At 40.9% G+C, this 72,089-nt stretch overlaps 1 protein-coding gene across 1 annotated transcript; it reads right to left on the bottom strand.

Annotated features, from left to right (window-relative positions):
* Window positions 1-4,835: 4,835 nt before the first annotated feature.
* On the bottom strand, window positions 4,836-36,981 carry Colec12 (collectin subfamily member 12). The gene is made up of 8 exons (XM_032885967.1): window positions 36,865-36,981; window positions 30,484-30,582; window positions 27,356-28,402; window positions 21,571-22,059; window positions 20,652-20,788; window positions 19,454-19,563; window positions 7,465-7,610; window positions 4,836-5,428 (listed from the first exon to the last, which is right to left on the bottom strand). The coding sequence occupies exons 2-8, from the start codon at window positions 30,569-30,571 to the stop codon at window positions 5,409-5,411; spliced, it is 2,037 nt and encodes a 678-aa protein (XP_032741858.1). The 5' UTR covers window positions 30,572-30,582; window positions 36,865-36,981; the 3' UTR covers window positions 4,836-5,408.
* Window positions 36,982-72,089: the final 35,108 nt, after the last annotated feature.

Raw genomic sequence — 72,089 nt, forward strand, 5'->3', positions numbered from 1 at the left:
TAACCTAGGCTGGTCTGTGGCCGAAGATGACCTTGAATTCCCGATCCTCCTGTCTCTCCATCTCAAGAGCTGGGATTATATCCCAGTACCACTGCACCAAGCTTGAGATACTTGCAAATTATTTTGCAGTTTAGCAAAGTAGATATTTCTTTATTAATAATAATTATTAATAATTAGCAGCAGTTAACAAGTAAAACAAGGGGCATGGCTAATATCCATTTTGCTAATACTCCAAAGTCTGTGGCTTTATTGCCATTTAGAATGATTCTATATCTATTTAAGTAGGTTTTTTTCTAGTTAACCTATTTCCTTAAATAAGTATTTAAAAAAACAACTTCAGTTTTTAGATAGTATAGAAAGTTCCCTATATGCTGCATTTGGTCCCCCCCCCCCAATTCCCATCTGTTTTGTTTTGTTTTTGGAGATACAGTCTTTGTAGACCAAGCTGGTATGGAATTCATTATATATCTCAGGCTAACCTCAACCTCATAGTAATCTTGCTGACTGACCCTTCCAAGAGTACATGCTAGATTACACCCAACTAATTCCCCATGTTCTCAACATCTATTTCTTAGTGAAAATAGTATTGTCAAGTCATTATTAACTGAGGTCTCCACTTTATTCAGGTTTCCTTAGCTTTGGCCCAGTGTCCCTTCCTGAGTCTGGATTCCATCCAGGCTACCACATTTACATCCAATTGTTCTATTTATTTTGTTAGGTTTCTCTTTGGCTATCACAGTTTCTCAGGCTTCATTTTTGTTTTTTTGACAATTTGACACTTTTGAAGAGTATTGGTCAGAAATTTGTAGGATATCCCTATACTGGAATTTCCTTACTATCTTGTGATTAGATAGCTAATGGGAAGAAAAAGCCCAGAGGCCAAGTCCATTCTATCAAGGGTGCATATTGTCAATAAGCTTTATATCAGTGCTACCCTTGATCACCTGGCTGAGGTATTTTTCCATGATAAAGTTTCCTTTTCCTCATTTTGTTGTGTTCTTCTTGGAAGAGAATTATTGAGTGGGGAGTCAAGAATAGACTATGAGAAATTATTTTTCTTCCCTTATTTTTCCATTTATATTTGACAACATAGGTTCGTGGTTTCTGGATACTGGATTTACTTGGTCCTGGAGTATTCCTCTTAGGTTCTCAGCTGATGCAATACAGAAAAAAAATCTATCTTAGTGTGTGTGCTTCAATTTTTGGATTGATTTATTTATTTATTTATTTATTTATTTATTTATTTATTTGAGACAGGGTCTCTATGGAGTCCTGGCTGTCCTGGAACTCACTATGTAGACCAACCTTGCCTAAAGCTCAGAGACTGGCCAGAAAAAATTTTTGGTCTGTTTGTCCATCCATCCATCCATCCACCAATCCATCCATCCATATTTATTTGAGACAGGGTCCTTCTATATAGTCTTGTCTGCTGTCTTGGAACTCACTATATAGACCAAGCTGGCCTAGAACTCAGAGATTGGCCTGCCTTTGCCTTCCAAGTTCTGGGATTAAAGGTGTGCATCACTACATTCAGCTATGTGTTGCTTTATTGATATTTCTACATGTAACTATTTGTATATTAAGACAACCATGAGTTCATACTGCTGTTTCTAATGCTAACCAACTATCACATAGATTACTCTGTCTTCCTACCTCCCTTATCTGTAAAATCCCACTGGGGGAAGGATAAGAAACCCAGCTCCAACCATTGCCATATTGTACATAATGATTCAGTCCCATGCACATGTCTAACATTATCAGAACTGGTAACCTATTCCCCATAAGAAACCATTTTCTCAACTAAAGGGCAGTGCTAGACATAGGTCTTATTCTTCTTTAGTATCACACCCCACACATACTTTTGAACAACATTGCTTCATATATTTGTAACACAGATACATCTTTTTAACTTCAAGTGATATGGATGTGAGCAAGACAAAATTCACATCCATAACAGTGATGCTTTTCCTACTTACATGCTTTGAGTATGTAAGGCATAGATATCTATGTCCTGTGCTCCTGGAGATAGTTTTTCCATCCTGTTATTCCCTCATTAACAATACATACCCATTACAGATTTGTATGAGCATTACATTTTTAGTATTTTTTTCCAGTATGGGAGGACTGAATCTAGGGTCTTCTGCATGCTAGGCAAGCCTGGTACTGCTAAGTTATATCATCAGCCCTGTTCTAAAACCACTTGTTATTATTCATTGACACACTATTTTTATGAAATGGCTCTGCGATGATATAAAAACTCCTTTTGTGGTTCAATGTACATGTGTCTTGACCTCAAGATTTTATTACCACCATGTTCCTCTCCAATAGGCATGGACCTTTGTATGGACCTTGGGCTTCTAACAGTGCCAAGGAGATAGTAATGACCAATGTTGTGGCCAGTGATCTCACAAGAGTAGTTGTAGAGAGGACTATTTTGATTTTAAAGTTCCTTTAGATGTTCTGGGTGCTTTGAGGAATTACCTACCAATAATTCTGATAATAAATACTAATATTTTCATCTATATGGAAATGCATAGTATAAAATGAATGAAATTAGGTATATTTTTCTAGGTTATAAGTTGATATTGAAATTTGCAAGCTTTTGTAAAAGGACAAATTATGACTATTTTTAGTTTTGTAGGTCATGGTCATTTGTAACTGCTCAACTCTGCTGTTACAGCTCAAAAGCAGTCATCACAGGCACTGCATTAGTTTTTCATCACTATATACTCAACATAATCAAGGTATAAGAAGAAAAAGATTTTTTTTTCGGTTCATACTTTTAGAGGGTCCAGAGCGGCTCTTGCTCCTATTGCCTTGGACTTATAGAAGCACAGACATCATAGTGGGAACAATGTGATAGCAAAGGCCTATCTATCTTATTGTGACCATGAAGTAAAGAGATAGACATTTTCCCAGTGACGCAATTCCCTCTCACAATGTCTCCCAGTGGTGCCATAGGCTGATGACCAAACATTTTGTGTGTGGTAGAAAGTAAATAAACTCATAAGCCCATGTTTTAATAAGTTTGTTTATAAAAACAGACCATTGGCCACATTTGCTGATTCCTAGTCTAGTGTGAGCATGTACAATATAAAGAACTTACTTCAGTCTTTCTCTTATAACCTCCTATATGCAGAAAGTCCCTAGGTGGGGTTCAAGACATGCTTGTTAGCCTGTCTCTGACAAAGCAAAATGACTTCCTTGCTTTCTACCCAAGGTCCCATCTTTTCTTGGCATGGGACCAAACCTGCTTTAATGGGAGCTAACACTGTATAAAAAACTGCTCCCTTACTTACCTGGGCCATGTCATTAGGTGTCTGGGATGACTTAAAACCTGTTATTTCCTTAGCTGAACCAGGCACTTGAAATATTTCTAAACAAAGAAAGGATCTAAGATTATGACACGTGTCTTTGGAGCCAGACACTGTAATAGGTGATTTCTGGATATTACCTCATTAAAATTTGCAATGACTTTGTGAGACAGGTATAAGTATATTCAATGTACATTTGAAATCAAATATCACAGTTAATATACTTGCTTTTTTCTGTTTTTTTTTTTAAATTTGTTTTTGTTTTTCAATACATCTTGACTGAAATTTCCCTTCCCTCCCCCACTGCCCCAGATCCACTCTTTCTCTGTTTCACTTCAGAAGAGAGCAGGCCTCTCAGGAATATCCACTGAATAGAGCAAACATGTCTAGGAACAAACCCTTTAAAAATTTTTTACTTATGTATACATGTGTATCTGTGTACCCATGGGTATATGACAGGAGTGTCATGGAGGTTTTGAGTCCCCTGGATCTGGAGTTATAGGAGGTTGAAAGTTCTCCAACATAGGTGCTGAGAACTAATCTCAGATCCTCTGTAAGAGCAGTGAACTGTTTGAGGTTTGATTCCAGTTCAGATTAAAGATCAACTAAATGTGAATGAAACAGTTCATTTTCATGTGTAATGTCTAAAGGCTTAAAGTCTCTGTTGAGGTGGCACACATGTTCAATTTATCCATTATGGTTTGCTGTTGTTGTTAAGTATGACTTTGATTTCAGATGACATACGTACCTTGTCTAGCATAGAAATTAATAACTGAAGAGGTTAGGTAGATCTTAAAATTTTAGTTTCCTTTTCTTTTGGCTAAATCCTGGAGTTTCAAGCTCATCTGAAATGTTTAGATATGATCAATTCTCTGGAAGCTTACACTCCATAAGGGAAGAAAGACTATAGGTGGATGGGACAGCTACCTGGACAACCCTCGTCCTCTGCCTCAGCTATGAAACAGATGCAAAGACAGGAGGACATGGACGTTTTGGGTTCACAAGTGAAGATTCTTTGCTGATTCAACAAATAACCTAAAGTTTATTTTTGCATTTCATTTAGCCCAGGTCTTGAGTTATATTTTGGGAACCCTACTTTCCAAATAGCATGTTTCTAACTTGCAAGCATCACTTGGCTGACTTCGACTGATGTGACATTATAATATCTTGTCTGTTCTGGTATGAATATGACACTAAGCCTGTTCATGGATCAGCCTTACACCAGGGCCTTACAGACATTCAGATTCATGTGTTCTATCCTTCCTCACAGATGCTTCTCCATCATTCTCATTTCACAAAGTAGAACAAAAGCACATCCCAAGTCAACACTTCCTCTTATAAAAGTGGTTGGTGCTGGGCTCATGGCACAGCCTTCTTGAATGAACTATCATGAACTCAGGCTAGAGCTCCACCATCACCAAAATGCACAGGGTATTTCCAGATGCTTCATGTGATTCACTGTTCTGAAGACATCACACAAACATAGATACATAAAACAAAAATTCACTTCAGCTGGACAGATTAAATCTGAAGAGAAACTCCATTGAAATTTTATTAGTACAATTATTGTTTTCTTTGGCTTTATGTGTTATATAGGTAAAATTTAAAAAAGGAAAATGATTGTAAAAGGCAAATATTTTGTACAAAAATATGAAGTTTAAAAGCTCTTTAAGTATATTTCATATTATTACTAAAAGATGGCCTATATATGTGTATGTCTGCATATCCTTTCTATATTTGGGATTTTAGAAACACACTGTTTACACAGAGCCTGTAACTCAACAACCAATGATAGTCTTTTTCTGATTGGAGCATTCCATATTTGGAAAGATATAATTTGCATAAATTGTATGGTTAATGGCTGAGAAAAATCTATGTGATTCAGTCCATTTGCACATTGGAAATCAGTATCAACTTGGGGAGCATTTTAGCTCTCTAGTCCTTCGGTTATGGTGCAGTAGGTATCCATTTACTTTGAATAACTACTTTTCAGGTCTTTTTCCATTCAATCTGGTGAGAAGTGATGGCATCAGAAACGAGTATTCTTCACCTTTGAGAGGCATCGGAAAATATGTTCCTGCTATTATATCACAGTTATAATATGGATGATGGTACTGAAAGAGAAAAATAAGGATGGGCATTAGTTTTGCTTGAGGAATAAAATTATTTACAATTTTAAACAGGAGGAATCTTTTGGAAAGATTGAATGAATTCAAATGAAGAATGTTGGGAAGTTTTTCTTCAGATTAAGTAATGTGGGGCAAGCAGACTGTAACACCAGACAGAAAAACTGGTAAGGCTGAAGTAGGTTCAAAACCCGGGGGAATCTCAGAATTGAGAACGGTAGATGTGGAACCAGCTCCCTGCTAAGCTCTACCTGTTCTGGAAGATGCAACCATGGCACTCCACTGAGAGGATGATGACAACTAGTCACATAGCATAAAAAGCTGGAGTTCTCCATGCTAATGAGGTATCTAGAGAGGCCCCAAGGGTTTAGTCAATGAACTTCCCTTCCTGAGCTTTCCTTCCTGCAAAAGGTATTTAATCCTTGGTTCACCCTGAGTAAGACACATGCATTTATATCTACCATAAAATAAGGTAGTTTGGACAAACAAGGACTGTCTCCTTCATCTAGGACCACCTGCTGGTGGTAGGGGCTTCATCCTAAAGAGCCTCACCTAAATCTCCCAGAGAAGGCTTTCTCTTTTTCAACTTCTGTGTACTCTGGGACTCACTTGGAACCAAAATGGATTCTGTCCTGACCTGGGCTCAACCATCACCCTCATGCCTGGTGTGTAGGTGCAGCCTCATGACCCCCCATTCTCAACTCCCTGCATCCCCAGTGGTGTCTGGGTACATAGGAGCTTGAGAACCACAGCATCCATCCCAGATCTCACCAGGAAAAACACAGGCTGGGACCCCTATCACAGGTGTGGCTTGCTGGTGGGGTCAATTCTGGGGAATTCTGTTCCCTACTCAACACTCTTTTGAGCAAATAAGGCAAACACATCATGCCTGATTGTCATCATCAACTGTAACCCCATGTTTAGTGATCCATGCTTCTAGTGATCCATGCTTCTGCCCCTTAGCTGACTACACTGTGTGTTCCTTATTTGTTTTGAGATCTGTAGCATTCACACTATTTGATACATCAAAAGTACTCTGTAAACATCTTGAATGTATATGTAATTTATGCCCCAGTTTCTTCCAAAAATAATATGAGCAGAGTATAGTTAAGTTTTTTAAATGACTAATTAACAAAAATAGATTTACTGAACTCTAATTCACAGGTAATGCATATCATCCATGTAAAGCATTTTTTTTTTTACTTTGGTGAGTCTTAGTATATTTTTTAATTGTAATTTTAGTTATATAATGTGTATGGGTGTTTTGTCTGCACATATGTTTGTGCATCACTGGCCTGATGTCTGTGGAAGCCACTACCATAGAGAGCATCATATTCACTGGAACTGGAGTTACAGATGGTTATGAGCTGCTGTGTGGATGCTGGGATTCAAATCAGGGTCCTGTGTAAGAGGAGCAAGTGCTCTTAACTGCTGAGACATCTCTACAATCCCCGTAGTAGATTTTCAAAGTTGTGCCACGGGTCTAAAGATTGCTTTCATTTCCAAAAGAAAGCCCATACTCTAACATTTCTTCCCTGTGTCTTCCACATGCCACTACAAACCTAATTCTAATGAAAAGGAAGACACCCTGTTCTAAAGAGGGTCATGTAGTAAATGAAGCTTTAGATAAACTTCTTATGAAGTCAAGAAGAATCTCTATAAGATTTTTAATGTAAGCATTTTTAAGTCATGCAGACTATAACTCTCCACTATACTAGCACAAAACCTGGCCTATACTAAATGCTCAGTTAAGTACATGTGGTTTCACTGAATTGGCTGCATGTGAATGTCCACACCACTCCAAAGATATCACAATGGTGCCATATATTAAAGAACAATTAACTGACAATATGATAAATTGACGAGTTACTGCTATTCCCCTGAGGCTGATATCTTACCTTGCTACTAAGAAGTGGGTTGGAAGTGCAGGCTTGAGAGCCTGCATTCAGAGCCCTTCTCAATACCTCTCCTCTTCAATAAGACCCAAGCCCTGCAGCTCTGTAGGAAACTGTGAGGCTGCTTACCTGCCTCCCTTTCTTTCTCGCAAATGAAGTTATTGATTTCATCACACTGGAAATCATTCCACTGCCCGGCATAAATCAATCCAGCACAGTCTTCTCCAGGCCCATGGCCACTGCCCCAGTTGTCGGGTTGTCCAGCTTTCCAGTTTCTTTTAACAAAACAGAAGATGAGTGTTATCTGCACAGTATGCAGAGGTTTTCTTTGCTCAAGAACAGTTGAAGGTGTGAACACAAAGCCAAAGGATGCCATTCACTGTGATATGGAAATGCACCATTTAGAAAACAGTGCTCACTTTCACTTAGCTGTTTATAGAGAGGCTGAAGAGCAGCCTGTTCTTGCAGGCTTGTTATCTCTGCCACCATGAGATCAACCCAATGAGCCTCATTATTACATTGTGGAGGAGACAAATCCTTTGACATAGCTGAGTGAGTGACTTTCATTCGTGTCCTGCAATGTGGACTTCTGAGCATGTGTATATAGTTGTGCATAGGTAGTATGCACTCTTGGGTTATCTTACACAAATATGCATGCATGCATGCTCTTGTGAGAACACACAGGGATCTGTAGACATCGATCTGTCTTGTCTCTAATGTCAGGTCAGGAAGAAAAAGTGAGAGCACCTTGATCTACAGTTACAAAAACCCACAACCACCAACAACTAGTGGTGGTGTTGTGGCTCTGGCCAAGCTGTACATGGCTGATGGCTTCAGAAAATAATAATTTAATCTTACTGAAAACAACTCAAATATTTTACTACCTCTTTTGGAGAGAGCTTTTATTTTCATAAAGAAAATGAGTGGGGGGGGGGGAGGATGAAGGGAGGGAGAGAGGGAGAGAGGGAGAGAGGGAGAGAGGGAGAGAGGACTACAGTGTGTGTTAGAGGACAACTTGAGGGAATCAACTCTTTCCTTCTACCATATGGGTCCTAGGCCATCAGCCTTGGTGGCTGATGCCTCTACCCACTGAGCAGTTTCTCTAGCCCAGGAGAGAAGATTCTCATTTTTATTGATTTATTGAATGACTGATTGACAGTGAATATTCCTAGCTGGCTTTGAACTCAGAGATCTACCTGCAAGTCCTCTGAAATGTTGGGATTAAAGGTGTGTACCACTATGCCTGCCTAGAAGAGGACTCCTCCCCTTCTCCTCCTCCTCTTCTTCCTCTTCTCCCTTCCCCTCCTCCTTCTTCTTTTTTAAGACAGGCTCTCTCTATATAGTCCTGGCTGTCTAGGAGTTCACTATGTAGATTGAGCTGGTCTCAAACACACAGAGATCTTCCTGCTTTTACAAGTGTCACTGTAAGAAAGAGGGTTCTTAAAAACAAGTTTTATGAGTTTTTTTCAGGGGGTTGGAGGGGAGGGTTAGGCATCCCCGAGAAAGAATTAAGACATTTTGTGCATGCTAGGTTGAGTCTTCCACCACTGCCTACACCCATGCTAAACTCTCTTTTTACTTTTTATTTTGAGATAAGGTCTCACTAGCTTGCCTAGGCTGGCCTTGGGTTCATTCTGTACTCTATGCTGTACTTTTCAAAACTTGTGATCATGCTGCCTCAGCCTCCTGAGTAGCTTGAGTTCCAAGCCTGATCAAGTTCTTTTTAAAAACATGTTATTAAATTTTATTAGTATTTTTACTTTCAGTCACATCATAATTTTATAATATTTTAACAATGGTTACAAATCTCATCATTTGTAATTTTACCTATGTTAAAGCATAGTGAGAGAGCTTCAGGCAATGCAATATTATGCATTCCAAGAACTACATGGAAAAGTTTTAAAAGACTTCAACAACAAAAAAAAATTGATATATATTTGAGGGGGTAGATATATCTAGCCTCACTTAAACACTACTCAGTCAACAGTGTACTGAAATATGATATAATATCCTATTACTATGTATAAGTCTACATTTTTATATATCAGTTAAAATAAGTTTAAAACAAGGAAGTGGGACCTGAAGGTTCGGTTCAGTGGTAGACTTTTTACATAGCATTTATAAGGCTCTGCATTTGATGTACACTAACACCACAAATAATAGCAATAATAAAATTAAGAAACAAAAATGACTGGCTATAATAATCTCTCCTTATAAAACTTGATTCATTAAGACATTCTGTATGAGGATAATGTTAATGGGATTATGTAATTGTTATAGTTGAGGGTCAAGTTCATAATATTACATTGTCAATGAAGGCTACATCCTTCACATCCTTCCTTTTGCAGGTTATAAAAAGATAACTATAAAGACAGCATCTGGAGCAGGCAAACTTTTATTTATATATAAATTAGTAGCATTTATCTAAGATAGTTCTTATGTACCTCTGTTGGGTTGACTTTAAATCTATATGACATCAGAGGTAATGTTTTCTTTTCTTTTCTTTTTTATTGGATATTTCTTTATCCACATTTCAAATGTTATTCCCTTTCCCCGTTTCCTGTCCATAAGCCCCCATACTCTCTCCCTTCCCCTTTTCTATAAGGGTGTTCCCCTCCCCATCCCCCTCCCCCATTCCCTTACACTGGGGCTCCAACCTTGGCAGGACTCTTTTCTTTGGTGCCCAACAAGGCCATCCTCTGCTACATATGCAGCTGGAGCCATGGGTCAGTCCATGTATAGTCTTTGGTTTAGGCCCTGGGAGCTCTGGTTGGTTGCATTATTGTTCCTATGGGGTTGCAAGCCCCTTCAGCTCTTTGAATCCTTTCTCTAATTCCTCCAACAGGGTCCCGTTCTCAGTTCAATGGTTTGCTGCTAGCATTCGACTCTGTATTTGACATGCTTTGGCTGTGTCTCTCAGGAGACCTCTATATCTGGTTCCTGTCAGCATGCACTTTTTAGCTTCATTAATCTTACCTAGATTTGGTGACTGTGTGTGTGTGTGTGTGTGTGTGTGTGTGTGTGTGTGTGTGTGTGTGTGTGTGTGTATGCCACATGTGGGGCCGTTCCTTCAGTCTCTGCTCTAAACTTTGCCTCTATATCCCCTCCTATGGATATTTTTGTTTCCCCTTTTAAGAAAGAGTAGAAGCATCTGCACTTTGGTCATCCTTCTTCTTGAGCTTCCTGTGGTCTGTGGATTGCATCTTGGGTAATTTGAGCTTTTGGGCTAATATCCACTTATCAGTGAGTGCATACCATGTGTGTTTTTCTGTGATTGAATTACCTCACTCAGAATGATATTTTCTAGTTCAATCCATTTGCCTATGAATTTCATGAAGTCATTGGGTTTTTTTTCTTAATTAAATTGGGTATTTCTTATTTACATTTTAATTGTTATTACCTTTTCTGGTTTCCAGGCTAACATCCCCCTAACCCCTCCCCTTCTTCTTCCTCTTCTTTTTTTGTTTAAAGATTTATTTATTTTATGTACAGCATTCTGCCTGCATATGTGACTGCAGGCCAGAAGAGGACACCAGATCTCATTACAGATGGTTGTGAGCCACCATGTGGTTGCTGGGAATTGAACTCATGACCTCTGGAAGAGCAGCCAGTGCTCTTAATTGCTGAGCCATCTCTCCAGCCCCCTCCCCCTTCTTCTATATGGGTGTTCCCCTCCCCATCTTCCCCCCATTACTGCCCTCCCCCCAACAATCACGTTCACTGGGGGTTCAGTCTTGGCAGGACCAAGGGCTTCCCCTTCCACTGATGTCCTTACTAGGCTATTCATTGCTACCTATGCAGTTGGAGCCCAGTGTCAGTCCATGTATAGTCTTTGGGTAGTGGCTTAGTCCCTGGAAGCTCTGGTTGGTTGGCATTGTTGTTCATATGGGGTCTCAAGCCCCTTCAAGCTCTTTCAGTCCTTTCTAAGATTCCTTCAATGGGGATCCCGTTCTCAGTTCAGTGGTTTGCTGCTGGCATTCGCTTATGTATTTGCCATATTCTGGCTGTGTCTCTCAGGAGAGATCTACATCCAGTTCCTGTCAGCCTGCACTTCTTTGCTTCATCCATTTTATCTAGTTTGGTGGCTGTATATGTATGGGCCACATGTGGGGCAGGCTCTGAATGGGCATTCCTTCAGCCTCTGTTCTAAACTTTGCCTCCCTATTCCCTTCCAAGGGTATTCTTGTTCCCCTTTTAAAGAAGGAGTGAAGCATTCACATTTTGGTTATCCTTCTTGAGTTTCATGTGTTCTGTGCATCTAGGGTAATTCGAGCATTTGGGCTAATAGCCACTTATCAATGAGTACGTACCATGTATGTCTTTCTGTGATTGGGTTAGCTCACTCAGGATGATATTTTCCAGTTCCAACCATTTGCCTACGAATTTCATAAAGTCATTGTTTTTGATAGCTGAGTAATATTCCATTGTGTAGATGTACCATATTTTCTGTATCCATTCCCCTGTTGAAGGGCATCTGGGTTCTTTCCAGCTTCTGGCTATTATAAATAAGGCTGCTATGAACATAATGGAGCATGTGTCTTTGTTGTATGTTGGAGCATCTTTTGGGTATATGCCCAAGAGAGGTATAGCTGGGTCCTCAGGTAGTACAATGTTCAATTTTCTGAGGAACCTCCAGACTGGTTTCCAGAGTGGTTGTGCCAGTTTGCAATCCCACCAATAATGGAGAAGTGTTTCTCTTTTTCTACATCCTTGCCAGCATCTGTTAGTCACCTGAGTTTCTGATCTTAGCCATTCTGACAGGTGTAATGTGGAATCTTAGGGTTGTTTTGATTTGCATTTCCCGGATCACTAAGGATGTTGAACATTTCTCTAGGTACTTCTCAGACATTCAATATTCCTCAGCTGAGAGGTCTTTGTTTAGCTTTGTATCCCATTTTTTTAGTAGGGCTGAGCAAGTTTTCTTTAGGATGAGTTTACTTGAGTCTCATTTACTTGGATGCTGCTACTCAAATCAGGACTTCTTGTGATTTTATAGTTCTGGATTCTGGTTTCATGCAGTAAATTAAGTGTGACTCCGGATTCTTTTCTGGAACGTCCTTTTATAGAGGCAAGTTCATGGTTGTGGTTTCTGACTTCTTAAAGGGTACCCTAAAACATCTGTAATAAAGGTATTTCCAGCAATGACTCATTCCCCCACTAGCCACAGGGTACCTGAGGGCCACCAGAAGTGAGAACTCATATTTCCCTCCATCTTTTGACAATGATATCATCAGAGTCAGAAGGCAGTGAGAAAGAAGAGATGATTATAGTTAAATAGTGGGGTAGCATAATAGAAGTCATGCTCACCTAATTCTAAACCTATCCAGGGATTTGATAAGAACAGTGACCCCAGGTAAACCTAATGACACAGAGGTGTTTCAGAAGGAGCCATTTACCAATGAAAGGAAACTTTAAGGAAGAATTAGAAAATATTTACTCACTGCACTGATCCTCAGAGAGAATGCACTATGAGCTGAGTTTAATTAAGTCACTGGTAATACAGGAGCACAGAACAAAGTTCCATTTCACAGGGAACTAACATAACAGACTTGAGTATGAAGTTAAGACTCACACTGTCAGTGGTGCCAAGACAGATGGATTGGGAAGAAAAGGAGCTTCCTTGTAGACTGCCTCTGCAGAAGTTAATAGTGCCCAAGTAGTTTGTTTTCAGTAACATACATTTTGTTCATGTTTAATAGTAATAGTAATTATTTCTATAATTTTATATTATTAATTGTAATATATTAACTTTACATCTCTTCATATCGTTGGTCCCCAGATACACAATGATGTATTTGATATTCCCGATTTCTCAGTTAATTATAAAAAATGGATGTATGTATACACACACACACACACAAACACGGTTTATTCAGAGGATCTGCTTAGTATGATTCTCTTGCATTTTACTTTATGTCATTTAAGATCATATAGGTAAGAAGGACTTACTGATTAAACAGAAAGGGAACCTTTCCCAATTGGGTTCCCCAAATCATTAGAATTCTTTATGTAGAGTGCTCAGAGATTTCCTTATGACTAAAGGCAGCATAAATTCTGTGAAACAGAGGCAACTTAGATAATGCATGGGGTAGCACCTGGAGAGTGAGAAGCTGGGGTCTCAGAGCATCTCTAGAAAAGCTAAAATTCCATGGAGCAACTTCTGGCAAAACTCTTAGTTTGTATGCACACAAAAGGAGGAACCAGTGAAAATGACCAAAAAGTTCAACTGCAGCGAATTCTTAATTCTTTAAAGAGTTCATTGTAACCCAACTACTTAGGAAAGGGTAACATTTTTATAAATGATTGTCCTCAAGCAAAGAAACCTAAACCTCTCCTACCAGTATGCTAACAAGTTAAGGGGTGGGGGAGCTAGGATTCACTTTATGTGTGTGAATGTTTTGCCTGTTTGTTATGTCTGTGTACTGTGGATAAGCAGAATGTGTATGTAATATTTTGGAATGCTAGCCTAAACAGTGCCTTGACTGCATTTACAGGTAGGCTCTGCAAAGGATAGCATGGGCTTTGGCCATATTACAACATATATGTCACAGCAACATGAACGCTTCTGAGCACCCCAGGAACCTTGGGAACTCTTGAACAGACAGCTGTAGTGATTTGCAAACACACAAACATGAGCTATGGGGAGTGCAGCACCCCAGGATTTGCATTTTAATATTAGCAGAGCATATACTTTCTATCTTGGAATAGATCCCTCCAACTTCACAACTTAATATTTTTTTCCATCAACCACAAGAGTAACCAAGACTACAGCCAAGAAGCTTCTGCTGCTAACGGTCTGGCTTCCAAACAGGAAAATGTTACTGGCGAGAAATGTCTCTTGAAGCAAGATGTTCTCACACTACAAGGGCCCCTGTTGTGGAAGATTCCTCTCTTGTGGCCTGGGCCAGTACCACCCCAGCAGGAACACAAAGTGTTGACTAGCATGGGCTGTTGTCGAAGTAGAAGAAACTGAAGAGTCTCTTCTGGCCCCCACCGCTCTATAGCTCAGTACTATAAAACTACAACATGAGTTACCTAACTGGGTAGGAAGTAGCCCATTTTATCTTTTAAACAAAAATAAAAGCAATCATGTGAATTATGTTATCGCATTTCTACCAAATGGTATCTAATAGAGAGGAGAGAGGGGAAAAGAAAATGTATAGGGGTTTTTAGTAGAGTAGGTGGGGGTCTTAACTGTTTTAAGGTGGACAGAGTCTTGGTCTTTTCCATATGAATCTGATTTATCCTGGGGAAGGCAGTCTTGGCTTGGTAACAGTAACAACTAGCTACCTGCAGTTATTCCATTAAGAATTATTATGCCTCTTTCTCCACATCCTCGCCAGCATTTGCTGTCACCTGATTTTTTGATCCTAGTCATTCTCACTGGTGTGAGGTGAAATCTCAGGGTTGTTTTGATTTGCATTTCCCTTATGACTAAAGATGTTGAACATTTCTTTAGGTGTTTCCCAGCCATTCGTCATTCCTCAGCTGTGAATTCTTTGTTTAGCTCTGAACCCCATTTTTAATAGGGTTATTTCATTCCCTGCGGTCTAACTTCTTGAGTTCTTTGTATATTTTGGATATAAGTCCTCTATCTGTTGTAGGATTGGTAAAGATCTTTTCCCAATCTGTTGGTTGCCGTTTTGTCCTAACAACAGTGTCCTTTGCCTTACAGAAGCTTTGCAGGACTAAGCCACTACCCAAAGACTATACATGGACTGACCCTGGGCTCCAACCTCATAGGTAGCAATGAATGGCCTAGTAAGAGCACCAGTGGAAGGGGAAGCCCTTGGTCCTGCCAAGCCTGAACCCCCAGTGAATGTGATTATTGGGGGGAGGGCAGTAATGAGGGGAGGATGGGGAGGGGAACACCCATACAGAAGGGAAGGAAAGGGGTTAGGGGGATGTTGGCCTGGAAACCGGGAAGGGGAATAACAATCGAAATGTAAATAAGAAATACCCAAGTTAATAAAGATGGAAAAAATAGCATTAATGAAAAAAAAAAAGAATTATTATGCCTCAGTGGGAGAGGACATGCATAGTCCTGCTGGGACTAGATGTCCCAGAGAGAGGAGAAACCCAACGGGGCTCCCCTTCTCCTTAGAGAAGGGTAATGGAGGATTTGCAAGAGTAGGACTGGGAGCAGAGGAGGAGCTGCAATCTGAATGTAAAGTCAATAAAAAAAACAATAGTGAAAAGAACCACCGTGCCCCTGGTTTTACCAACACTTCTGCAATCCCCTGCTGCTTTCCTGATTTTTTTTATTCCTTTCCCTCTACTTAGTCTTTCATGGAGCTGGAGATCCCACCCAGGGCTTTGTACATGCCCCTCTGCTTATTTTGAGATTAATTCCTTTTTTTTTTCTTCTACCCTCATAAAGTGGAAGCTTAGGCCATTCCTTTCTAACCTTTAAGAAAATGTAGGACCAAGCATGGTGACATGTAGTTTTAATCCCAGCACTTGGGAGGCAGAGGCAGATAGACCTCTGTGAATTTGGGGCCAGCTTGGTCTGCATATCAAGTTTTGAGACAGCCAGAGCTAAATAGAGGGACACTATCTCAAAACAAAACAACAACAAAAAGCCCAAACAATGTTTCAGAGCTGTAAATGTCTCCCTAAGCACTATTTTTAACTGCAGCTCATAAATTTTGACTTGTTCTCATCGTTTAAAGACATTCTTAGACTTTCACTGTAATTTCCTCTTTGATCTATGGACAAGATCAAGCCTCACTAGGGTGGTATGGCGATAGCCTCTTCTTTGGCCTATGTCATTTATCTTCCAAATATTTTATAGGTCTTTAGTTATCTACTTGTTTGGGGCTACAGAACATAGTCTCAGTTCTCTTGAATTTACTGAGGTATGCTTTGTGGCCCACTGGTCGTTTATCTTTCACACAAGGATAACATCTCTCATTTATACTCCTCTCCTCCTGCCTCAGCTGCCACTTCCCTGTGGACATCTTAGGACAATGTAGTGACTGTGGATGGATCCTAATCTCTAGTCACGGTGTCGATACTGGATATAAAGTCACAGGGCTGTGGTGACATGAGAGAAACGATGGAGTGTGTAAAGTAGGAAGCTGTCTTTTCTCTGACAGGATTATGTTATTGTTATTTAAAAAAACATATGTACATTTGGTATGTCCAACAATCTACATTGTCTTCCAGCATTTGTGCTGAAATCACATTGGTATGTAGGCTTATGGTCCCATTCCAGGGCATCTGATATACTCTCTTTCTCTAGAGGGTCCTTACCTCCTTTAGGACGGGGAAGCGAGAGGCTCTGCAAGTCTGTGTCTGAGGATAATAGACCCAAGTCAGGTCTGAATGTGCCTGAAGCAGCTGGAATCTCTTCTCTGTCACCATGGCTCTTTGTGTGTTTCAGTCCTGCCTTTCTGAACCACGTAAACCACGTATCATTGTAAATAACAGAAGAGCAGAGGCAATGAAGGAGAGGTATGTCCCTGAAAACTGGCTCCTCTTTTACAGTAACCACAAAATCCTTAAATAATTTCAAAGGGGCGGATGCATGTGTTTTGGAGGAAAAGGGTAAAAGGAAAGCTGTGTACTTAATTCCTCTGTGGCTGGGCTAGGCCTGGGATGGTTCCAGAGCCATTGGCTTCTGGTTTTGGAAACATTTAAGACGCCTGGCTGGAGTCCTTTCTTGAATGTTTGGTAGAACTCAGCCATGAAGCCTCTGGTCCTGGCCTATTATTTTCTGCTGTGCGAATCTGATTTGTTAAAGTTGGCTCTGCTTTCCCATTTCTTTTTGACATGACTTTACTAAGTCATTTTGTTTCTTGAAATGTGTGTGTTCATCTAGGCTGTTTGATTGTTAGTGTATAGTAGTTCATATAGTAACGGTTTATAATGATCTCTGATGATTATAGAAATCACTGCTGCTGGGAGAAGGAAGGGAAGGCAGGTAGATGGAGGCTTGGAGGCTCAGAATCACAAGAGGAGGGCAAAGGAGAGTCTGGGAAAGTGTTTCAGGAGATTTATTTGGGAGGCCTGGGAGGCTGAAGCCTTTTCCTTTCCTAAGCCATGACGGGGATTATTTTTGGATTCTTTGTAAACCTACTGTAAGATGCTGTGTGTGGTGTCTCTCATTAAGGTCATGCACACTACAAATTCTGGGGAAGCAGTGACACCCACAGGCTTTCTCTAGCGCTTCCCAGGAGACATACATACATACATACATACATACATACATACATACATACATACATACATATTCTCTCTCTCTCTCTCTCTCTCTCTCTCTCTCTCTCTCTCTCTCTCTCTCTCTCTCTCTCTGTAGAAGTATTAACATAGTCCTTCTGTCAAGTTCATTTTACCACATGGGGACATGGTGATTTCATGTGACTGAGGTGTCATGGGTGTCAGGTTTAGTGTAAGCCCAGTTCTCATTCAAGTTTGTATTCCATTCTCTAGATGGGCTTGGATCTTTCTCTAGGTTGTGCAGTGTTTATTATTATATGTCAAACTAAGTCTTTGAGACCTCATACAACATCTGTCTGATTTATTCTTGCTTTATTTTAGCCCGGGGAATTTCCCATACACACACACACACACACACGCACACACACACACCTTTGGGTAGAAAATGAGATACACAGTGTATGTGGTGGCTGGGGTGCAGGGGTCTAAGCTTCTGGGGTAGGGATGGTGGGCTCCAGGGTGCCTGTAGCTGGTGGCAAAACTCCCAGTAAGGTGTGCGATGTCATCCTTCTTGGGGTCCAGGGACCAATTCTAGTGCTCTCTTCCCAGCTACAGAATCCTTTCTGTATATCAGGGATCTACCTTTAAAAGCTGTAGCATTTAGTAATATTCCAGCTCCATCAAACCCACCCAAGCCAATAAAATTTAAGATTGAATTTTGCATCAAACCCTTATCTTTCCACTTACAGCAGTGAGAAAAATTGGGAGATGAATTTTTCTTCTTAGCTTTTCTCCACTCCCTTAAAAAAGATATCCTGGCTCTCTTGACTATCAGAGAAAGAGGACTAACCTCTGCTTCCCATTCCTGCCAGAAGCCACCTTCTGCTTTGCATACCAATGCCCACAGCTGTGTGGGATCTTGCAAAGCACATCCTGCCATTTATCCTAGGTGCTGGCCTGAGCCCCAGTGCCTCCCAGAGGTAGGCACAAAAGAGCACATGGAGTGACCGACAGGCTGGTGGGTAAGCTCAGGTGTACCTACTCAGCTTTGGGGCAGACCTAAGATCCACTTCTATGTTTGTCCACATTTGTTTATTCCCTTCAGAGATGGCCTTCCGATTCTATCTACTGTCTCCCTCACAGTCTTCACGGGGAGGGTTTAAAAGTATAGAAGGGCAAGGTGCAGCTATGCAGGCCTGATGCAGCACTTGGGTGTTGAGGGCAGGAGACTGCATTCCAGGCCAGTGTAGGTCACATGCGTAGTGAGATTCCACTCAGATCTGGCTGTTCCTATGCCTAGTTGAGACTATCTGGCCTCTGTCCATCACCTCAGCCTCTGGGCAACTCTTCATCTACCAGAGTCTTACTTCAGTGCCTGGAGACTACCTCAGACCAGAACTTCCCCCATGATATAGCAGCTCTCTGTGATGTGCTGCTGATGTGTCTGGCTTCTTTGTCCCTAGCAAACTGAAGGTCCCTCACAGGTGGATATTTACTTTTTCTCCAGAAGAAGTAAGGCAAGATTTGTGAAAAGGGTTGGTAGAATTTAATCCTCTTTTACCCTGTAGAAGATAGACATTCTGGGATCCTCTGTGCAGCACACTTGGACTTCCTGTGAATGAGAGATCTATAACCTTGGACCCAAATCATATTCGGGTCAGAAGCCTGATCAAGGCTAGGACTGCCCTAGTCCTCAGAAATATGTCCGATTGAACACTGACCATTTGAAGAGGCTCTGGGCGATGTTATCCTTCCTCTTAGTATCTGAAATTAGTACCTTGGTCCGAAGTGCTCTACTTGACAGCACAGTGACTGTCTACCACTGCTTCTCTATTGGCAATAGGCACCTGGTATGAGGAACCTGGGCTCTCAAGAGGATGGTGTGGGATAGACGTAAGGTCATTAAGAGAAAGTCGTAGGAAGTCAGGCCAGCGTGAAAACAAAGTCCCACACTCACTTGTAATCAACAGGTGTCCCATCTAGCCACTTCCACTCGCTTTCTTGCTCTGAGTCTGTGAGGCCGATCCAGTGGCTCTCTCTCCCCATGGTCTGCTTTTTTATCCATTGCTGCAAAGGAAGCAGGAGGTATTCTTAGCCCACACAAAAGAGCTACTGTTTAATAAAACTGACAAAAGACATTTCTTACTGTTTTTAAGGGTCCTAGCTGTCCACTTTGTACTGCATTTGTGTTGTGGGCACTGCTTCACTATGACTATGTTGAATAGTAAGGTTCTTCTTCAGGACTAGTGTGGGCCCTGTTTCCCAGCAGCCACCCATCTGTGAGCCTCACTGATGTATTTGTTGATGCCCCTAACTACTGTTTTTCCTATGTTTCCTGCATGTTATTATAAACCAGATTTCAGGGTTGTGTCTGGTAGAGACGGTTAGTGAGTGGAAGGAAATGAACATTGTTGTCATCAGGTTTCAGATTTGCTTTTACCCTTTGTCTTGTGAGAAGAAGTAATTTAGATCTTGTGTGGCCTCAGAGTAACTTATCTGTGAAATGGGGGGAACTGAAAGCAGTGGGACATGGCTGTTCTCCCAGTCCCTGAGGAGTGGGTGTAGGGAAATCACCAAAGGCTCTAGGAAAGCCTGGTTTACACAGCAAATTCCAGACCGGGTAGGATTACACAGCTAGGATTTGTTAAAAACAAAACAAAACAAAGCAAACAAACAAACAAGGGGAAGGATGGCAATTATAAGGTTTATATTGCAGGATTGCTGTGAGGTTTTAAAAAGGGGCCTTGCACACGACAGGGGCTTAATAAAGGGCCTCTATCATTCTTATACATGGGTCGTTACCAACCCCTAACAACCCTTTTTGAACCAAGTCTGGTTTGCGGTGCTCCATCCCAAACCTATTCATGCTTCTCTGTCTCTACAAGTGTCTGGTGGCACCTCTCTTACCCACAACGTCTGCTGTGCTGCAATTCTCCAGAAAGACACCAGGTGGAGCTATATATCTGTGGGTCTAAGAAGCATGACAATTCACATACTCGCATGCCTGGATAAAGCCCATGCAAACTGCAGCTTTCCTTGTTTATGAGATCATGAATTTTTTTTTATCTCTTTGACTCCCTCAAAGGCATGCAATTTTCAAGTATAACTTATCTCTAAATTATAGTTTTCTCCAACCAAGTGTGCAGCTGACATACCTGTTCCTCTCTTGAGTTTATGAAAACGAGATGGGAAGATTTGTCTTCACAGAAAAGCTTAGCATCTTCAAAAATTTCTTTCTCCACCGAAAAATAGTAACATTTATCTGTGAAGTTCTTCCAGCGAGGCGGACATCCTAGGAATGTAACGTTTTTAAATGTTGATCTAAAAAAAAAGGCACTCTGCATTTCCTCAGCTATGTTTAAGATACCAAAGTGACAGCCTTGCACCGCTTGCATGCCAATGGAGTGTCCCTGTGCAAACATGGACAGATGTTCACAGTTGTGGATTTTACAGTACACAATAGTGAACACCACACAGTGTGGAAAGGCCGTGACTGGGTTGGGTTAGGCTTTATAATGACAGAAAGAAGAAAGTGGGGTGGGCCCTGATACTCATTGTCAGTCTTGGATCAGCTGGAGCTTGTAAACAAGTGTACTTCAGAACCAAAGTTCATGGACCAGCATGAGTGACCCACATGGCTTGGTTCCTAACTAGAACAGAGTTTTGTGAAGACTTAATGGTCAAAAAGACAGACACCACAGCAGCTTCTTAAGCAAAACCAGAGTGTGGTCTATCACAGAAACCCCATCTGCATACTGATGGAGTTAACTGATGGAATGGTCTGTTTCTAGGAGAAAGAAGAAAGACAAGGAAGGATGGTCAGGGAGCAGCCGGTGCAGGATAGCTTGAAATAAGTACTTGGGGTATAGGTGTCTTCTGAGGGCCTGGCTCATCTAAATGAGTAGAGTCCTGATAATGTTTAAGCAGGAACACAGGGTCCTGAGTGACAGCACGGCATCCAGAGGAACACATAGGGTCCCTGCTATTAAGTGTAATTAGGGGACTCCTGAGGTCTGGTTTAGCCAAGCCTACACACTGCCTTATTTCTGGCTGAAAAGGATGATTTGGACTTACCGTTGACCTCTGATGCTGGGGTTGGTTCATTCTGCAGAGCCAACGGCTCCATTGCTCCTGAGGGGCCTGGGGGGCCAGGTGGTCCCTTGGGCCCAGGCATGCCTGGCACCCCTGGTAAGCCTGGTAGCCCCCGAGGTCCAGGTACTCCAGGCTCACCCACAGTGCCCTGTAGTCCCTGGAAGCCAGGAGGGCCCTGAGGGCCAGGGAGTCCATCCTTGCCTGGTGGACCTGGTGGTCCAGGGTCTCCACTAGGCCCTTGAGGGCCAGGCTTTCCTGGGGACCCACGTGATCCTTTGGGACCCTGTGAGCCTTTGGATCCTTTGCTGCCACGCTCTCCAGGAGGGCCTACTGGTCCAATTGTGCCTCGCTCACCCGCAGGGCCAGGTGGACCAGGCTCTCCCTTCTCTCCTTTCTGTCCCTTGTTGCCAGTTGGACCAGGTGGTCCCTGAGATCCTCTGTCACCTTTTGGACCTCTGGGGCCAGGAGGACCTAAAACATAAAAACACACACACACACATACACACATATATATTTGAGTAAACATATATATACATATGAAGTCAGTTGTGAGTGTGTATCTGCTTATATAGCCTACAATAAAAACAAACAAACGAACAAACCCAGCACACAAGCATAGGCATTAAAGAGTATTTAATATCTTTGATGCATTGTTGGCTTCAAGGATTAAGACAGATTGAAATGCAGCTTACCCAATCCATATCTTCCTCTGGCCTCCATGTGTGTGCATGGCTATGCATATTACTCTCTACACGTGAATACACCATACACATGTACCACCCACATGCCCATAAAAACAAAAAGATCTAGACACAGAGGGAGACCCAGATGGAGGTATGAGAAGGAGATGACCATCTGCAATCAAAGGAGAGAGATCTTGGAAGAAACCAACCTTGTCAAGACCTGGGCTTCTAGACTCGAGAACTATAAGGAAAGAAATCCTGTTGTTTCAGCCAGTTTAAATCTATGCAAAACAATACAATGATGTGCAGGTTTATTTTTCTTTTTAATAATCCTACCCTTCCTGTGCACAGTGTTTAGGATGAAACTCAACAGTGTTCACAGATGGAATCCGTGCTGAAACAGATACCAGTGTTTGTCGCCAACAGAAAAGCTGTGCAGTTTCCCTTCTGTTTCTATGTATTTAGTCTTTGTCTGGCTTGCTGAGATCAGGTAAACATCACAGTATGGCAGCTTTATTTAGGATCATTTATCAAATGCATAAGCCTCATTGTCGAAAGCCCAGCACCTTAATATGTCAACAGTCTGCACCAGGAAACATCAGAAGGAAGAGGTTTCCAGGTAATGGTGACCTACCTTGTATTTGTTACCTTATTCCAAGAGGTAACTCTTCTCAACCTACGTGTTAGGTGGATCCTGGATCCAGCTACGGCATGGCTGTGGAGAGACCTGTCTTTCCTGACTCTTAAATGGCATTTAAGAACCAGTCCATTGGTCTTATCTGCAATTGAGTTTTCTCTTTAATCCGAGTGAGCGCATTAGCCAATCCATGTCATTGAGAGACACATGGGAAGAACCTCCTCCTCCTATATGTAATCTCTTTAAAGTAAATTGGTGCCTGTGTCACTGCAAAATGGTGCCCTAGAGGCTTAGAGTGGGGAAGGTAGCTTTGATGGGTGTGTCTCTGAAACAGGCACATAAAAATCATAACTTCTTAATTGTGTGTTTCACTCAGAGTATATATTAGACCTCGGAAAATCCACCGAGTGAAGATCTGTTAGGAAATCCGATCACTTTAGTCATTCTTGATCCTTACTTTCTAAACTTTCAGCCAATAATTAGTTTCTCCGCTCCTCACACTAGGGGTTGATGTTTCCCTGAAAGCTTCTGGGACAGTGCTTTTCAGGGATTGCTTCTCAGCTCAGTTAGACTTCTTTCTGCAACCCTCCCCAGGCTCCAAATGCACACAGCTTCCCATCTCAGACCTAATCCATCTCTGTCATTTGGGGTGCAGCTTTTTTACTGTTTATTATTTCTGACTGGGTCTAGATGATCCCTACCCCCAACTGGAAATAGCTGAATATCTTCAGCAAGTGTACATATAGACACTGTTTGAAGGAGGGCATTAAACATGGGTTCCAGAGTCAGCACAAAACACCAGCAGATGCTACTTTCTAAATCACACAATGGAAAGGAATAGGCATAGAAGTGTGGTTCAAGTTTATGTCTTTAATAAAAATCTAACTTTCAATGGATTCCCAGCTAGGTTAGTATAAAACCAAGTCTTTTCAGGTAGAGTATTGCACTTATCCACTGTACCCAGTTTCACAGTAAGATCAGGTTTAACATCTGTAACTATGCATAAACCGGCAGGTCCATCATATTGCTGGTCACTTACAGCTGCTTTCACCTTGCAAAAACCACCTAAAAGCAGGGACTCCAGTAAGATGCTGTGCTCCATGGATAATAATAGGATTCACATGATATACTTTGCTCACTGAATTTTAGATGTTTACTTTTCTTATTAGAGAAATTGATGAAAAGAGCCAAAGCTACTTTAAAAACCAGCATTGAACACAGAATGTTTTCCTATAGGACCCAAGATGCTAGTGTTATTGGTTAGCCTCTGAATTATCTCAGGGCTTCTGGTCTTACTTGAGTAGTCTTTTATTGGATGGCTGTTGAGGTAAAATTAAAAAAGCACACACACACACACACACACACACACGGAGGCACAGATGAATGAACAAATAAATAAGTTAAAATTCCTACCCCCTACACATAAAATGGGAAAGTATTATGTGTATGTGTTCAACAACTTGAATTTAGAATCAAGCGTGTATTATTGTGGGGGCACATGGATGTTCATTGCAGAAGTGCAACTAAGATTTGCTTGTAGACTGACTGAAATGTCATTAAATGTCAAGGCTGGGTGGGTACTTCTCTAACTTGAGATTCTGAATTCCCAGGGTTTCCATGTGGCTCAAAAAGCTGTTACAGGCTCCCAAAATGTACCCAGAGAGAACCAAAGTAGGATGCTGGGTAGCCCCACATTTGCACTGTCATGGTGTGGCTCCCAGATGTCAGAAATGTAGGGAAGCTTAAGATGCTGAATTTTCAGATGTTAGACTTTTCGTCACTGTCCCTTTTTGGTTTTGTCATATGAACCATAGACTTTGAGAAATGCTTTCCATCCTACTTGAGACAGTTTTAAACAAGTTTAACAATAAAACTTTTGTGTGACATAAGGTAGAGAAATGGCCTAAATTTTGTCTGACTTTTTCAAGGTTTTAGAGAACTTTGAAGAGAGGCTGAAGCAGAGATCTGTTCTATTGGGTTAACATCTTGCTATGATTCCTGGCTCTCAGGTTTTGGGTGATTTTATCATCTTTACTTACTATATGTTTTGTGCTACTGACAAAACTGTTAAAAATGATTTTGCCAACTGCTACCTGAATTTGTCCTTCATGTCCACAGTTGCTTTTTATAGTTGAACATTCAGCTAATGTGGCAAACACTTCTTAAAGTGACCTCCAGTGATGCATGCGTGACTTTCTTTTTTTGTTTTTTGTTGTTGTTTTTTTTTTGTTTTCGGAGCTGAGGACCGAACCCAGGGCCTTGCGCTTGCTAGGCGAGCGCTCTACCACTGAGCTAAATCCCCAACCCCACGTGACTTTCTTTTAAGTCTGAAACCTGGGACTTACTTCTAACCAACAGTATATGGTAAAGGTGTTAAAAGTAATTTTCTTTTTTTTTTTTTTTAAGATTTTTATTTATTATATATAAGTATACTATAGCTGTCTTCAGGCACACCAGAAGGCATCAGATCTTATTACAGATGGTTGTGAGCCACCATGTGGTTGCTGGGATTTGAACTCAAGATCTTTGGAAGAGCAGTCAGTGCTCTTAACCACTGAGCCATCTCTCCAGCCCAAAAAGTAATTTTCTTACTAGGTCATGCCATTCAGGCGCCACCTTAGCAAACTAGACAGACAGGCTTCTTGCTGGCTTTGCAGAAACTGAGATTCTGTGATATGGTTGCCTGACCAAGAATTGGATGGCTTCCAAGAATTGAGGGTATTCCTCAGATGATGACCCTTAGGTTCAAGACAATGAGTTGTGTCAAGAGTCTGAAGCAACATAGAAACATGGAAATACACATTTTCCCAGAACAGTTTCTGATGAACCCAAAACTCCTTGGGGAACCGGCAGCATGGGAAGTTCTTAAACAGATGACCCAACTGCATTGCATCAAGACTGTGACTGGCAGAAACTGTGTTTGATTTGACCTTATATAGGTATGTCTTCAAAACCAACCAACCAACCAACCAACCAACCAACCAACCAACCAACCAACCAACCAACCCACTACCATCAATGTATTTGCCCAACTGTGTTACAATTCACCTATTTTCTACATTGTTCCTAACAGGCTCAACAATGCTCAATGTCTTGGTGAAATGCAGACATGTTTTGATTTTCCAAGTTTGACTACTTTAAGAACTTGGTCAGTGTAAGGAAATAAGATGAGTCATATGCCTAGTGAACTTTTTGTGACAGTAACTTCCTTAAAAGCTCACAAATTATCTTTCTCTAATTCCTTCTTAAACTTTTTCAGGTTTGAAATCAAATCCTCCACTAAATACAGTGTGTAAAGTCCACCTTTTATTCCCCTTTTGAAAGTTAAGAATGATTTCTTGTCCCCCAACTTCAGAGGCTTTAAAATTCTTTTAGGTTGAGCTACCAAAAGTTGAACATCTACCTCACCATCTTTGTATGCCTTGGATAGAGGGGCAGAGCATCCAGTTGTTCTTATACCTTCAAACCTACGATGGCAGTTTATTGTTGGGATTAAATTTAAATCCAAGCCTCAGATACCCTGGATGACAGCCAAACTCAATTTCTATGCCAGTTACTCTGTTTCCATCTTCTGTGAACTCACATTGAATTCCTGATCTTCCTGTCTTTGCTTTTTACTGCTGGGATTACAAGCATCTGAGTACTTATTTTTTCCTTGAGAAGGGTCTTGTTTTGTAGCACAGACTGACTTTGAATTTAAGAATCCTCCTTCCTGAGTCTCCCAAATATTGAGATTATGGGTGATCAGTAGTACTAAGAGTGTGCTTACTGAGGTGAAATTACAAAGAGGTTTTCATTTTTCTTTCCTTTTGGATCAATTACTTTGAGGTAGCTAGCTTTCCTCAAAGATAGTAGTGACAGTAGCTTAGTGACAGCACTAAGAAAACTCACTTGGTGGTGAACTGAAGTTTCTGCTGAGGGCCATGTAAATAAGTCATGTTAGATCCATGTTCCACACCTATCAAGATGATGTAGCCCCAGCTAACATCTTCACTGCAACCACACAAACATAAACACACATGCACATATGGATACACACAAACACCCTCACAGACACACACATAGACACACACACAGATGTACACAGACAGACACACAGACTCACACAGACATACACGGATGTACCCAGACATAGACACAGACAGACACACCGACTCACACAGACAGTCACAGATGTACACAGTCATAGACACACACAGACACAGACACAGACACAGACACACACATGTGGACATATGCAACACAGACAAACACCCACCTAGACACACATGGACATACACAGACATAGGCACACACATACATAGACACATGCACACATGCACATGGGTTTTAAAATCCCAATCCGTAAACCTATTATATAATTCATATTTGTTTTAAATTGTCATATTTTAGAACGATTTGTTATACAAGCAATAGATAAAAATCCAAATACAGATTTTACACTTACCCTGTAGAATGGTAAAGTTCTTGATGAGCTGACCATGCTTGGAGTCAACCAGCTTCATCTCTTCCATAACCACTGATAAGTTGGCTACTTCAGTGTCTAACCTTGACCTCATCATGTCTTGCTGCATCCTGAGAGAAACAGAATCCAAGCGGATGTTGACTAGTGTGTTATTCAAGGAGGTCAGGTCATCCGTGTGTCTGGTCAAGGTGTCTGTGCAAGTGGTCCTAACATCATTCAGATTGCTGGTCAGCGTCCTCAGGTGATGGGCTGTGTAGCTGATGTTGTTAATGATGTTCACAATATCTGTCTCGAAGACCTGGAAGCGTTCCTCAAGTTGGCTGAACTTGACAGCTGTCCTATTTTCTGTATCCTTGTGTAAGTCCTGAAGGTCTTTCAGGCTCTGCTCGTTAGCCTGTGAGATAGTGGTTATGTTGTCCATCTGACCTGTGAAAGAGCTGAGCTGGTTATTCATATCCTCCAGGGTGTCATTATTGGCTTTGGCCAGGGCAGAGTTGTTGGCAGCCAATGTCTGCAAACTCTGTACTTTCTCCTTTAGCCAATCGGTGTCCTTCTTGGCTTGAAGGAAAACCTGTTGCAGATTTTGGAAGTCATTCTTAATTTGCTGGATAGCCAGGCTCGTGTCATCCACAGATCGCTGCAGATTCGTGATAAGGTTCCTCTGCTGAACCTGGGTCAGGTTCAGGTTGTTGAGGTTCATGATAACCACATTCTGAGAATACATCTGGCTCTGCAGATTGCCCTGGAGCACACTAGTATCTTGTTGCAGATTCGTGACATAGCCACTATATGCCTGGAGAGTTTTGTTGACTGTGGTGATGAGGAAAGAATTATTCTGCAGAGTTTCCTTCAGTTGACTTTGTCTATCAACCAATGAGTCCCCATTTGCTTGCAACTTCTCTAGCATATCTTTGTTCTTACTGGTTTTTTCTGTGATCTCCTGAAGTTGCTGACGGAGATCCAGAATATCTGATCTGAAGGTAGAAAGCTCAGAGTTGGTGCTTAGAGCTTTCTTCCCAGTTTGGTCCCCTGGAAGAAGAGATGCTTGTTACTTAGACTGGTGGTACAGAGATGCTCAGGTAAGGCCAGATACCAAGATATGGGCCAGAGAGATGGCTGAGTGGGTAGAGACATTTCCTGTCAGATCTAACAACATGAGTTCAATTCCTGAACCTACATAGTGGATGAAGAAAACAGACTCTTATAACTCATTTGCTCTCTGACCTCTATATGCATGCAGTGGCATGTGTATACCTCCTTAACCAGCTAAACAAATAAATGTAATTTTAAGTAAATATCCCATATACTTTGCTAGGAGTGCTGTATTTTAGATGTAAAGTTTGTGGTACATGCAGGCTAGGCTTTATTACTAAGAATCTGTATCTATTTAAAATTGTGTCTGTAGTGTCCAGCATAGGACTTACAAACTTGGGTGGACACTTTTTTCAAAGACAGAAGGGGGATTTTCCAGATGCTAGGATACCAGGCAGGGTGTACTTCCAAGAAACCAACCTTCCAAATTTACCGAAATTCAATTTTTTTTTTTTTACTGTCAATAAAAATGATGAACTATCCTGGGATTAAAATGAATCACGCTTATCCTAAAAGATTTTGCAATACAAAATTCTTTGACTCAGTGGATATTTAATAATTTGAATGCTACTGTTAAAATCTCATAGTTGAGAGCAGGCCACAGCCTGCCTTGAACTGGTACTCCAAGACATCTGTGTTTTCACTCCGGTGTTTGAGGAAACATCCTTGTGGAGACTGAGGACTTCATTTGTTCAATATGCTTGTGTGTGTGTGTGTGTGTGTGTGTGTGTGTGTGTGTGTGTGTGTGTGTGTGTGTGTACATCATATTTACTCCTGGAAGAAACACTTCTTAGTGCCCCTGAGTCTTTGTACACTAAAACGACAATAACAAAAAGTTTTCTGGTGACTTTTACTATAAGCAAACTATATAAAATGATCCGTTGTTTTGTAATTTTAAGTCATTTGGTTCAGGAATGTGAGGATTACACAAGGAATAAACAATGGAGTGAAGAATAATTTTTATAAGAGAGGATTTCTCTGTGTAGCCCTGATTGTCCTGAAACTTGCTCTGTAGACCAGGCTGGTCTCAAACTTAACAGAGATTCACCTGCCTCTGCCTCTCCAGTGCTAAGATTAAAGACCTGCACTACCGCTACCTGGCTAAATTAATGTATTTTTAACAATAAAGTGGTTCTTAACTGACTTGATTTTTTAAAATGGAGATGGAAAATAGTCTGCAGCTATAAGATCTGACTTAGCACTGTCCCGGAACTCACTCTGTAGACCACGCTGGCCTTGAACTCAGAGATCCGCCTTCCTCTGCCTCTGAGTGCTGGGACTAAAGGCATGCGCCACCAAATGAACTCTTATTTGTCACATACAGACTTACTGTAATAAAAAATTTACGTGTTTCTAAATTGGAAATAAAGATTGAGAAAAGAAAAAATAATTTGAATGCTAGAAATTTCTAGCAATTTTCAAGAGCAGAATCATACTCATAAAGCTTTATACATCATTTGAACCAAAGTTTATTCTTTAAATAATTGAAAACAAACATCAAGAAACCAAACAGACAGGGGCTGAAGACATAGCTCAGTGGATAAGAGTACTAGCTGTTCTTCCAGAAGATTCGGGTTCAATTCCCAGCACCCACATGGCAGCTCACAACTATCTGCAACTCCAATTCCAGAGGATCCAAACACTTTCATAGACATACATGCGAAAACACCAATGCACATATAATAAGATAAACGAATCATTAAAAAGAAAAGAAAGAAACCACACAGGCCACAATCTTTTATATTAAAAGTCAACTCTGCTGGGTATAGGTTAATCCCAGCTTTCTAGAGGCAAGACTTAATGGTCCTGTTCAGTCAAGGGTAGGGAGCAGATATTATATGGTACGTAAAATTTTAAGGTGGAAATTCTTATTCTTTAAAATGGAAGTATTTCAATGAAAAGGCAAGGAAAGCTGAAAAACACAACAGAAGCCCTGATTGCATCACCATTCTGAAAAGGTGTCAGCACTCATACAGGGGACTCCCGCCAGTCAATGGTTCACTCTTGCTTTAGTTTACCTAATTTCTTCAGGTCACTTTCCACAGCAATGAGCTTGTTGTCGTAAGTCTGGCGAGATGTCTCCATGCCATCTGTGACAGTGTCCATTTTCTCTACAACTAAGATTTGGGAAAAGGAAACATTAGTTGACTTCTCTGCACACATTGGTTTCTCAGTTCCAAGACGAGATAATTTCATTATAGAAGAAAGAAGATTTGAAATACAAAGCTGAGATCAAGTATGGAGGAAGCTTTTCTTTAGAAAAACAACTGGTGAAAAGCCCAGTGATACAACTCACTTATCAGAAAATCACATATCTGTAACTGTTCTTTTGACTTTATAGTATGATGGAGTTTTAGAAAGTGTTTGGATTAACTTTTGATGTGCTGGAGTCCTGACATGTGTCAACTCCTCTGTTAATTCCTCCATGTGGAGACATACAACTGTGTCACACTCACAAAGTTCTAGACTTTTCAGCTCCTCACCACTCCTTGCAGGCGGGGAACTCTACTGGTAATGAACTGGCTTAGCTGGTTATGGTGGCACATTCTTCTAACCCAGCACTTAGAAGTCAGAGATGGGTGGGTATCTGCGAGTTGAAGGCCAGTCGAATAATTTGGCTCAAATGTATACACAAAGATGTCTGAGAAGGGACTGAAAGTTTAGACTATCAATCACTCTTTGCTACTATGAATTGTACCCCTAGCCCTAAAATCTATTTTCAATAACCAATAACAATTAAATTTATAACTTGTTAATTCCCATGTCTAAACGATGATTCAATGATTTAAAACATTTTTTTAAAAATTCTTTTTCTTGATTCTATAGCAGGATAGTGATGAAGCAAAACAAGGCGTCACCTCTGAATTGTTCAATAAATGATTAATTCATGTTTGTTTCTAAACGATTAATAGGCTCTTTCTCTAGGAGTGACTTCCATGACACCTATCTTCCAGCAGCTTGGCATCCAACAGCGGCCTGCCTGTTATGCATCCGTGTGTGTGTGTGTGTGTGTGTGTGTGTGTGTGTGTGTGTGTGTGTGTGATGTAAGTTTATTTGTTTTAGAGATGACATCTTAATATGTTGCCCAGATGGATCACCAACTAAGTTGCACCTTGCAGAATTCCCTATAATAGGACCCTGTTCCTTATTCCAGAACCTACTGTCATGGCTTGTTTACTAAGATTGTTTAGAGATCCTTAACTTATGATGGAATTATGTCTGATAAGCCAACTTTCAATCAAAAGTGACCCGAGTAAGCAATGCAATTACTTCCTGCCTCAGCTGTAGCAGCAGAGCCATGTGCAGACTCTCAGGTGAGTAGAGTCTTTGTTATCAACAAGGTTCTTTTGAATAATGATTTTATAAAAAGAATTTTTAGAATCATGGATGCTTTGTATAGTACTTGTAAGCTCAATGGCCCAGGATTTACTATCTACTGTGTGTTTTATCCATCCATATGGGGAGATTCTCCTGGCTTCTCTCGTGAAGCAGACCCTGTATAAGCTCATTTTGTCTTCCATCAAGTGTTTAGTCTGGCTGCAGTGAAACCCATGAAGTGCTCTAAAGGCTCTTCCACATCTGAGCTTTTCCATGTGGTCTTTGCAGTTACAGTCCTCATTCCTGTTTTTGTTTTTGTTTTTGTTTTTAATTTATTTAAGTCATGGAGGAACGTAATACACATCACTAACAGGGGAAAACAAAAACAAAATTCAAACCACGGTTTTTATTGAGTATGTCCTGCCTCACACTATTATGAGTTGAAAACGTAGGGAAAGATGAGAAATCTCTAGCTCTTAGCTCATTGTGTGGTACTTAATATACAGTTATTATGCCACTTACTTTAAAAAGTGAGAGATGTTGAGGTATAGGAAACCTAGCTGAGCTATAGGTTATAGAGGTCAACATATAAATCAACTAACCAGGGAGGCTTCAGCATTGACTTGGTATGACACTTTGTTGAATTATTATTATTGTTTCTAAAATTGCCACACAGGAGGTCAGCTGGAGGTCAGTGGTGAGGACTGAATACTGCTCCTGCAGAGGACCAGAATTCAGATCTCAGCACCCATATTAAGTGGCTCACAACTGCTTCTAACTCCACATCCAGGGCATCTGACGCCCTCTTCTGGTCTCCATTGGCATCACACACACATGTACATATCCTCCCATCCCCATCTATATACTCATATTTTAAGACAAAAAATTACTACATGAACACAGAGGTCCAGTTTCAACTTGGATCTTGGGGTTGTGTGATAGGCACACAGGCTCCTGAATCCTTGGAAATTTTGTAGAACAAAATAATTTTATGCATTTATCAAAGCTAAATAAAATAAAATGTTTACAAGCTTGAACTCAGTTTTGACCCTCAGATAAAAACATATGCCTCATTCTGTCCTCAAACCACACACAGAATTTCAAGTCCCGCCTCTTTCCTGGAAGCCAAAGAAATCTAAAATATGCTGACAGTAAGTCACTTTCCACCCTCTCTAATTTTTCTTCCATTTTAGTTTATAAAAGCACATAACTGTTGTGGACAGATAATTCAAGGGAATAATACTCACTTACAAAAATGAAGAACAAAGAAACTGTTAATTTTACTTTCCGTAAGGAAAGGAAATGATGTGTCCTGCTCACAAGTGTTAATAAAGCAGCCGTGTGTGTGTGTGTGTGTGTGTGTGTGTGTGTGTGTGTGTGTGTGTGTTTAAAAATAGCCCCCCCCCTGATATAAAGCTGTAACTGTAGGGCTGTGATGCTGGCAGGGTGCAAGTGCATAATGTGGTTCCTGTCTCATTCTAGAAATTCTAATTCTATAAGGACATGTTTCTAGATCATATTCTGATAACAAAAACAAAGAGGCAGCACAGAAGAGGTACCAGCATTCTGGCTGTTCATGGGGCCCCTCAATTGAAAACTGTTTTCTGGTGTGGAAACATCAGTGGCATTTCAGTTAGTATTCCTGAAGCCCAGGAATGTCCTCTTTACATTCTAACTGCATATTCCCCTAACAGCTGCATGGGAATTCCTTTACACTTGCTACTGCCCCTTGGCCTGGACACTAACCTCCTCCTTACCTGTTTTCTTTACACTCCTTTCTTAAGGTCTATCCCATGGCATTAAGTTTTGTCTCTTTCGAGTCTGGAACACACCAACTGAATCTTGGAATGATGGTAACAGTAGCCTCTTTGCTTTTATGATATGAGATAGCAAGTGGCATCCCTAGTTTACACTATGTGTGCTGTACCATGCCTGCAGTTAGCTCCTACTACTCCTGTTTTACAGAGGAAAACTGAGCTTCAGAGAGTCAAGAACACCCCAGAATCACACACTCATAAGAGTCGAAAATAGACATCAGGCTAGGAGATGAACCTCTAAAATCCACATCTTCTTTGACTCTACACAGATTTTTCTTTAATATTTCTTTCCTAAATCTGATTTAATATAGGAGAATCCTTAGAGGGGGAAGCAATCATGGTTTCATTCTGTTTTCTTTAAAGTTATCAAGAGATGTTTACAACGCATCTGGCATGGTGCTAAGTATTAAAGATACAGAGATAAGCCATGGCTCCTCCTTGAGTCTGGGAACAAGATCAGAGCAGAACTTCCATACTCCTTCAAAATGCTTATGCCATACTACAAATCAAGGTGCAGGGAGAGAAAGGCTCTCTTTCAACAGTTCCTAGGAATTCTAGTATCGGGAGTTACATAACCTTGGAATTCATCAAGGCATTTCTACCATTAACATTATCTCAGGATTCGTTACTGAGAAACAGAGTGTGGAGGGCATCATCCCAAGTTCTCAAGGGCCCTCTGGCATCTTTGATGTGTCTGTGCCTCCCTCTTGCCCTCACTATGCCAGTAAAGTTTAGCAGTGAGGTGTCAGACAGACGATGGTCAGGAACTCTGAGGCAATGGAAACATGCTGATTGAGGTTTGTGCCTTTCTTCGTTCTAAGAATCTTAAGAAGGGCCTACTGGGCAGGGTAATGAAACAGAAAAATTCTATTATGTTAGGAACTACATGTTCTATATGTTGGGAACTGTTCTGGAGGAGTGTGACGACATGATGCCCTTCATGTAGGCTCACTGACTAATGAGTCTAGGGTGGAGGATGGATCAAATTGCAACTGTCTAAAACCATGTTTCCAAAACTTCCGAGGCTCATGGTCACACCCGATGTACAGACCACATCTGAGTGACTAAGAGACCCTCTAGCTTGCTTGACAAATTCTCTAGATGAAACTTCATTAGACCCTGACATATAGCTATGAAAGTCACATGAAAGGAGAAGCAAAGAATGGTTTTGAGGGAAACTGCAGAAACAGCCTTTGCCAAGCTTGATTAAGGGAGTTTTGTTTCCTTTCATCCTCTTCAGAGAGACACCTTCTTGGATGACTTTTACTGCATATCTTTCTTCTTTCATTTAATGGAGAAGGCCTTTCCAGCCATCAAAGTGGGGGTTTGTGAAGGGAGGATTGGGGCTTATCTTTCTGCCTCCTACAACACTGGGGTCACCAGAGTCTTATCAGCAAGAAAAGGCATCACAGTACATAAAGGGAAAGTGCATCTGGAGAATGTCAACTTTGAGTTAACTAAGGCTAGTGTTGGTGACTACAAGCACATTATCTTCTCTTTTTTTGTCAGCAGAAGCCAGAGGAATAGAGGGAAAGGGTGTCAAGGTGTCATCTGCTCCCTACATTTCTTCTCCCTTCACCCTGGTAAGATTACACCTATATAACAGGCCAAGCTGATCTCCAGAATGTTTGGTGTCTGGGTAGTGCTTTGAAGAACAGCTATCCCCTATACAGACTATCTCAGAGATGCCTAGGTATCTGTTCTTTATCTCCATAGAAACTAGCTCCAATCTTCTGTCTGTTCATCCATTCATCTATCGACCCACTCATGTGGCTAACTTTCTTGGGTACCTAATAAATAAACCCTGAGTTGTACATACTATATGGAAATTTCATAAATAAAAGACAGTGCTTGTAAAATCCTGTAGTTTTGGTGTTAAACCAAACAAGTCAGACATACTAGCCATGATGATATGCTTTAACAGGGCCTAAAGAAGCTCACCAGGGAAACAAATAGGAGGCTCCACTCAGGGCCTTCTAGTGAGACATGTATCAGAGACATGAGAGGTAAGGAGAAGCCATTTAGGTGCAATATAGAACAGAGTCCACAGGTCAGTGATCCAGCACATGAATATGGTACAGCTATTCCAATATGGTGGGGAGGTAGGGTGAGAAGGCAGCAAGTCTGGAAGCTTTGGAAGAAAATCACCTCCACCTTCCTCAGACATGGTAGGCCTGCCATTTTATTAAGCAAATGGAAGAGATGCTGCTGCCTGTTAAGTTTAATCTCTATAGGGCAGTGTTTTTATGGATGTTCATAAACAATAGTGATAGAACATGCTGTAGAAAAAAGCATAAGGGTCAATCCCTGGGTGGGTGGAGAGCCTGAGTACTTTCTTCTGTCAGGAGTGTATCTCTCAGTGATGACTGTAGGTTTCCTCAGAACCTTTTAGAGACAGATCAAGACAAAAAACAAATAGAGGATGAGGGAATGGCTGGGAAAAAGTGGGAGAAAGCAACAAAGAGGGAAAATCTTTTGACTACATAAAGGGCTGTCATGATTATGAAGTGAATCAAAACTGTCCCATCCACAGCTAAGATCTCAGGACACAAAGATGGAGTTTGTGAGGTTCATGAATTTTATATTATATAATAGAAGAAATACCCAGCCCTGCAGAAACTTGATGTGCCAGGCTCAGGGGATACCCAAAGGGGCCTCCACTTTCTCAGAGGAGGAGAGAGGGGATGGTAGAGTGGTTATGGGAGGGGACCAGGAAGGAGGACAGCAATTGGGATGTAAAGTGAGTAATAATAATAAAAGAAAGAAACAAACAGACAAACAAACAGAAAAGAGTCACAAAAGTATAATAGTACAATAAGAAACAAAAACAAAATAAAAAGAATATCACAAATAAATGTATTTGCATTGAATGGGTGTCAAACACACATTATTTTTGGCATTATTTTCTAAATAATGTAGTATAGCAACTGTTTACATAGCATTTTCTTATATTATATTATATTATAATTATTATTATGGCATTTAAATCCAATCAAATATAATTCTTATATTATAATTACATTATATTGCAAGTCATCTAGAAGTGACATATAATATGTGGGAGGATGTATATAGGTTACATGTACAAGACCTGCACTAAGGAATGACAGCATCCAAACATTCTGAGGTCCTTGGAGGGGCCAAGAGACTTAAAACTAATTCTCTATAGATATCAGGGTCAACTGTACAGCATACTTCCAAAGATGACTTTTCTGTGTTTAAATTTCACATCCCCTTGCTATTTGGAGTCAAAAAAGTGCTTACCTTTATATCCCAAAATGGCTACTGTGATGGTCAGTAAGGCACACAAAACGTATAATAATATAATCGAAAACTTCAGTGCCCAGTTATTTTTACATTTGGTACATTGTGTCCCCTCCTGAATACCTGTAAGAAAAGTCAGAATTTAATACTATTAAATAAAAAACATCATTTCAAACAGTATCTTTGCTAAAGCATTATCTTAACTGTTCTTCTTGATACATCCTGACAAAAAAAGAGAGGTAAGTAAGGAAAGGTTTAGTGTGGCTTGCAGCTCAGGACGCCTCCATCATGGTACCAAGTTACAGAAGCAGTTGGTTCCAGTCAGACACAGATGCTCACACTCAGCTCATTCTTTTCTGTTTACACTCCAGGATCCCTACCTAGGCAACCATCATCTGCTTTGGGGATGGGTCTTCCCATTTCAGTGAACTTAATCAGTAGAGACTCTCACAGGCATGCCTGGAGGTTAAGTGATCATAAGATGTTCCTGGAAGCTTGTCTCCTGGATGATTCCAGGTTGAAAATTAACACTAACAATGACAATAATTTGGATTTAAGTGCTGTAAGTAACAAGAGTTTTACCATATGCCTTCCTATACCATGAAAATATTTTGAAATTAAAAGCACCACTGTAGCACCTCAGCTCATCAATATTACATCATGTTATCATACTTACAACTTCGACACAGTCCACTGTGATAATCAAGCATTTTTTTCTTTTTTCCTTACTCTTCTTTCCTACCGTACATCCCAAACACAGGCTCTCCTCTCTCTACTCCTCCCAATTCACTCCTCCCATCTCCCCTCTTCCTGCCTTCCTTCATTTCCCTTCAGAAAAGAGCAGGCTTCCTAGGGATAGCAACCAAACATGGTAAAACAAGATGCAGTAAAACTAGGCACAGATCCTCATATTAAAGCTGGACGAAGCAATCTAGTAGGAGAAAAAGGGTCCCAAGAGCTAGCAAGAGTCAGAGATAGTCCCACTCTTACTGTTAGGAGTCCCATAAACACCCTCACTAATCAACCACAACATGTGTGCAGAGGACCTAACGTAGACCCACACAGCTCCATGATGTCCCTTCAGTTTTTTTGAGCCCCTACGAGCTATGCTAAGTTGATTCTGTGGGCTGTGGGCTGTGTTCTCTTGCTGTTGGTGTTCTTGACTCCTCTGGCTCCTACAATCCTTCCTCCCCGACTTCTGCAGGATTCCTGACGCTCCCCTAATGTTTGGGTATGGGTCTCTGCATCTTATCCCACCAGCTGTAGGAGGAAGCCTCTCTGATGACAGATAATCAACCATTTTTACAATTACATATTATTTATTTATTTGTCTGTGCATGGTCATGCATATGGTACTTTGTGTGTATGGAGGTCTGTAGGAGACGGTTTTGTCTGTGTGCCATGTGGGTCCTGGGAACCACACTTAGGTAACCAGGCTAGGCACTGAGTGCCTTTACTTGCTGAGCCACTTAGCTGGTCTTATAGCAATAATTTGTTAATAAACATTTCTGTTGTACAAAAATACTTAAAACAACCATGTCTTCTTGTTTCTACATTATTTCAAACAACAGATTCAGGCCTTAATGCTTATTGTGGAAGTGTGTTAAATTATTCTTTTTATTTTGCAGAAGTTAAATCTTGGCTGTTAAAAACTGACAGTGACATAATATAATATTAGAATGAAAGGGAATATTTATACCCTAGAAACGAGCAAGCATTCTACAAAGTTGTCCTTTTTACCATGCCCTACAAAAACTTCTGTTTTTTGCCATTAATTGTAATATACTAGAATCTATAGGGAAAAACATGGTTTTATCATTAAATGTTCAATATAAAAATATTTTCTGCATCACAGGTATACAAAACAGGCAGAAAGTCTCAGTTGAGTTACCACAGTATTCTGAATAGCCACTATAGGAAAAATGGAAAAAATTTTTTGAAAATGAAATTTCAGAAAACATTGACACAACTGTCAAAGATAATGCAAAATGCAAAAAACTCCTAACCCGAAACATCCAGGAAATCCAGGACACAATGAGATGATCAAACCTAAAGATAATAGGTATAGAAGAAAGCGACTTAAAGGGCCAGTAAATATCCTCAAAAAATTAAAGAAGAAAACTTCCCTAACCTAAAGAAAGAGATGCCCATAAATATACAAGAAGCCTACAGAACTCCAAATAGATTGGACCAGAAAAGAAATTCCTCTCGTCACATAATAGTTAATACCAAATGCAAAAAACAAAGAAAGAAAAGCAGTAAGGGAAAAAGGTCAAGTGACTATATATAAAGACCTATCAGAATTACATCACACTTCTCAACAGAGACTGTGAAAGTCAGAAGATCCTAGGCAGATGTCATACAGACCCTAAGAGAACACAAATACCAGCCTAGGCTATTATATCCAGCAAAACTCTCAATTAACATAGATGGAGAAACCGAGATATTCATGACAAGACCAAATTTACACAATGTCTTTCTACAAATTCAGCCCTACAAAGAATAATAGATGGAAACTCCAACACAAGGAGGGAAACCACACCTTAGAAAAGGGAAGAAAGTAATCTCCTGCAACAAAACCAAAAGATGAGAGACACAAAAACATAATTCCACCTCTAACAACAAAAATAACAGGAAGCAACAATCACTATTCCTTAATATCTCTTAACATAGATGGACTTATTCCAATAAAAAAGGCATAGACTAACAGACTAGATAAAGAGGACCCAGCATTTGCTGCATACAGGACACACACTTCAGTGACAAAGACACTACCTCAGAGGAAAACAATTTTCCAAGCAAATGATCCCAAGAAACAAACTGGAGTAGCTATACCAATGTCAAATAAAAATCGGCTTTAAATAAAAAGTTATCAAAAAGATAAGGAAGGACACTTCATATTCATCAAAGGAAAAATCCACCAAGATGAACTCTCAATCCTAAAGATCTGTGCTCCAAATACAAGGGCACCTACAATCGTAAAAGTAACCTTTCTAAAGTGCAAAGCACACATTGCACCTCATACAATAATAGTGGGAGATTTGAACACCCTACTCTTATCTATGGACAGATCATGGAAATAGAAACTAAACAGAGACATAGAGAAACTAACAGAAGTTATGAACCAAATGGACTTAACAGATATTTATAGAGCATTTCATCCTAAAACAAAAGAATATACCTTCTTCTCAGTACCTCATGGTACCTTCTCCAAAACTGACCATATAATTGGTCACAAAACAGGCCTCAACAGATACAAGAAGGTTGAAATAATCCTATGCACCCTATCAGATCACCATGGACTAAGGCTGGTCTTCAATAACAACAAAAATGACAGAAAGCAATGATAACTTGGTCAAGGAGGAAATAAAGAAAGAAATTAAAGACTTTTTTAGAATTTAATGACAATAAGGCACAACATACCCAAACTTGTGGGACACAATGAAAGCAAAGAGTGCTAAGAGGAAAACTTATAGCTCTGAGTGCCTCCGAAAAGAAATTGGAGAGAGCATACACTAAAAGCTTAACAGCATGCCTGAAAGCTCTAGAACAAAAAGAAGCAAATACACAAAAGAGGAGTAAAGGGCAGGAAATAATCAAACTCAGAGCTGAAATCAACCAAGTAGAAACAAAAAGAACTATACAAAGAATCAATAAAACCAGGAGCTGGTTCTTTGAGAAAATCAACAAGATAGATAAACCCTTAGCCAGACTAACCAGAGAACACAGAGAGTGTATTCAAATTAACAAAATCAGAAATGAAAAGGGAGACATAACAAAATCTGAGGAAATTAAAAAAATCACCAGATCCTACTGCAAAACCCTATATTCAACAAAACTGGAAAATCTGGATGAAATGGACAATTTTCTAGACAGACACCAGGTTCCGAAGTTAAATCAGGATCAGTTAAACCATCTAAACAACCCCATAACTCCTAAAGAAATAGAAGCAGTTATTAAAAGTCTCCCAACCAAAAAGAGCCCAGGACTAGATGGGTTCAGTGCAGAATTCTATCAGACCTTCATAGAAGACCTCATACCAATACTGTCCCAACTATTCCACAAAATAGAAACAGAAGGAGCACTACCAATTCCTTCTATGAATCCACAATTATGCTTATACCTAAACCACACAAAGACCCAACAAAGAAAGAGAACTTCAGACCAATTTCCCTTATTGATGAAAATATACTCAATAAAACTTTCACAAAGCAAATCCAAGAATACATCATAACGATCATCCATCATGATCAAGTAGGCTTCATCCCAGACATGCTGGGATGGTTCAGCATATGGAAATCCATCAATGTAATCCACTATATAAACAAACTCAAAGAAAGAAACCCACATGATTATCTCATTAGATGCTGAGAAATCATTTAACAAAATCCAACACCCCTTCATGATCAATGTCATGGACAGGTTAGGAATCCCAAGCCCATACCTAAACATAGTAAAAGCCATTTACAGCAAACCAGTAGCCAACATCAAACTAAATGGAGAGAAACTTGTAACAATCCCACTAAAATCAGGGTCTAGACAAGGTTGCCCACTCTATTTATTCAATATAGTACTCAAAGTTCTAGTCAGAGCAATCAGACAACAAAAGGAGGTCAAAGGGATACAAATTGGAAAGGAAAAATCAAAATATCACTATTTGCAGAGGATATGATAATAAACTTAAGTGACCCCAAAAATCACACCAGAGAACTACTTAGCCTGATAAACAACTTCAGCAAAGTAACTGGATATAAAATTAACTCAAACAAATCAGTAGTCTTCCTCTATTCAAAGGATAAATAGGGCAGAGAGAAATCAGGGAAATGACACCCTTCACAATAGTGCCAAATAATATAAAATACCTCAGTGTGACTTTAACTAAGGAAGTGAAAGATCTGTATGACAAGAACTTCAAGTCTCTGAAGAAAGAAATTGAAGATCTCAGAAGATGGAAAGACCTTTCATGCTCATGGATTGGCAGGATTAATATAGTAAAAATGGCCATTTTGCCAAAAGCAATCTATAGATTCAATGCAATCCCTATCAAAATTCCTACTAAATTCTTTATAGAGATAGAAAGAGCAATTTGCAAACTCATTTGGAATAACAAAAAAACTCAGGATAGTGAAAACTATACTCAACAATAAAAGAACTTCTGGGGGAATCACCATCCCTGACCCTAAGCAGTATTATGGAGCCATTGTGATAAAAACTATATGGTATTGTTACAGAGACAGGCAGGTAGATCAATGGAATAGAATTGAAGACCCAGAAAGGAACCCACACACCTGTGGTCACTTGATCTTTGACAAAGGAGCTAAAACCATCCCAATGGAAAAAGGATAGCATTTTCAACAAGTGGTGCTGGTTCAACTGGAGGCCAGCATGTAGAAGAATGCAAATCGATCCATTCTTATCACCCTGTACAAAGCTTAAGTCCAAGTGGATCTAGGACCTCCAAATAAAACCAGATACACTCAAACTAATAGAAGAAAGAGTGGGGAAGAGTCTTGAACACATGGGCACTGGGGAAAATTTCCTGAACAAAACACCAATGGCTTATGCTCTAAGATCAAGAATCGACAAATGAGCTTTCAGAAAATTGCAAAGCTTCTGTAAGGCAAAAGACACCGTCATTAGGACAAAACAGCAACCAACAGATCAGGAAAAGATCTTTCCAATCCTCTATCTGATAGAGGGCCAGTATCCAATATATACATAGAACTCAAGAAGTTCAACTCCAAAGAGTCAAATAACCATATTTAAAAATGGGGTACAGAGCTAAAGAAAGAATTCTCAGCTGAGGAATATTGAATGGCTGCGAAGTACCTAAAGAAATGTTCAACATCCTTAGTCATTAGAGAAATGCATATTAAAACAACCCTGAGATTCCCCCTCAGACCCATCAGAATGGTTAAGATCAAAAACTCAGGTGACAACAAATGCTGGTGAGGATGTGGAGAAAGAGGAACACTCCTCCATTGTTGGTGGGATTGCAAACTGGTACAACCACTCTGGAAATCAAGTCTGGATGTTCCTCAGAAAGTTGGACATTGTACTACCTAAGGATATACCACTCCTAGGGATATACATAAATGATACTCCAAAGACACATGTCCCACTATGTTTATAGCAGCCTTATTTATAATAGCCAGAGGCTGGAAAGAACCCAGATGCCCTTCAACAGAGGAATGGATACAGAAAATATGGTACATCTACACAATGGAGTACTACTCAGCTATCAAAAACAACGACTTCATGAAATTCATAGGCAAATGGAATGAACTAGAAAATATCATCTTGAGTGAGGTAACCCAATCACAGAAAAACTCATTGAAAAGTGGATATTAGCCCCAAATCTCTGATTACCCAAGATACAATCCACAGACCATATGAGGCTCAAGAAGAAGGACGACCAAAGTACGACCATTGTGTAGATATACACATTTTCTGTGTCCATTCCTCTGTTGAGGGACATCTGGGTTCTTTCCAGCTTCTTGCTATTATAAACAAGGCTGCTATGAACTTAGTGGAGCATGTATCCTTGTTACATGTTGGAGTACCTATGAGATACATTTTAATTGATTATAGTTCAACTCTGGGGGAAAAACATTTTACATGGACAAATCAGCACTCATGATGTAAGAGAATCTAGAATCTAACCCAGGAAGAGCTATATTTCCACATTTCTGATTAGAAATGCAGAAGACGGGCTGGAGAGATGGCTTAGTGGTTAAGAGCACTGACTGCTCTTCCAGAGGTTCTGAGTTCAAATCCTAGCAACCACATGGTGGCTCACAACCATCTGTAATGAGATCTGATGCCCTCTTCTGGTGTGTCTGAAGACAGCTACAGTGTACTTATATATAATGAATAAATCTTTAAAAAAAAAAAAGAAATGCAGAAGACAAAGGCTGTGGGTATTTTAATGTGAAGCTCACATTGCACCAAGGGTCGTGGCATAGGGACAGTCCTCAACTGTCTAAGCTGTTTCCCTGCCTGTTGCACTCACAGCATTTCACAGGAGGGACAGAACATGTAGTACTGATCTAGAACTATGTTCATAACTTCTGATGGCTGTCACAAAGCTGTCATCAAAGCCTCTCTTTAGGTTTGTCCATTTATATCTCTCCAGTGACGAGCTCTTCAGCTGTGTTTACTGCAATATGAGGATAAGCACAATGTGTAACAATGGCTGAACAATGGCTCTCAGGTTTCAGCCACCCCTTCAGTGTTCTGTGCCACAGGCAAGAGGGAGCCCTATCCATCGTTTTCCTGTCTTATGCAGGGTTCTCAAGCTTTGGCAGGCACCAGAATTATTTGAAGGTTTCATTACCACAGACTTTCTAACTAAGAGGGTCTGAGAAAGGCATCTGAGAATGTGAATGTCTGACATCCCAGGAGATAAATTTCTCAAAATTAAAAGGGCTTCACATATCATATTTTTAAAGTGCAGAACCCAATCCAGTAAAGCTGGGAGAGGAACCACATTTAGCAAGGTGTAGGTGATGTCACCCGAGAACCACAATCTAAGAGATGAGGACTTTGATTCAGAAGCTGATCATGAGCTATTGATTTGTTGATGACTTTTAGGATAAAGCTGTAAAATCAATTCCTTCATCAAACACATGTACAATAAATCAGTTTTTTCTCATTAATTTACCATTGGATGGGAAATGGTATTGCCTAGAGACACAGTCTTTCACTAAACCAAAACTCACCATTCAGTCAGGCTGGCTGGCTAGTAAGCATTAAGGATTACTGGGTTTTCATGGCATACAACCATGTCCAGCTTACATGGGTGCTAGGGCTTTAAACTTGAGTCCTCATTCCTGCAGAACAACCACTCTTATTCACAGAGTCATGTTCCCAGTTTCTAGCTTACTTATTTAATACCCACTTCTGTGTCTCAGTACCGTCTCTTGTCCTTTGCTGCCCTGGTGACTACATCTGCAAAACACACCTCCAACTTACAGCCAACCTATGCATTATTATCCAAATTGTACATACAGGTTGCTAAACTAAAAAATATCATGTATGTGTTTCTTCAACGTATTTTTCAATTGACAAGACCCCACTGTATTCCTATAGGGCATTTTCATCACCATCATTATCACCTACTTTCCTGGTGTTTGATGGATTCCAACACAATACCAAGTTCTGGGCTGAGTTTTTATGGGGAGCATCTGGAATCCATAGAACAAGGTGCAGGGAAGTGTAGTGGAGAGAGCTTAGGTGCCACCTTACACACACCACAGCCAGGGTTCCGACATGAGTCAGTCTCTATCTCTGCACTACACCATGATCTCTGCTCGGTTCATCCTCTCCATTAGCACTGCCACTGTCCTAGTGTGAGATCTTTACCCGCAATGGAAACTCTCTTTTCCATTCCCACTGGAACCCAGCCTCACACTCTGTTAAAAATATTGCTGTCCTCGTGAACTTTGTCAAGAAGGAAAAGACAAAAACAACTTTAAATGCCTCACCCTTAATTAAAAGATGAACAAGGAAATGAACCCAAACACACATAAACTCCCAGCTAAAAGTGTCTGTAATCTAGTGGCTTAAGATAAAACTGGGATATCAAGATGGCTCAGCAGTTAAATCCAACTGCAGATGGGCCTGCCTTTGATCCCCATGGGCCACATGGTAGGAGAGAGCCAATTGTGACTCCCACAAGTTGTCCTCTAACCTCCACTTGTACACAAGCACGAGCATACACATGCGCATAAATATAGACATAAAAATTAATTAAAAACTAAGCCTCTTATATTCAGAGGACGTGAAAGCACTATTAAAACTTGGAGAGAAAGAATTTTAAGTAGACCTGCAAACATGACACATTCCATGTTGAGAGAGAACACATTGGTTTTGGTGGCAAATGCAAGATAGGAGAATAGACAAGCAGATGTTGGGCCAGTCTCCTGTGGAAAGATTAGATGCTGCTGAGGCTTTGGAGGGTGTGATTCTCTTGGGTTTTGAGGCTTCAGGGTGACTTCTTATTCTCTAAAGAAGGCTCTTGGAAGATTTGGTAGGAGAGGCTATGATAAACAACAGAGTCTGGGAGCTTCAGGGTAGTACAGAGGTCACCTAGTCAAGTGTCACCATGTTACTGATGGAAAAACGAGGCCCAGGGAGGGAACTGAGACTAGAGGACAAGTATCCTGACTATATCACATATATCTGTCCTTCTTGTCCTCTGTGTTAACCAGACGCACTGGGTTAACAGGGCGTCTTTACATGTGGGATGCATGAAGGTCTGCTCCCAGACAGCATGCCACAGGCCTACATTCCAAAGAACAGGGGCATTTCCTGGCACTGTGCATTTCTCTCTGCTGACCATCAGCACTGATCAGTATCAGATGGCACTGCCTGGCCTCCCTTTCTACTTGACACACTTTCTCTGGCTTGTTTTCTTCTCCCTCAGGAGACTTATTTTTAATAAGAACTTTGTTTTATCTTTCCTTCTCTGCCCTCCCCTGGGCTGACATCTGGCTAAACATATGGATACCTACTATGAAGGTCCTGGAGCTGGGGCCTCTTCTTCCTTGAACTGAGATAGTCACAAAAACCCAAGCATTTGAGAGAGATGTCCCCGTTACCAGCCTTTGTAGTGTTTGTTTACTTAGCATTACTTTCCAGAGACTAGGGACTTTGTTCCCATGGGGGCTGGGGGAAGTGGAGAAAGAGCAGCGGGACCAATCTGCAGAATGCTGTGCTTCAGAGGTTTCAGTTCAAAGTGAAGCAACATTGTCCCTTACCACCAAGAGATCTAGCCTGCCTCAAACAGCACATTTGTAATGCAGCTGGCTACAGGCAGAAAGGGCCTTTTAGGGTCTATGCTTTCCCACTGGCTAGAAATACCCTCCACTCCAGTACTTTTTTGACTCATGGTTCCAATGCATTTTGCAGTGTTCAAGTCTTTATTATTCAGAAACTTTTGGGGGCCCCATGAAGCCACAATCAGTCTGTCAGCCTAGTGAAGTTGAATAGCCTACTGAAGTTAAGAAAAAAAAAAAAACCTGTCAATTTGGTCTCCAGTGTCTATACTCAAAAGTTCTCTCTGTTGTCCTTGTTTCCAATAACACATTTCAAGTAAGAATGGGATGGGATGGGGCAACCAACCAGGGGGTGGTTAGCTGGTTGTGGGAATAACTGACATGCCTCAAGAATGCCAGTACGGAGGGCCAGAGGAATTTATCAGTAAGAGAATTCCTTTTGGCTGTGGTTCTCCATAAAGAGAACCCAAGTGTTATGGTCCACGCTCCAATTCAGTGTGTTTTTCCAATCTTTTTGAGAAGTCCAAACAAAACAAAACAAAACAACCAAAACCAAAACTAAAAAACCCAAAACCAATCCAATAACATGCTCTTCCCTACTGTGTTTACCTGACATGTGTATTACCAAAGATGAGCTTGTTCATTAAGAGGGATGCACACTGATTGGGCATCTTCCTCAGTAGGTAGAGGTTGTACTGTGGGCTCAGTGGAACAATCTAGGTCATTTTAGCTACCTCAAGTGTTTTTTGTTGGGTGTTATCAAGACCATGTGGCCAAAAAGAAGCATCACAAAGTTGGTAGATTGCAAAATCCCAAAGACCACAGTTTTGATCTGAGATTTGAAGTGAACTTTTCATGTGGCTTTTCCATAGTTACTAATCTATTGCCTGGTGGCATATATTCCCATAAGCCTAGGAGAATGACTTGGTTCTAACAGTAAAAACTGATGAGTCAAATAAATACCTACACATAATTATAATTGTCCTCCACACAACAAAGTAAGAGTTAACATCCCGGTTAGCTGCTCAAGTGTTATGAAATCACAAAAGGTTACATGCTCAAACCTTCCATCCCACAATTGGCCTGTCCTCATTACACAGGCTATTTATTATGTGACACAATATAGACTTCGTTAGTATAATTCTTTTTATTATTAAGTGATTTTGTTTCCTAATTACAAATTCCAGTGCTGGACATTTTAACATGCCAAGTTTCCCTGTGACATGAGGAATCACAAAAATGGACGCAGGACAAGAAGTGACGATAAAGTCACTTTCTATACAAACAAGCAGCGCTTCTCTCAGCAATTCTATTCATGAATGTGTATCCAAGCCGGAAAAAAATGATTAGCTAGAAGATAGCTTTATGAGTAAATTCTTCCACATTTATTTTGAATTTTCTGTAATAGTCTATGTATTTACCAATAGAATAGTTTATTTTTATTTATTTCTTCATATACATAAAAAAGAAGAGCATGACTCTGGTTTGGCTTTAATATTTTTAAGAGTAAGTATTATTTGTTTAAGATTTATAATTTATACCCTGCCTTTATTTATTTTCATAAAGAATTACCATAGGCAAAACCAGATGTAATGGTCCCACTCAGAATATAGAGTGTCTGCCAGAATGTACAGTGTCTCAAAACAACACCATTATTTTCCTCTTTGTGGTTTTTATATAATAAGAATTCTTTATCAGATGAGCTGTCCACAAATGCTTTCAATTCTGAGCAGAAGATTCTGTTGGCTGCAGAGATCATTTCCTCCATACGCTGTCCTAGTTGGTCCCCTCCCTCCTGGCTACATTCCTGACTGTTTTACTCTTCAGCACAGAGTGAATGGACGATGGGTTCCAGCAGCCCTGACAGCTTCATTATTTGGCACTGCTATGCAGTGTCCTTCTGTGATTAAGCTCTGAATCTTTGCAAGGAAAGAATTCTGGTGATCACGCTCCAGCTTGGGCCATGAGAGCCTGCCACACATTTAAGACAGATACACACCATGCACATACTTGGAGAGAGGCTGACAGACATTTTCTTGTAAACACAAACAGGAATTGCTAAGAATGTTTGCTATTTCTGGGGACCCAATGTGGGTCAAACTCTTCCTCCTTGCTGCTTACAATTCCTCTAATAACCCCAGAGAACAGGAGTCCCACCCTCACTTTTCAGACTTCAGAAAATTGGACAGTCAAACAAGTTGAGTTTTCCAAATCATGTCACAGAACTGGGACTTGGGCACAGCTCTGTCACACATTCTTCAAGCTTATTTACTTCTAGAAAAAAAATGCCTAACTATCTAAATTACAAAGATCTGGTGGGTTAAACATGCATGATAAGCATCCTGTTAGAATAAAGCAGCGCAGAACATTTTATGTGTCGAGAGAGAAGCTTTCTCAGATATGAACAATGCAACCTAGTCCCCATTAACTATGACAGATCCCAGGGGCTTTTGCTGGCTGTAATTCTTTCTTGCTGTGTTGACATACTTGAGCAGCAAGCAAGATGATTCCATCCTAAATGTATGTCCATTGTTCCATGAAAGATCAAGATCAGCTATGAAGGTCTATGGTCAAGAAGGCTTGTTGACCCTTCATGTAGGATGACCATGTCCCCTCCCCAAAGAAGGGGAGAAAAGGATGGAATGGGATGAGAAGGTAACTGTGATTTCAAGGCAAACTATGAGGCCTCCAGAAAGTTAGCCTGGAAAATTGATCAAGTCAGTTGCTTCTAGAAGGTTTTCTTTCTAAAATCGAGTATGCTGAGACAAGACTCTGAAAGACCAGCCTCCAAAGTCCTGAACAAATGCTGGTGGTTCAAGCTTGCAGGAACCAAGCACACATAGCTGAAAGGTAAAGGGGTGGGGGAGTTACTAATGGTGATAAAAAGACAAATTGTGTCTAACCTTTTAATGTTCTGAAAAACCTAGTTGGAGTACATTATAAAACAATTTTTTCCCCTACAAGAGTCAGGGTACTAGGGAAAGAAAAATGGTTTCCTGTCAATCTCCTTCACATTGACTGGAAACAGCTTTCAGGTCAGAGATTTCAAAGTCTCCTATCCTACCTTTCTGCCTGTCCTTGCAGGTGAGGAGTGACAGAATGACACCCTCCCCTTGGCCTGGAGGCCTGGGTGTAGGCATCCTGGGACAGGCACATGAATGTCAACAATCAGATCCTCAGTGTGCATCAGCCTCCAGCTCAGCTGGGATGCTCCACCAGAAGCTGGCTCTCTGGTAGTGGTAGGACTGGTGATAGGGCTGGGGAAGGAATGTGCAACACACCTCTTGAGACCTTTCAGACACTGTCAAAGTCAACTTTCCACCACCAATTTGTTCTCCACATTTAGCACTCGCAGGCTCAACTGGACAAGTCAGAGGGCAACATGAAAGCCCATGGCTCCCCACTTGCCTCTAGTGTTGCTGCTTTAGACAGTGTCACTTTGAGGCAGCTTAAGGACTAACAAAATGATGATAGGGCACACAACTGAGCAGGATTAACCTTAGTTAATGACAGGTTCTCTGCCATTGATACTAGAAACAGTGTTGTGTAGGAAGTATATGGGTAACACAGGTAACGGGTAACATCAAAGCTGGAATCTGTTCTTCCTCCATATGCACTCTTGCTCTCTTCTCTTCTCTTCTCTTCTCTTCTCTTCTCTTCTCTTCTCTTCTCTTCTCTTCTCTTCTCTTCTCTTCTCTTCTCTTCCTCTTCCTCTTTCTCCTCTCCTCTCTCTCCTCTCCTCCTCTCCTCTCCCCTCCTCTCCTCTTCTCTCTCTCTCTCTCTCTCTCTCTCTCTCTCTCTCTCTCTCCCCTCCCTCTCCTCTCCTCTCCCTCCCTCCCTCTCCCTCTCTCTGTGTGTGTTTGAAGTATGTTGTGTGCACTTGGAAGCTAGGGAAGACAGTCAATATCTTCCTTAATTTACCTTCCCCTGCAAGGTCTACAGTGTAAGACAGGGTCTCACACTGACCCCTGAGGTCACAGTTTCAGCTGGCCAGTGAGCTGCTGTAATCCATCTGTCTTCACCCCATAGTGCTGGTGTTATGAATATAGTCAGACATGCCTGTCTCCTTGCACAACAAGTGCTCTTACCCACTAAGCCATTTCTCCGGTCCCATATTTGCTTTCTTCACAGATCAGGAAAACTAGTATTTTGATGAAAGGAGAAGAGGTTTCAATATGAATGAAAGTAACAAGCCTGATAGACATTTTTCATTCCTCTATAAATATTCATTCCTTTCTTCAAGAGAAGGGACACTTAGAATTGGGAAGAAAGAAGCCTAGACAGTGACAGGCTCTACAGCTGGTGTCCATTCTATCTTGCACTGGATATATCTTGGTCTAGAACTTTAATGGGAAACAAGTCGGCCAACTCACAGTGACCCAAGTGAGGGAAGGTTGGCTAATTAACAACGGGGAATGTATAGCTTTGCTTCCCAGAGTATGGGGCCATCTAGCTCTTCAGCCACATACTTGTTATTAAAGCTGAACAAAGGGCAGAGGGGGAAAGAAGCTTTTTGGGATAGAGAGCTATGATTTTCAAGACAAAAGAATGAAACTGGAAATTAAACAAAAAGCCACCCAACAGAAACATTAGAAGGCACACAGCCAATTATAACTGAAGACAAGTAAAGTAGAACATCTTGACTTACTAAATTTTCTATACCAAAGAGTTCCTACCTAGCACAGTTAACATTTAGAATGTGTTGAAAAATGAAATAACTAAAAAACACACTTTTGTATACAGACACGTGACTCCTTTCAGATAGATGCACAATTCAAATGTACAGTTTCCCATAGATTTCTCAGGAGTGTGGCTGGAGGTACATGCTACTGACTGGTAAAAACCTACTGTTTGTCTATCTGTACAGATCTACTGGTCCAGAACTTTACATATATACCTTGACATTGGCCACACTGAACCCGTTTCCACCTTGTAAATGAACATACAAGTCACAGAGGGAGTTTACTTTCTGAAGAGCTGGCTAACCATTTGCCAGCATACTACTCAGACTAGTGCAAGCTAAGCTGGGGTGGAGAATCCCTGCAATGGGGCTGGGGAGGCAACTCAAGTGGTAAAGTGCTTGTCACATGAGGTCCTGGGCTCAACCCAGAACCAACATACAGAACCACATGGGAGAGCTGACCACCCAGGAGTGCAGACATCCTGAGACCACAGAACAGACTGCCACCTCTGCACAACTCTGCCCACATCCCCAGTCCAAGGGGAAACTTCAAAGTGCCTCTGGACACAGGGATATAGGAACAGACAGCCGCTGGTACCCATGGTTCTGGTCTGCGCCCAGGACCAAACTGAACTGACCAAACAGCTCCCTGCACCAAAATCCTGTAGGGGAGAGAGCTGGACCCTCAGAAGTGTGGACACTCCTATGACTACCCTTTGCTCACAGTCCAGACCCAAGAGGGAATTGCATAGTGCCAACTGTGCCTGCTGGGTGCAAGGACCTACTAGCAACCAGGGGCAGGACCCTTTGATTCCTGCCCATGCCTAGAGCCGGAAGACAGTCTCCAGGAGCACCAACACATCTGAAATCAGAGCACCTGTTCTCAGGAAAGGCTGAAAGAAAACAGGAAAACAGTTTTACAGGAGTGCTGACACAGATGCCTACAGCGGGATCAAGTCACTCTCAAAAACAGCAAGACAAGCAAACACCAGAGACAACCCAATGGCTAGAGGCAAGTGCAGGAACCTAAGCAACAGAAACCAAGACAATTTGGCATCATCAGAGCCCAGTTCTCCCACCAAAGAAAATACTGGATATCCAAATGCACCAGAAAAGCAAGATTTAGATTTAAAATCACATTTGATCATGATGATGGAGGACTTCAAGAAAGACACAAAGAACCTTAAAGAAATGCAGGAAAACACAAATAAACAAGTAGAAGCCCTTAGAGAAAAAAAAAATCCCTGAAAGAATTACAGGAAAACACAACCAAACTGGTGAACGAATTGAAAATGGAAATAGAAACAATAAAGAAAGCATAAAGTGAGACAACCCTGGCTATAGAAAACCTAAGGAAAAGACAAGGAGCCGTAGATACAAGCATCACCAACAGAATACAAGAGATAGAAGAGAGAATCTCAGGGGCAGAAGATACCATAGAAATCATCGACACAATTGTCATAGATAATGTAAAACGCAAAAAGCTCCTAGCCCAAAACATACAGGAAGTCCAGGACACAATGAGAAGATCAAACCTAAGGATAATAGGTATAGAAGAAAGTGAAGACTCCCAACTTAAAGAAAGGGCCAGTAAATATATTCAACAATATTATAGAAGAAAACTTCCCTATCCTAAAGAAAGAGACGCCCATAAACATACAAGAAGCCTACAGAGCTCCAAATAGATTGGACCAGAAGAGAAATTCCTCCTGTCACATAATAGTTAAAACACCAAATGCACAGAACAAAGAAAGAATATTAAAAGCAGTAAGGGGAAAAGGTCAAGTGACATATAAAGGCAGACCTATAACAATTACATCAGACTTCTCACCAGAGATTATGAAAGCCAGAAGATCCTGGACAGATGTCATACAGACCCTAAGAGAACACAAATGCTAGCCCAAGTTACTGTATCCAGCAAAACTCTCAATTAACTATAATCTATATGGAGAAACCAAGATATTCCATGACAAAACCAAATTTACACAATATTTTTCTACAAATCCAGCCCTACAAAGGATAATAGATGGAAAACTCCAACACAAGGAGAGAAACTACACCAGACAGGAAGCAAGAATATAATTTTCTTGCAATGAAACCAATAGAGAGACAAACATAATTCCATCTCTAACAACAAAAATAACAGGAAGCGACAATCACTATTCCTTAATATCTCTCAACATCAATGGACTCAATTTCCCAATAAAAAGACATAGACTAACAGACTGGATATGTAAAGAGGACCCACCATTTTGATGGATGCAAGAAACACACCTCAAAGACAAAGACAAACACTACTTCAGACTAAATGACTGGAAAACAACTTTCCAAGCAAATGGCCCAAATAAACAAGCTGGAGTTGCCATTCTAATATGAAATAAAACTGACTTTCAACCAAAAGTCAACAAAATGGTAAGGAAGGACATTTCATATTCATCAAAAGAAAAATCCACCAAAATGAACTCTCAATCCTAAATATCTATGCTCTAAATGCAAGGGCACCTACATTCATAAAAGATACACTATTAAAGCTCAAAGCACACATTGCACTGCACATGATAATAGTAGGAGATTTCAACACCCCACTTTCATCAATGGACAGATCATGGAAACAGAAATTAAACAGAGACATAGAGAAACTAACAGAAGTTATGAACCAAATGGATTTAACAGATATTTATAGAACATTCCATCCTAAATCAAAAGGATATACCTTATTCTCAGCACCTCATGGAACCTTCTCCAAAACTGAGCATATAATCAGTCACAAAACAGGCCTCAACAGATACAGGAAGATTGAAAGAATCCCATGCACCCTATCAGATCACCACGCACACTAAGACTGGTCTTTATTAACAACAATAATGACAGAAAGCCCATGTACACATGGAAGTCGAACAATGCTCTACTCAATGATACCTTGGTCAAGGAAGAAATAAAGAAAGAAATTAAAGACACCATAGAGTTTAATGAAAATGAAGATACAACATTCCCAAAATTATGGGACAAGATGAAAGCTGTGCTAAGAGGAAAACTCATAGTTCTGAGTGCCTGCAAAATGAAACAGGAAAGAGCATATGTCAGTAGCTTGACAGCACACCTAAAAGCTCTAGAACAAAAAGAAATAAATAAGCCTAAGAGTAGTAGAAGGTAGCAAATAATCAAATTCATTGCTGATATCAACCAAGTAGAAAAGAAAAGGACTATACAAAGAATCAACAAAACCAGGAGCTGTTTTTTTGAGAAAATTAACAAGATAGATAAACCCTTAGCCAGACTAACCAGAGGTCACAGAGAGTGTATCCTAACTAAGAAAATCAGAAATGAAAAGGGAGACATAACAACAGAATCTGAAGAAATTAAAAAAAATCATCAGATCCTACTACAAAAGCCTATATTCAACAAAACTGCAAAATCTGGAGGAAATGGACATTTTTCTAGACAGATACCAGGCACCAAAGTTAAATCAGGAACAAATAAACCATTTTAAGAACCCCATAACTCCTAAAGAAATAGAAGCAGTTATTAAGTCTCCCAACCAAAAAGAGCCCAGGTCCAGATGGGTTCAGTGCAGAATTCTATCAGAGCTTCATAGAAGACCTCATACCAATACTGTCCAAGCTATTCCACAAAATAGAAACAGACGGAACACTACCAAATTCCTTCTATGAAGCCACAATTACTCTTATACTGAAACCACACAAAGACCCAACAAAGAGAGAGAACTTCAGACCAATTTCCCTTATGAATATCGACGCAAAAATACTCAATAAAATTCTTGCAAACCAAATTCAAGAACACATCAAAACATGATCAAGTAGGCTTCATCCCAGGGATGCAGGGATGGTTTAAGATACTCCACTATATAAACAAACTCAAAGATAAGAACCACATGATCATTTCATTAGAAGCTGAGAAAGCATTTGACAAAATTCAACACCCCTTCATGATAAAAGTCCTGGAAAGATCAGGAATTCAAGGCCCATATCTAAACATAGTAAAATCCATATACAGCAAACCAGTAGCTAAATGGAGAGAAACTTGAAGCAATCCCTCTAAAATTAGGATCTAGACAAGGCTGCCCACTCTCTCCCTACTTATTCAATATAGTACTCGAAGTCCTAGCCAGAGCAATCAGACAATGAAAGCAGGTCAAAGGGATACAAATTGGAAGGGAAGCAATCAAAATATCACTATTTGCAGATGATATGATAGGATACTTAAGTGACCCCAAAAGTTCCACCAGAGAACTACTTAACCTGATAAACAACTTTGGCAAAGTGTTGGGGTATAAAATTAACTTAAACCAATCAGTAGTCTTCCTCTACTCAGAGGATAAACAGGCTGAGAAAGAAATTAAGGAAATGACACCCTTCACAATAGTCCCAAATAATATAAAATATCTTGGTGTGACTTCAACCGAGCAAGTGAAAGACCTATATGACAAGAATTTAAGTCTCTGAAGAAAGAAATTGAGGAAGATCTTAGAAGATTGAAAGATCTTCCATGCTCATGGATTGGCAGGATTAATATAGTAAAGATGGCCATTTTGCCAAAAGCAATCTATAGATTCAATGCAATCCCCATCAAAATTCCTACTCTATTCTTTTTTAAAAAAATTATTTATTTTATTTATGTGTGTACACTGTGTGTGTCTTCCAACATTCAGACACACCAGAAGAGGGCATCAGATCCCATTACAGATGGTTGTGAGCCACTATATCATTGCTGGGAATTGAACTCAGGACCTCTGGAAGAGCAGTCAGTGCTTTAAACCATTGAGCCATCTCTCGCCCTACCCAATTCTTTATAGAGATAGAGGAATTTGCAAATTCATTTGGAATAACAGAAAACCCAGGATAGCGAAAACTATACTCAACAATAAACGAACTTCTGGGGGAATCACCATCCCTGACTTCAAACAGTATTACAGAGCAATAGTCATAAAAACTTTATGGTATTGGTACAGAGACAGGCAGATAGATCAGTGGAACAGAATTGAAGACCCAGAAATGAACCCACATACCTATGGTCACTTGATCTTTGACAAAGCAGCTAAAACCATCCAATGGAAGAAAGATAGCATTTTCAACAAATGGTGCTGGTTCAACTGGGGGTCAGCATGTAGAAGAATGCAAATCGATCCATTCTTATCACCATGTACAAAGCTTAAGTCCAAGTGGATCAAGGACCTCCACATCAAACCAGATACATTCAAACTAATAGAAGAAAAAGTGGGGAAGAGTCTCTAACACTTGGGCCCTGGGGAAAATTTCCTGAACAAAACACCAATGGCTTATGCTCTAAGATCAAGAATCGACAAACGGGACCTCATAAAACTGCAAAGCTTCTGTAAGGCAAAAGACACTGACATTAGGACAAAAGGGCAACCAATAGATTGGGGAAAGATCTTTACCAACCCTACATCTGATAGAGGGCTAATATAAAAAATATACAAAGAACTCAAGAAATTAGACTCCAGACAGCCAAATAATCCTATTAAAAATGAGATACAGAGCTAAACAAAACATTCTCAGCTGAGGATTACTGAATGGCCAAAAAACCACCTAAAGAAATGTTCAACATCCTTAGTCATAAGGGAAATGCAAATCAAAACAACCCTGAGATTCTACCTCACACCAGTCAGAATGGCTAAGATAAAATTTTTATTCACATGACAGCAAATGCTGGCGAGGATGTGGAGAAAGAGGAATACTCCTCCATTGTTGGTGGGATTGCAGACTGGTACAACCACTCTGGAAACCAGTCTGGAGGTTCCTCAGAAAATTGGTCATTCCAGTACCTGAGGACCCAGCTATACCTCTCCTGGGCATATACCCAAAAGATGCTCCAACACACAACAAAGACACATGCTCAACTGTGTTCATAGCAGCCTTATTTATAATAGCAGAAGCTGAAAAGAACTCAGATGCCCTCCAACAGAGGAATGGATTAAAAAAATGTGGTACATCTACACAATGGAATACTACTCAGATATCAAAAACAATGACTTCATGAAATTCATAGGCAAATGGAATGAACTAGAAAATATCTCCCTGAGTGAAGTAACTCAATCACAGAAAAACACACTTCATATGCACTCACTGGTAAGTGGATATTAGCCAAAAAGCTTGAATTACCCAAGATCCAATCCACAAACCACAGGAAGCTAAAGAAGAAGAAGAAGGATGACAAAAATGCGGATGCTCCCACTCCTTCTTAAAAGGGGAAAAACATATCCATAGGAGGGGATATGGAAGCAAAGTTTAGAGCAGTGACTCAAGAAATGGCCATTCAGAGCCTGCCCCATATGTGGCCCATATATATACAGCCACCAAAACTAGATAAGATTGATGAAGCTAAAAAAGTGCATGCTGAAAAGGACCGGATATAGATCTCTCCTGAGAGACACATCCAGAGCATGTCCAATACAGAGGTCAGTGCTAGCAGCAAACCACTGAACCGAGAACAGGACCCCCGTGGGGGGAATTAGAGGAAGTATTGATAGAGTTGAAGGAGCTTGCAACACCATAAAAACAACAATGCCAACCAACCAGAGCTTCCAGGGACTAAACCACTACCAAAAGTCTATACATGGACTGACCTAGGGCTCCAACTGCACATGTAGCAAAGAATAGCCTTGTTGGGGCACCAGTGGAAGGGGAAGCCCTTGGTCCTGCCAAGGTTGGACCCCCAGTGCAGGGGAATATGGGAGGGCAGTAAGGGGGAGGTATGGGGGGAATACCTATATGGGGGAGGGTGAAGGAGGGGATGGGGACTTATGGACAGGAAACCAGGAAGGGGAATAAAATTTGAAATGTAAGTAAAGAAATATATCCAAAAAAAAAAAAAAAAAAGAACTACATGCACGTATACCGCTCCAAACCTGCCCCCCAGATCGAGAGAGACAGTGAGTGACAGGGACAGAGACAAAGACAGACAGAGGGGGCACAAACACTGTCTCTGTGTCTCTATCTCTTTCTGTCTTCTCTGTCTCTAAAGAAATACTTGCTCCGAGGGGTTACTGAGAAAAGGATTCCTGGGTGGGCTTGGGTTGACATGGATAGGACTAAAATGTGACTTGGCTGGAGTGCCTCCTGTCTGGGGATGCCCAGTCACCCACTTCTACAACTGGAATAGTGACTCAAACTTAAGTCCTACTGATGTTGGGCCAGTGGTGTCCCTTTTACAAATACAAAGAACATTTCAACCTCTTGCCTTAACACACTGTGCCCAGTCCTGAAAAGGAACTGGAAGAGAAGGGCTCAGTGATCCCCAACACTTCCATTCCAAAGTAAGGGCTAACATTAAGCCTGGACTTTTCAGCTCTTGCTTCTATGAAATGTTCCTTCCTGTCGGAAGGCAGTTGTGTTAAAGTGGCAAAGCTGGTCAAGACAAGCAGCATGTAGAAATGCAACTGTTGTTGTCTTATAGCAATCTATCACCTCCAACAGCACTGAAGAAAAACAGCAGCCAATAACAACACCTAATAAAGGTCATACATTACAGTTGGAGGTAAAACCACACTTACCACTGTTATTATGACAGTGTTTATAAAATACAAGTGCTAATATCCTATGATCCATTGGACCTGAGTGACTGTGTGAACTCACGTTTCCTGCATTTTATCTGTAAGAGTAATGCACACAAGTTGAACTTCGTGGTTGTGAGCTTGGTGGAAGACTTCCTTTCACTCTTGCTTACTTCCCAGGAGTGCAGCACAGCTGGGCACAAACTGTGTAAGAGAAGTGTTTATCCAGGCACTTCTGGGAAAGCCAGGGCTCTAGGGGGCCTTTTGTGTAGGGAGGGTTCCTTCTGCTATGAAAGGAACTTTCATCCTTATGCAGGATGAAAGGGGTTACAGAGTAGAGACTGAAATGGTTTTTCTTTGGGAAAAGAGCAATGTTGTAATTATCTAGACCCAATTGGAGGAAAGGAGAGAGACTGAGAAAGAGAAACAGGATCAGAGAAACACTGGAATATTTCCCCCAGCTGTTGGCAATCTATCATGTGTCCATACATCCATCCATCCATCCATCCATCCATCCATCCATCCATCCACCCACTTTTTGTATGTGCACATGAGGGTATCAGTACACATGCCCGTGTGGACATGCAGAGGCCAGAGGTCATTGTTGTGTGTTTCCCTGTCATTCTTCAGTTTTAATAAGTTTAAAATGTTAATTTATGTATGTGCCTATTTGTCTGCATCCACAGAGCCCAGAAGAGGATATTGGAGACAGTTACAGGTGTGAGCCAATTAACATGGATGCTGGGAACTCAACTCCTGGCTCAGCAGGTACTCTTAACTTCTGTGTATTTTATTTTTCAAAAATGTATGTATGTATGTATGTATGTATGTATGTATGTATGTATGTATGTATGTATGTATATATTTATTTAATTTTGGTTCTTCAAGACAAGGTTAATCTATGTAACCCTGGCTGTCCTGAAACTCACTCTGTTTACCAGGCTGCCCTCAAAATCACAGAGATCTGCCTGCCTCTGCCTCCTGAGTGGACCACTACTGCCTGGCACCTCTTTTAGTTTTTGTGACAGATTTCTCAGTTGGCGCTTATCACTTTGGTTACACTGCTTGGTCAGCAAGCCCCAGAGATTGCCCTGTCTCCCTCACTACTGCCCCTTTAGTACAGACGTGACTTGTAGCTTTTACTTGGTTTCTAAGAATTGTACTCAGACCCTCATCTTGTGTGGCAAGCATTTTACCAACTGAGTTGTTTGCCCAGCCTCCGACAGGAACTTTTATTCTAACACGTCAGAGAACTAGGTTTGCTCAGTGGCACCTAGAAATGATGCCTATTATTTCTGAGTCTTTTTTAGAGTAAAGAGGAAAGAAACGAGCCCAGAGACATGTAAAAATCCTTGGACATGCAAGGCAGAGTTAATCAAAGAAGCCAGGTGTAGAGATGAGCATTGACTTAGTATCCCACGGAGTCTCTATTGTAAGGTTGTGTGTGTGTGTGTGTGTGTGTGTGTGTGTGTGTGTACACGTGCGCGCATGCGCATATATCTGCTGAAACTTGAACACAACTGTATTGTGCATGTTGGACAAGTGTTGCACTAATGAGAAGAAGCCCTTTGTTATCTATTATACCTAGTTGTTGACCAGGATAGATTTCCTCTCACTAGTTTCTCACTCAGGTACTATCCATTAGAATCCTTACACAGTGCACTTCTGTTTGTCTTTCTATTCAGAGGAGCTGGTTTTGGACACAACAGTATTCAGCTATGGAAAAGGCCTGTCTCAAGTCATACACAATTTCAACTCCTCTCCCTCCACCTGCCTTCAAAAAACAAACACCCAGAAAATACAATGAATGAAGAAACTAAACAGATGCTATGAACCAATTCATTCATTCATTCGTTCATTCATTCATTCATTCATTCACTTATTGTCAGTGAAGGGGATCATCTCCCAACCCCCACCAGGGCTTTAGATATATTAGGCAAATATTCAACCATAAGCCATACCCCAAGCCCTGAGTCCCTTAATTACTATTGTAGTGTACTGTATTGTGTAACAACCTTAATTGCATTTGTTTCTATTAAGTCAGTCACCACAGTCTGGAATACACTTAGCCAAAACTGGGAATGGATCATCTAAACCTTTTAAATCGGTGAAATGCAGGCAACATGTTGGAGGGTGCTCTTGTAGTAAGGATTTAAAACAGAGCATTTGGTGATTCAAGGACATACCTAGAATTTTCTGCCATGGGGATAATTAGTACTGGGACACTGAAGTGTCATGCTGCTCCATGAATTTGAGAGGAATCTTCACAGCAGCTCTCCTGAGACCAAAGCTACATAGGAGTGAAGATTGACTGTTGGGAGAATATTTATATTTTCCCTCATTTTGAAGTTCCAGCTTGATGAAAAATAAGAAATCTCTGTGCATTTGCACTGCTATGCCATTCTAGTTCTTCGAGCCCATGTTACTTATCAAATGCAAGCTGTACTTAATGTTTCTGATTTGCATACTCTTCACCCATGCTCAGTGACAAATTCTGAGTGTCAGGGACATGCTGTGTCAGGAGGCTGATCTTTGTTCCCCTGATGTGAAGAGCAGACATCTGCAGAATAGTGTAGGCGCTAACTAGGAACCTGACTGGATGGGAACAGAGTTAGTTCCTGGCTACAGTGATGATGGGTTTCTAGCAGTTCTTTAATGGGGAACCTGATATTAAGGCCCACTGTGTGTCCTTTATGGCGTATCATTACGCACTGTAACTGTGGGTGGTTTGCATTCCAGGGCACGGGATCAGTCATTCTTAGCAAATCCTTCTGTTGGTGTCTGTAAGTTCCAGCTATGAAGTTCCTTGGAGGCTTATCTGAACCTCAGTAGAATGGGTTATTGTGATCCCTATCCCAAGCATAAGGTGTGCAGCAGCCCCATAGAACCCTGCCTCTTGTGCTCCATAGCATATCTGTAGGTGACTGGCAGACATTCAATGTCCAGTACCAGGAAATACCAACAATCAGATAAAGGTTGGTTATCCCTTATCTGAAATGCTTGAAACTAAAAGTACTTCAATTTTTCTTTTCAGATTTTGGAATATCAGCAAATAATGAAATATCTTAGGGTCAGGACTCAACTCTAACAAGAAATTCATTTATATACTTATTTCATACAATATTTTTAGCATGTCTGCAGTTGGGCCCAATGCATGAGGTTAGACGAGGATGTGAAGGATTGGGGATAACCAAATACTTAAGGCCTCGGTTGTCTGAAACCACTTGGCTCATGTGTGTTTGTGTGAATCATAGGAACTAGGGTGTGTGTGTGTGTGTGTGTGTGTGTGTGTGTGTGTGTTAAAGGGTAATACAGAGAGTGGATTCTTAGTGAGTTATAGCCACTGCTCAGAGAGGCTAAACAGACTTTGCATGACAGTAACACACTGGTATCTTAAAACATACATTATATGATTTTTAGGAGATAATGTTATCTATCTTGGGCTCAATGTTAGGCAACTGAATGATCTCTTTAAACTCCACTTTCTTTCTTTTTAAAAATTATTTACTTTTTATTTTATGTGCATTGCTGTTTTGCCTGCATGTATGTCTGTGAAGGTGCTAGATCTTTATAGCTGGAGCTATAAACCAGTTATGAGCCACGATGTGGTTGCTGGGAATTGAACACAGGTCTTCTAGAAGAACAGTCAGTGCTCTTAACTGCTGAGCCATCTCTCCAGTCCCTAAGCTCCCATTTTCAAACTGGCAGATTCCCCTAGCTTTGAACAAAGGCTAAAATGCTAGCATATTTGAACTTGCAAGTATGGCTGTGACTGTGACTAGTTATTCAGAACACTAATCATGTGGGAGCGAGAACCTCATCTTAGAAAAATACCTACAGATAAACATTTACACTTTATTTCAGGAAATTTTAGGTACCAAAAGCCACCTAAGACTGAAGGGTCAGAACCAATTTCTCATGGGAGTTGAGGGGATATCCGAATTATTTTTCATCAGTATTTATGGGTCCTAGGAGGTTTGCTGGCTGCATAGAGACTCTTGACACTCCACAGTCAAGGGTAATTCATTTACAAGCATCTCCCCGCCCCCCAACCTCTTTCCTTTAGTTGCCAGGCCCGAATAATACATATCTGTGACTTTTCATTACTATTAACTAGTTCAAAACAATAGTATCTTAGGATGGCAGGCAGGTGCTCACCACATTACCCGCAATGCCAGTAAAGAGCACTATAGAAACCATTCATCCTGGGGCTGCAGCCAAGGACAGAGCTAGCCAAAGAATGGGAGAAGCCTAGATGCAGACATAGGGAAAATTGGGGGAAGTTCGTTTGTTGTGAGAACTGGAAAGTACAGTTTGCTAGTGGATGCTGAGCTGGTCCCTTAAGAAATGTCCTACTTAAATGGTCTCGAAAAGTTGGCAACCATCCTGTGGGAACCATCAGCAGGACAAGCCACTGTAGGGACCAAATGTGTAGTATTTCTACTTACATCTGGTATCATCTGGATTGTATCCCTCTTTCCAGGGCCTTCTCATCTCAGAGAGAAAAGGTTGAAGTCCAGAAGGCTCCGAACTGTCTGTCCCAATGCTGACCTCATTCCAACCATAGAATCTTCCTTGCTGCATCTTGAACATACCAGGCCACTGACCATGGGACAGTTGCAGCTATAGGCTCCTTTAGTTCCTATACACTTTCTATATAGGAACTATATACAGTTCCTACTTCACATGTTTTTCTTCAGGTTTTTATTCTGATGATATCTTCTCAGACAGGCATTCCCTGGTTCCTCTTTTGAAGGCAGCTATACTATTGCCTCTTTCCATCTTCTCTTCCATGTTTGTTTTCTCCATAGCTCTTTCCTCCACCTAACATGCTATTTTTATCTATTAGTCTCCCTGACAGCAGAAGTGCTGGGTTTGTGCTCACTTATATAGACCTAGAGAGAGGTTAGTGTGTGGTTAGTAAGTTCCCATCTTGTTGAGAAGATTAAATGAGTTTATATACTCCTTCTCAAAGACCCACAGAGTACATGCTACATGCCGTGGCAGGCTTCCTTTTCATTTACTTATTTATATATTTATGTGTGTGTGTGTGTGTGTGTGTGTGTGTGTGTGTGTGTGTGTGTGTGTGCATGCTGTGTGGGGTTTCAGATTCTCTGGAGCTGAAGATACAGGCAGTTGTGATCAGCCTGAAATGGTGCTGGGAACCAGTGTTGTCCTTAAGAAGAGCAGCAAGCTCTCTCAACTACTGATCCATTTTTCCAACTTACAATGTTTCTTTTCAGTTTGATTTTGTTTTAAACTTTGTGATAAGCTCAATGGTTAGTTATTATTACACCCATTTGGTAGATTAGGAGACTGAGGCCCAGAGTAAATTATTTGAGAGTCCACATTTAAAGTTTGAAGTGCCAGGATTCCAATCCAGGTTTGATTCCATGATTGTGTGCCCCTTCTCCAGAACCTGTTTTGGAAGTCCTGGTATAGAACAAAAAAGTGGGAGGTGGGGATTCAGGTGCCCAGAATGTATCTGGCACTTACAGACCTGCATGACTCTCAAATGATGGGTGCCATTCTATTTACTTCCTAACTTGTCCAAAAAATGTAATCCAGCCTGCCAATTAAAAACAAATGTTTTCTTGACCCCAGAAAATCTGTGGATTGGAGACATTTACTTGAAACAGCCATTCCATCATAACAGGAAAGAAGCAGAGTGAGGTTTATTATAACAGCTGCTTTCATACCCCAAACAGGGTTTGGCTGTTTTTGGCCAGTCCCACTGCAGTAAAAGTTGGCAAGAAGCTGACAAATTGTGTGAATTTCCTTTCAAAAGATCATTTTGCTTCATTTAAAAAAAAAATCTAGCATGCAAATGGTCGTTCCTTGGCTGCTCCTCTGTTCTGGTTGTCTACCCTACCCAGGTTTCAACAGGGACATAGGAGAAACAGAAAGAATTTTGGAATTACAAACACCCAGAATCTCCTTTAGTAGCTGCTTGGGCCTCTAAACCACAGTGCCTACATCTGCAGGACCATTTCTCATAAGGACCAGGGGAAGACACTCGACAAAGGGTAGAGCAATGTGATAACGTGGTCATTGCAATGAACTTAGAGATCCAAAAGCAGCAGTACTGTCCCCCTTACACAAGCTCTCCTGAGCTAATTCCTGGTCTTATAATGCATACAGCAGAGACATAAAGGGTACCCCCTTCCCTGAGGAGCTTTAAAGTTGTCATTTCCCATCAAACCTGTAAAGGAGATAAGGCATGGATCAAGGACAAGTGTCAGTGTCACTATTCCTGGGGTCCAACAGGAGAAGAGGCCACAGTGGTAGTCTGGGAGGGCAGAGATATGCTAGGCCTTAAATGGAAATCCCCCAAGAACTGAAGGCCCTTGGCTGCTTAGACCTGGCAGTGCCGGGTTGAGCCTCCTGGAAAACCAGGACTCAGCAAGCGCCTGAAACCATTTCACTGCTAATCGCTTCCAGATGGTAGAATAGCAACCCGTGAAGGATGTGTAGGATGCAACTGACATGTGTGAGCCCAAGAGGCTGGTGCTCTTCAGCCAGGCTGCTATGCCAACTCAGTCCCTGTGAATGGGAACGAACACCTGCACTAACAGTAGGAGCTGGGTTACGGCAGAAATGTGAGTCCCAGAAGTTGCTCTCTGCCCCTCCAGCTATTCTTGCTTCTCAGTATCCAGGCCTGAGCTAAGTAGGGGCCCAGGGCATCAAAGAGAGGAACCTCCCAGAGCACTGCTGGGGTTTTGGACCCAAGTAGAGGAAATCCCAGGCTGCTGCTGGCAGCTTTGAAGACCTATTTTTTTCTTTCTTTTTTTTTTTTAATTTGGAAAGCTTTCCATTCTCTGTTTCTTTAGAGTTGGAGACTGGAGCACTTGCCTTTAACAACCAGAGACAAAGAAGCTGGTGAGTAGTCTAAGAAAGCCAGGACATGATTCAAAGGCAGTCACCAACCAGCTGGTAAATAGCAACACTTCTGGGATAAGTCTGTGGAGGGGCAAAGCTGGGTGAGAAGGAGACAGGCCTGTACTACTTCCCCATGTGGAGGACTGTGGTTTAATTCAGAAGCCAACACAACCCAGATTCTAAAGGCCAACTTAGCTAAAGGGAGAATGTAGAATTGTGCACATCTTCAGCTCTGGGTCTAGGGGTACTATCCCTAAAATCTAAATTGTACAACACTGACTAATATAAAGGGATACTCCATAGCACTCCCTAGCTGAATATTGGCCTTGTGTGGCCTAATAGACAGTAAACACACAGCACAGCTGTCAGTTAGTGGGATATTCTGGACCAGCCAACTGTCCACTGATGACTCAGAGATTTTATTGATGGTGATTTCCCCAGGAGGCACCCTGCTCTATATGGACCGGGATGCACCAATCAGAATACAGCCTTTAGGGGTTGGGGATTTAGCTCAGTGGTAGAGCGCTTGCCTGTCAAGCACAAGGCCCTGGGTTGGTCCCCAGCTCCAGAAAAAAAAAAAAAAAGAAAAGAAAAACAGAATACAGCCTTTAAGCCAAATTATGCATTGAAAACAAAAACAAAGTTATAAATGAAGGATGCATAGTTATTTTAAGTTATTCCACTGTTTAGGGAAAGTACTATCTGCCAGAACAGATGCCAAGGCTTAGCGGCCTTGAAAATGCCCAAGCATCTTACTTGGTAAACTTCTGATTTTATAGACAACTGATCAAAGTTGTACAGGGCACAGAGCAGGAGAAAATGAAGAAAGCAAAGCCACACCAGCTCCTATCCACCAGGCAGCTGATAAAGTCTTTGTAACTGATTTCATGACAATCATTAAAGGCTAAAGTCAAATCTTATGCAGTCTACATTGCTTTCTAGAGAGAAAAAGTGAGTGTCAAAAGGAGTTCCTTGGGAAAAGGAGTTGGGGAGATGAGTCAACAGGTAGGAGTACTTGCTATGCATACAGAGGACCTGAGGGTTCAGTTTCTAGCAACCATGTCAGACAGCTCACAACTGCCAGCAACTCCAGCCAGCTCCAGGGTAATATGATGGCCTCTTTGGGTACCTGCACATAAGTCTGTCTCTATCTCTGTCTCTCCCAAGCAACATCCTCTCTTTCTCACATACAATATGTAAAGAAAAGTAAATCTTTTAAAAAATGGTTTACTGGGGGTTAGAGGTTCAGCTCAATGGTGGAACGCTTTGCCTAACATGCTCAAGGCCCTGAATTTGAGCCACAGCATGGGAAGGGGGAAAAGTAGCTAAGAAAATCTACTTCTGTCTGGAATGGGTATATACTAATTACTCTACCAACTAAAGGGCTAGGGCAGGAAGATTATGAGTTCCATGTCCACCTGGATATAAAAGAAGATCCTTTATCAAAACTCCATTTATGATATGAAAACCTATTTCAGTGGACATTTCCTAAAATACATAAAGGTGAATCTAATGATGTCTAATCGGGAATATGAAATCTCAACTAGCCATCTCTTGTCACCCAACAAGGCTTCTAGTAGTGGGACTGGGTTGTACTCAACTGAGTTGTTGGTCGATGGGTGGCCCATGGAAATCCCCAAACAACCTAGGCTATGTCTAAGACAATGGGTTACTTTTTGCACACATAGCAGAGTCCTATTTCTGAAGACAATGCCCATATAATTCATTGAACAAGAAGTTGAGCTGATGCTTACATGGAAGCCTCACTCACCCCTTATGTTCTAGTGTCTTTGTTGTGGAAAGATACTCTATAGACTACCAAAAGAGAAACATAAACATCAACCCAGACATAAAACCTTTGATCTACAATCTGTCCCACTTGCAAGATATTCTGGTGACACAATGGTGGCACAGAACTTGTGGGGTGATCAACAAATGTCTAACTTAAAGACCACTCCATGAGACATAACCCATATCCAACACTGCTTGGGTAACCAAGAACCAGAGACTAGATAGTCCAGAGACCTACGGTAAAACCAAATATGACTAGTCTTAAAAAGAAAGTATCCAAAAAAAAAAAAAAAAAAAAAAGAAAAAAACAAAAAAAGACTCCTAATGACATTCTGGTATCCTCATAGATCAGTGACTTAGTTAGTCATCAGAAGTTGGGAACAGGTGCAGACAACCATAGCCAGATGCTATGTGGAGACAGAGTTAAATCGGATGTCTCCATGAAATCTCTTCCCTCAGAGCTCAGGGAATCCTGCAAAAGAGGAGTTGAAGAGGGGATGGAGGACAGCAGGAGAACACAGCCCTTTGGATCATCTAAAGAAGGCACACATGAGCTCACAGACTGAAGCAGCAAGCACAGGCCTACAGGGGTCTGCCCCAGGTCCTCTGCGAACATAGTATAGTTTTTAGCTTCCTGAGTTCCTATAGTTATAGTTTCCTGAGTATAAGAACGAGTGGGTCTCTGATTCTTGTGTCTGCTACTGGGACTCTTTTCCTCCTATTGATTTTCTTATCCAACTTCAATGTAATGGTTCTGTTGTATCTTATTGTATTTTACTTTGTCATTTTTGGTTGTTATCTCTTAGAAGCAGGCTCTTTTCTAATGAGAGACAGAGAAGGAATGGATCTGGAGGGGAGGAGATGTGGAAAGGAACTGGGAGGAGAAGAGGGAAGAAAAACTATATCAGGATATAATATATGAAAAAAAATCTATTTTCAATAAAAGGAAAAAGAAATCTCTGCTGCCTTGTGCTTTTAGTATGACATCATCTACTTAGTTCTGACCTTCTTACTCTGACTCTTGTTGCCTTTCTTTACTCCCTATGTAGTCCCAGTCTCTCCATTCTCTGCAGCTGTATTTCTTCCTTCTGGCTTGTTCTTTCTACTCATGCCCTGAGAACCTTATAGCAAATTGCCAGAAATCATCATAATGGTCCTTATTAGTAGATAATGGAGCGGGCTTCATGGATGTGTGGAGAATTCCTGTCTTGACACAGGGTTACTGGATTTTAGTCTAGGGCTGGAGGGACTATCCAACCCTCCTGAACACTGGAGATATATTAGGACAAAAAGTCCAAATAGGCAGAAATAGTCACTCTTTAGAAACAGGACAACCCAAGTTTCCTAAAACAAAACAAAACAAAACAAAACAAAAACAAACAAATTAGACAAAACCCACCGAAGGAGGAAAAGAGAATTAAAAGAACAAAGGGCAAAAGCAAAAAGACTTGACTTTTGAGAGATCACCATGGATTCAGGTCAAAGCTCAAAAAACTAAAACTGTTTCTAATGTTCCACTAAGTGGCGGCCCCTTGGTGCTTCTGACAAGTGATTTAGAGCAAAGTGCTCTGCTCCTGAGGGGGCCCACGGGTCACTGTGCATGATGGTTTAATCCAGAGAGCTAGGGGTTAGTACTCAGTCTGGAAGGGGGTGATGCAAAGGTTAGTCGGGCAATGAGGAGGTCATTAGTCAGCCTGACATGTGAGCATGCCTAGGCAGTGCACAGGACAAGAGCCAGCTGGTTGCTTCTCTTTCAATGCCAGCTTAAGAAGGCTCTTGCACAAAACCACTAAGGTGAAGACAGAGCTGCATTTCCATAGGCAAAAGTTGAGATTCCTCCCTAATACTGAGGCAAGAGCTTTAGCCTCATTTAAAAAAAAATGATGAAGAAAGAATCCTATTTTCCTTTGTGTTATTTTTTTTTAAAGCACACATGCTCAGCATTGATGTCTGATATATCTCACCATGTCCTTCCCCAGCCTGAATAATTCTGAGGAATGATAAGCCTGATCATTTCTGGTTGTTTATGGTAGGACAAGAGTGTGGCACAGAACTATCCTACCTGTGCACCTTCACCCTCTTATGTGCCTCAGATCAACTTTACAGTACTTCTGGCTGCCAGGAGACTCCCTAATGCCGACTTCTTAGCCATCCTCTAGAGTTCATCTCAAAATCCTGACTCTTCTGTGAGGTCTACCTTCTAAAGGGTTCCCTCTCTTACACTCCATGCACCTAAACAGACTCCTCATCCAGCCACTTATCTCTCATGGTAACAGAGACTTGAAAGGTGAAAATACATCTGCCACTGGTTCTAACAGAGGAATTGACCCAAATGTGTGCTGACTGTTCATAAGCTCTCATTAAAACTTGGGGCTGCAGAGATAGCTTTATGGTTAAGAACACTGGCTGTTCTTCCAAAGGACCAATTCTCACACTCACATAGCAGCTTACAACTATCTATAACTCCAGTTGTAGGGGATCTAACACTGTCACATAGAGGTACAGGCAGGTAAAACATCAATGCACATAAAATTTGTGCATCGTGCAATTTGTGCAATGTCATTAAAATGTTATGTTCACAACAACAACAACAACAACACACACACACACACACACACACACCACCACCACCACCACCACCACCACCACCACCACCACCATCACGACTACCACAACTCCACTATCAGCACCACCAGTATTACCACCACCACCACCACCATCACAACCACCACCACCATTACAACTATCACCATCATGACCAACACTTGCATCTTGCTGTAAGTTCTAGTTAGGTTCTTTGCCACAAAGTTTCTGAACAGGATCAAAGTAAATGCAATGATAAAAATGGAGAGGTCTTTAGCTCAGAGTTAAGTTTTGAAATTCAGAAATGGCTTGAAGTACTTTCAGACCTCATGTGTGTCTGCACAGCTTTCAACTCTGGCAGTGATCCATGTTGGCACAAGAGAATGCAGGAGATAGCTGTGAATGGCTGTAGAAAGAGAGGGGCAGAGGGCCTCCTGCACAGGGATCCACCATGCCCTTGTCAGTTCCATGTTCTGCCAGCTGGCTCTGTGTATCTTATAGAATGCTGCAGGTATAACAAGTGGAGCAAAGCAAACAGAATAAGGCCTAAGTGAGAGTATGAAGGGCTCCCTTGAATAGCAGATACAGAAAGAGGGAGAGGAAGTATTCATTTCTGTTTTACCAAGATGTAATTCCCCAAATCCCAGTTTCCTGTAAGTCTAGAGTAAAATGGCCAAGAGGAGAGGGATAGCAAAATGTCAAGTGTTTTGTGACTCTGAACAGTTTGCACAGGCTGTGTTGAACTGAGTTGTTTCACTTTGCATAAGAAAATAATTGCTCGGTTTACAAATGCCAAGAACTCATATTCAGGAGAATTAGACCAGCATATATGTCTATGACTGCCTGGAAACTAAAAAACCCATTCCTTCCACTAAGGGGAACAGGTACCTAGGAACCTAGGTTCAGTTGTGAAATGCCTAGGATCAAGTTAGAGTACTATTATGATTATCACAGACCATGGATCCGTGGGTAAGACTGGCCTTACAGAAAATCCAGAAGATCTGGTCATCAGGTAAAAATAGCGTTTATACTGTAAAATGTGTCATTAAATGACCAAAGTTGGCCTTACCTAAAGCCCCCTTTCCCCATGCCTCCTGCACAAAGCCATGAGCACAGGATCAACTGGCATCATGTGTGTGGTCTGATTTGCTACTTCATATAGTAAATTGTTCCAAGGCAGGGTGACTGTATTCTAAGCGCTCTGCATTTCATCACAGAGAGAAAGTTTCTCTAATTTAGTAAATATAAGGCATGAAAACACGCAGATGAAAGACTGGAAAAAGCAAAGGCTGGAACTCTGAAGTAACTCTACAGTAACTGTACATAATGAGATCCAACAGAGGTGAGGCCCTTCCTTACACAAGCAATACGACATGGTAGAAAGAATATGGCTTCAGTTTCCAACCCAACATTTCACCTCCTTTGAGCCCTAATCTCTTTGCTTGTGATACAAGAGCTGTTACAGTCCTGTGAGAATGTTATCAGTTAGGTGAGACAGACTGAAGGGGCCATGAGTTGGCCCAGTAGAGAATAGTTTGCTCTCTTTTCCTTGTTAGTGGGGAGGGTGACTGCAAACAGAGAGCATATATTCTGATCTGTCTCTCAATTCTGTTTCATGAAACAGTCCTCACACATAGATACTGTGGTTATAACCTGGCCCATGTGCATATGTCTGTTTAGTTCTGAAATCAGAATTGAGAAGTTCATTGTTGCAGCACACATAAACTGTTAGCCTGACTTTTAATCAGTATTAAAAGTTAATTTCTACATAAATAAGCAGTTGCTGCAATATAAGATGGGATAATGGGAGCAGTGTTATTGAGAAAGGAGTCTATAGCAGTATCAACAATGTTAAAAGTCCAAAGTTCAAAGTTTCTCCTGAGATCTATCTAATCACTTAACTGTAAGCCCTGAATTAAGACAGGCAACCAGCTGGGCAAACTTCAAACTCTTCGATCTCCATGTCTGATGTCAAAGTGGT

Source organism: Rattus rattus, chromosome 15, assembly GCF_011064425.1.
Source record: "Rattus rattus isolate New Zealand chromosome 15, Rrattus_CSIRO_v1, whole genome shotgun sequence".
Classification (NCBI taxonomy): Eukaryota; Metazoa; Chordata; class Mammalia; order Rodentia; family Muridae; genus Rattus; species Rattus rattus.

Bases quoted from the DNA above. Each gene is read 5' to 3' on its own strand.
- Colec12 (XM_032885967.1), bottom strand. From the start codon at position 30,571: ATGGACACTGTCACAGATGGCATGGAGACATCTCGCCAGACTTACGAC. The intron at 20,789-21,570 runs GTAAGTCCAAAT...TTACATTCCTAG, and splicing joins CCCAGCATCAGAGGTCAACG to GATGTCCGCCTCGCTGGAAG. The intron at 5,429-7,464 runs GTAAGCAGCCTC...TTTCTCTTTCAG, and splicing joins CGAGAAAGAAAGGGAGGCAG to TACCATCATCCATATTATAA.